The sequence below is a fragment of the Corvus moneduloides genome, chromosome 2 (genome assembly GCF_009650955.1).
Source record: "Corvus moneduloides isolate bCorMon1 chromosome 2, bCorMon1.pri, whole genome shotgun sequence".
NCBI classification, from domain to species: domain Eukaryota; kingdom Metazoa; phylum Chordata; class Aves; order Passeriformes; family Corvidae; genus Corvus; species Corvus moneduloides.
Window position 1 is genome coordinate 106,275,462 of NC_045477.1, and position 60,948 is coordinate 106,336,409.

A 60,948-nucleotide genomic window follows, 5' to 3' on the forward strand; every position below is an offset into this window, starting at 1 on the left:
GCAGTCAGTGTGTGAAGGCATTCATTTCTACGACATGGAGCTGAATTAGATCATCATATGCAATGCATACATCTCCTGGGCTGTAGACTGTGGGAAGCAGAATAAACAAAATATTTTAGAGAGGACATGGAAATAAGGCACTTCCCTGAAATCAGAGTCACTGCACAGCATGGGGCACAGACGTGACAAGCCCTGGCTGTGACACCAAATGGCTTTGTATAGTTCTGTGCTACATGATTTTTAGGAGAAGACTCCAAGGATCACTCTCACCCAAAATAAATTATGGGAAGGACTCTTGCTTAGAACTGCTGTCTAGAAAGTTATAACAGCCAGCCTGTGAAATTAGGAAGCCAGCAACAGTAATTATTTTCCTAGAAGAGAGAAGGGGTTTTGAAAGGCATTATATGCCAGTAAGCACTCCTTCTGAAAACCGAGACAGGTTTCTGTGTCTAATTGGTTAATTATATGTAATTTCAGTAGGTACAGATGTTCCATTTTCTGGAACTGATCTTTTTTCTGTGGAGTGCTAATGGAGGTTAGAAGAAAAATATATTAAGCAAGCTGCTGTGTAAAAACCTAAGCAGACCCTTCAAAGACCGGGAGCGCTGCAGGATACCTCTAATTACAGATCACTGACAACCAGGGACTGAGAGCGCTTATGTTCATTCTTTTCAGACTTCTCCAGTGGTTTATTCACAGTATGTATGAATGCTAAAAACTTTAGATTTCACAAAAAAAGAGGAAGACAAGCATTAAGTACAGTTAATCTATCAGTTAAGACAAACCCTGAGCATTGTATGCATCCTGCCACTTTCAGACAACCGATGTAGAAAGGTTGGGCAGTAAGTAGGACAGCAAAAAAGAAAAGTTTCCATCACTCTCAGATGGAAATGGCGATGATGGGAGATTCCCTGGTCCTTGTGAGCATGAGGCTGCATTCACTCCCAGCATCATGTCTTTTCTAGCTCGAGGTTTCCACCGATTATTCCTCTCGCACAACTTTCCTGCAGAGCCGTGTGCCAGCGATGCCATCTGCTGGCTAAACCTGCACTGTCCGCAGGAGTGAGCAGAGGCGGCGGGGCCGGCAGTCCCCATGGCAGACCCTTTTCTGCCCCTTGCCTTCTCCCCCGGGAGGGCTCCTGTGCCTGGGGCAGCAGCAGCCGGCGCTGGGGAGGGAGCTGCTGTGGCAGGGGTGAGGCAGCAGATCCCGATCTCAGTCTTCGAGCCAGAAATGTGTCCAGTTACTCCTGTCCCACGTCTCTCAATGTTCTGTCCTTCAGTCCTGGTTCATAGGGTTTGGGGGCTTTTTCGTTGTCATGCTTAACGGGAAAGAAATGCCATGCCTGTCCACTGCTCTGCTCAGCTGTCCAGGCACACGGAATAACAGACAAAAAGTCCAGACTGTGCACAGGGATCAGGCACAACCCCCTTTTCGTATCTCAGGAAAAGAGGAGCTCTCTGTGCTGTGTCCTTTGTTGGAGCTTTGCACGTAGCAGTCCCCCTTTTATCCAGGATAAGCATTCAAAACAACTACAGTAATTGTTATGGAATGAGGTAACTGAAAGTGGAGAGCATATGCAAAACCCCTCCAGGAACTGAGCTGAGGGTGTTTGCATCAGGTATTTCTTTTGGACTCAGATGTCTGTCTGTATACATGAGCCAAGAACAGACAAGTATCTCAAAAACGGTGAAGGGCATTCAGGGAAAGAAGCCAGGAAACATTAGGTAGCTCTGGGGTCTGGATTTTTTTTTTTTTTTTTTTTTTTTTTTTTTTTTTTTTTTTTTTTGATGGGGGATGCATGTTTTACAGACAGACAGAATCACAGTATTTTGGTCACCCACATCTCTGTCCATGGAGTTGCTAAAGAGGCTGGGAGCCTGGTCTGGGAGAAAGAGAGGCTCAGAGGCAGAGGTGAGAGGACTATCTAGAGAGTAATGTGGAGAGATTAAGAAACAGTTATTTGTTTTCTTAGGTAAAATTGGAAACTCTTGTAGGACAAAGAGGGAGGGGATCAGGCATACAAAAAATTATGTGGTGGATTAAAATGGATTAATGGATTTCTTGCCATGCTCATGGATGGCATGGATGCTGAGAATTTGCTTGGCACCACCAGCACTTACTGCCCCAAGGCAGCCCCCTGGGGCTCCCCCTGCCCCTGTCCCATGACCCCATTTCAGTCACCAATGGCTCCAGTCCCTGCCCCAGAGATGCCCTAATCCAAACATCTGGTCTTATGTCCTTAGGTACTGAGGCACAATCAGTGAGAAAATATTAGTGAACTGAAGTCATACAGTCTTGCTAGATAAATTGGGTGAGAGGAAGGCTTAGATTCACCAAAAACAAGAAGGATCTATCCCAAAGCACCAGGGATAGCAAAGGTAGAGAATGAATTTATTTCATTCTAGGAGGAAATCTGTACTTGCTTCCATCACCTCTAACAAATATATCCCAGTAGCCCAACTGGTAGACAATATTTTTCATGTGTTTCCTTCTGTTCCTGCACGAAAAATAAGCAATTTCCTTGCCATGGATTGAACTGTTTGGGGTTGTGTTTGTTTGTTTTCTAGTCTGAGAAATAATAAAAGCAATTATAGCTTGAAAGAGAGAAAAAGCTACTTCTCAACTTTTGCTCTATGAGGGAAAGGTTTTGTTTACAGTTGTTTCGCTGACTGAAAAAATGACTGGGAGCTGCAGACAAAATTGCCCCCTTCTAGTGGTCAGCAAACAAAGGGACTGAGCTGGTACTTTCAGAACCTGAGCAGTGCTCCATCTTTTCTATGAGACAAGTGAATAGAAATAATCCCAGGGAAGTCAGGAAATGCTCGCACCTTGTGCTCACCACTTTGATTATCTGAGGAGCAGAAATACACTGGTCAACTATTCTGAACCGATGGGTGTGGACGGAGTTATTTCAGAAAGGGATGTCCATAGTCCTCATTGAAGAGCCTTGGAAAAGCAGAGGTTCGGCCTACCAACTTGTAGGAAAAATAATGTATATACAGTTGTAAGGGACAGAGAGTCTGTCAGTCTCAGTCACTATGCTTGGCTGGAGGGTGAAAAAGCTGAATCAAGCACAGGGGTGATGCTCCTTCAAGAGAGGCCTGGGGAGAGCAAAGCAGCTGCTGGGAGCTTTGCCCCATGCAGAAATTTCCAAAACCAACTGTTCCTGTTTTGGCACAATTATATAATCAGAGAAAAATCCTGCAATTCCCTTTCCTCAAAATAAGGTAATAAAAATGCGGTCTCGATGACAAAGAGACAAGCCTATACTTGTCCTATTCATAACATCTTTCCAAGGTCTGTATGAACTTCTGTGATTCAGAGTCAGTGCTTTCATGAGACAAAGAGCTGCTTTAGCTGCTACTGGTGCATTTTTCAAACCACAGAAAGAAAAGCTCCAGGGATTTCAAAAGCTGTAGACTCGGCAGAGACTCCACTGTTTAATTTGTGAAGTGAGACAGCTGACAGATTACAAACTCAATTTTACTTCACAGTCACTAAAGCCATGAATCTAGTGCTGTGTCACTTGAATCAGTGATGATTAATGAGTTTCAAGACCTTTAAAAGTGCAAAGGGAAGTAGTTTAGAAAGTCAAGGCTTCACCTGGCATAGAAAAGAGACAAGACCTTGTTGCATGGTGACATGAGTCAGGTATTCTCCAGCACTGAGGTAGGCCTTGAGTAAGGGTTACTGTGTTGAATGAGGATATAAGAATTTGAAATATTTCTCTTCCCAGAAATAGTTCACTGCTGTCATTTTAAAGAGAAGTGGACTCCCCTAGGCATCCTAGAGAGCAGTTTTGCATCAAATGTTGCCTGGTGCATGAAAGTGAGTATCCCTTGGAGCAGTGAGCGGAGCAATGTGTCAAGGAATGACAAATAATTGCTCAATGTGCATAGAAATAACTCCTGGGAATTTTTATCCAAAGCCTGCAGGATTCAGGCTGGAACTGCTGAGCAAGGCAGTCTCCATTTTGGCAAATATAGTGCATGTGTTAAGCAAGAAGAAGTGGATTCAGGAGCATCAAGTCTCAGACCCATGATACTCAAGAACATGCGTCTGATGGGAATTGAGCATATCCCATATTAGGCATAGAAGTACTCTCTTTTTCACCACTAACCTGCTGTTTTGCAGCCAGTCTGTCCCATTTTGTTAAATTACTAAAGTAAAATTTATTTCCTTCTTAGTCATCTTGAAAAGAATTCATGTCAGCAGACAGGCAAGAGGACATTCTGTGCATACGCCCCTAAGCTGTACGTTACATTTACTAGATTTGCATGTCTGTGGTTTCCAGTTAAGAGAAAATATAAAACAACAAGAAAGGGACAGGACAGCTATGGACCTTTGCACACTACTGCAAAAAGAAGAACTGTGTCCTGGGATGTGGCTGATCCCACCTAGAAACTGCAAAGATTTATTGCATCAGACATATTCCAGTAACACTAAAGATCATTTTCTCCCTTAAATCCATTGTTTTGTTTTGTTGAGGTGTTGGCTTAGTTCCACAGTTTCCATAAGCAGTTCTGTATCCAGCAGAAACATCTTGTAAAGCAATTTGCTGGCACTGCCCTCGCCCTTTAAGCTGGTCTTTGTGGGCAGGGACTCCCAGAGCTGCATCCAATGGAGAGGGAATGGCTGTCCTTCCACACCTCCCCAGCCTGACAGCGTACCCAAGGGCACTGACAGACACCTGCTGGACTTCTGACCACACAGGGACCACCACTCTCTCACCTCCAGTAAAGGGTTCCTGCTGTGTAGGAACACACAATTGCACCAGAGCATTGCATGTGCCTTTTGCTGAGTTGGGAGGAGAAACAAACTTATGCAAATCAGTTTAAAAAAAATCAAAACCAAGCGGAAGACAGTGATCATCTTAATTTACATCTTTTCCTACTCTGTGGAATCCCGATCTCCTTTTCACTAACCCTCAAGTGAGGAAAGAAGGAATTTCAAGAGTCCAGCTCTACATTAAAACATCAACAAAAGGCAATATTTGCACAGCATTGGCATTTTAGTCTCATCTTTACTATAGTTATATTTGAAGAAACTATTTTGTTCACTGCCTGCCTGCAGGTGGGATTGCAAGCAACTAGAATTCAAAACTCCATAGTATCACTCAATCCACAAAATTAGGGCTATCATTTAAAAAAATAAATTAAAAACTAACAAGCAAAAGAGTATAAACTATTTATTTCTGAGAAAATATCCTACAAAACCATGGCTTAACTACCATTAAACTGTTAACATAAAAATAGGAAAGAATCTGATAAAATATATTCCTGACAATCATTTAAGTCCTGTATTACATTTTGAATGGTTTCAAATATAGAAAAAAATCCAAACCTCACCTATAATGAACTTATTCAGTTTGCACCTTGTACAACTTTTACAGTTTATAACTGAATAAGTGTTGATGCATAAAGCTGTAATTCACTAGTGTTGATCACAATTTTTATGAAAATAAATAAGTAAACACAGTGAGATGATACAAGCTGAGCTTACAGAATTCATCCTAATTACACTTGGGCAGAGGAATTCAAGTAAACAGAGTCATACCATGAAATTTTCATAAGAAAAGCAAGCTGGAAGCAACACCCTCACCTGGTTCTCAGAGCAACTTCCTCCTGGTTTTAGCATTACTCCTCTAAATCCATTGCCTGAAGTTACAAAATAAGATGCCTAAAGGCAAAAGTAAAATTAGTATGTACAAAAATGTTTCTTCATCATCTAGAATATAATAAGATGGATCTCCAGCTTTCCACTGTGTCACCAAAGCAGGGATTCTTCACACTTTAATCTCCAGAAGTTAACCACTAGGTTCATTGTCCATTACTTGCCTGTTCAGCGCAGATTCAGCTTAACCAAGACACTGATTTTAGAGGATATACCTTTCCCATCCCAGATACCTGCTTTTATTCAACCTCTGTGAAAACAGATGTCTACTTTTCTTCCTGGGCAGGAGGGAAACATTATAGAAGGCCACCTTAAACCAGCCAGTTAATTTTTACATGGCTCAAATATGTGTGGTGGATTGGGTCAGAAAAGTGACACATTCCCATGTGTCTCTATCACCAGAGGAGTTACAGACCTAACCACATTTGTCATTTTGTCCCATTAGGGTATAATTTAGTGTCCCACAACCCAAACAGAACTGTCCTGTATTTGGTCAGCACAAAGGAATCCAGCCACTACACTGGATACTTACAGGCAGCCATATATTGTGCAGACAAGGATTTTAATTGTGAATTACATCAAATAGCATACAGGTAGCATTTTATCTCTCCTCTTTAACTTCCCACATGCACAAGGAAGGCTGGCACTGCACACACTGGCACAGTGGTGAACACCAAAATAAGCTTTCATATATTCAAAGGCTGCCAGTCTCTCCACTTCTGAGATGAGGACTGGATCTCTCACTGCAGGTGTTAGTGATGACATCAGTATTTGCACCCCCAGCCCACTCTTACAGAGTCTCCACAGCAAAGTGGAAAAGGATCTTCAGAAGCACGGACATGCATGGCTGCCCCTTCAGCTCAGGGGTGACATGGCAGCCCCTCAGTGAGCTGGGCATGCTGCTGCTCCCAGGTGATGCAGATGCACTTTGGTTTAGAACTCAAGAAGAAACAGGGTGATGGGAAGAAGAGCTGGAGTCTCAGCACCCTTGCTCCTACACAGATCAAGCATCTGATGTTCCATGGAGAACACCCAAGTGGTCACAACTGCACTTTGGCTTGGGGCAGCAGGACCTGTTTCTGAAAGGGAAAGAAAAATGCCCAGTGTTAAAGTTTAGCTGGAGGAAATATTTGTTCTTATGAGCTCAGTGGAATAAGAACCACATACGTCATACACTAACTGCTCAGCAACGGAGCAGGGGGCAGAAATTGTCCACTAATTTTCAAATTTGGAATGGACTTTGATTTCATTGTTAGTTTCATGATCACACGTTAGAGGTGTTATTATTTCCACTTCCATGGAAAATGCTATGAATGAGGTAGCAACTCCCTAAGAAAAAAATATTATCTCACTCTTAATTTTTTCTTGGGTGGAGAAAGGGTGTAGAAACTTGTTTTTCTGATGCACATTGAAAAATGCTTAGGAAATATCACCTAATTTTAGTGCAGAAATGGGGAGCACTCAATGCCTGCTACTGATAGCCTGTTAGCCTGTGTCCTTGAAAAATAACATGCTACAAGGAGAAGATGTGTAGTTCTGAAGTGTAGCTCCTCTATGTCTCAAAGTATCAGGAGTAGTTGATTTTAATGGATGATTAAAAACTTTTGCCCCACTATTATTGCACTGTAGGGAGCTGACATCAGCAGTGACCTACTTGCTGTCATGGCAGAAACGCTTGTTTCAGATGCTGGCCTAAATGCAGATGATTGTTGGTTGGTGCTTATCTATCTGCAGTGTGATACCCTTAGAAAATAAATAACTTCTGCCTTACTTGCCGAGTGGGTTCAGTTGAGTTCCCTCCCCTGACCCGTGGTGGTGTGGGCACAGCCCTCACCCCTCACAGATGACAGGCGCGTGAGCACTGCTTACAGAGAAAGCTCTCTGTAGCTCACCCTGGTGTGCCTAATGTTTACATGAAATGCTGTTAGTGCTGGGCTGGGATATGTGTTTTCTTTGGAATGGGCTGTCAACCACAAGACCTCTGAAACTATGCCAGAGAATCAAGAGATCTATTTTAAAATGTTATGCTAATTTTCTGTGCTTTCAAGGGGGCTCTCACATCACATTTCCAAGCTTCACCATGCAACCATGCAGGATTGTTTCTTTCCAAATGGATTTGGTGGGGATGATGGCAGTGAGGACTGAGTAAATTGGTCATTTCTGTAATTCCTAGACCCAAACTTTACTAGAGAGCAAAAATCACCATAAATTATCATTGCAAACATTGGCAACACTAGTGATGAAAAAAGAGTCAACAAACCTTGCTGTTATTAAAGGCACCATTTTGAACATGAAAAGGATCAAATGTGGAGTAGGAAATGTTTCAGCTCGTCTGGGAGGAGAAGTCCAGTTATTTTTTGATGCTGCTTGTATCCAAAGCACCTCCTGATGCACAGGCGGCACAACTGCATCAAGGACAGTGGCCCTGGAGAAAGATCCAGGGAAGAGGTTACACACATGGCTTTATAATGCCAAAACTAGAAACCTGAAATAGCAGCTGTGCATCACTGCTCCCTCCACCTCCTGCAACCCACCTCTCACCAGCTTTTCACTCTCAGCAGTGAAAAGTCAAACCTGCATCCCCCAAAGGACACCTGCCCACCTGCAGTCCAGTCCATGCCTAGTCACTCTGTCATTACTCAGCTGGCATCAGCAGCAGCAGTCTTTCCTTTCTAAGCTGCACAAATGTTTGCACTGTCTGAGAAGAGATGATTGATGCTACTTTAAAAGCCCTTCCCTCCTCTCAGTCCCCTAGTGAGATCAAAATTTTCAGTTCATTGCTTCCTTGAGGCATGTTTCATAACAGTGATGAACACAAAGCAAAAGAAACACTATACAGTTCTTTATTTAAACCTTCCACGTTAACCAGTCCCATGTTGATAGATGGGAGCCCTGTTGAAGAATCTTTGTCACTTTATAAAAAATCTAAGTATAATAGCATTATACACTGGTTTGGGTCACTTATCCTTTTCAGGAAGAGGAAGATCCTATGTGAAGTTTTACCTGTGGCACCTGTCAGTGTTCAACCCTCCAGAGCATTGATTGCACAGAGGTGATGAGTGTGTAAGGTGGCTGGGGCTGTGGGAGGGCAGGTAAGAGGATGGGCACTGATGAGGTGTTTGGATGGAGGCAGTGGGGAGGACATAAGAAGAGACTCTGCAGAAAGAGACAGGGAGGTGAGTGAGATGGTAGGGAACAGTTTAAGTGCCCCCTCTCCTGCAGAGCAGAGGGAAGGAAGGGAGGCCACAACAAAAATGAGGTGAGGTGGCGGCTTTGATCAGCTTTTGAGACTTCCCTCAGGGGAAGGACACCACATCTCCAGCAGCTCTGCAAGGCTGAAAACTGCTCTGCTATCGCAAGAGCCGTGCAAAGGGCTGCACCCTTCTGCTAGGAGCCAGTTTATGAGTTGTTACTGTGTTCTTGGGTACAAAACAGGGCATATGGGGCTAGTTAAAGTATTGCAGTATCACACTGCGCTTGTGCTTGACTCTGATCCCACAGATAAATGCTCTGCCTGCAAATATCTCATTTAAAAAAAGCTTCCATTAAAAGAAAAAACAACCAAACCCAAAACATGAAGGCTTATCAAAACACAAGCAGTGACATTACACTGGAAAATATTTAGCAAATGCAAGAACGCTGTTCAAAAACACAGTACATTTTTGGAGCATTCACTAACTCTCCCACCCACATGTAGGACTGTCCCTGAGATGTAAGCGGGGTGTGGCGTGGTCCAGCAGCATGGTGAGCTGCTAGGAAGGGAACCACCACATGTACTACACCTGCTCTGCACTGGTCCTGGAAGGGCAACTGGGTCAGCACGCTCACCAGCTCTTCTCCAAACACACTTCCTGCAGCCTGCCTGGCCATGGGCTGCAGGGCTCCAGCAGCTGGGGTGTGGGGGGAGAGGAGCCTTGCATGGGAGCAGGGCGGCAGAGCAGCTCTTCCACCACTCTCCTGGACTGCAATTGTTCAGCCAGCCAAAGAAGCCAGCCATCAGCGTCCGCAGGCATGACCCCACTCAGAGAAGGGCGCATTGGAGAACATCAGAAAAACACTATTCCACAGGAAAATACCCTTCAGGCATTTATTGTTTCTGATTTTGATTGCTGAATTTCACTCAGAGGAGTTCCTCACTGCCCATGCTGTCAGCTCAGTCCTAGCAGTGTTTCTCAGGCCAGTTCCACAGGGTGTGTCTGAAATGTTTTTCTATCTCAAATAAACAGGACACATGCAGTGCCATGGGAGTCACAAATCGAATGCAGCAGGGGCTGGAACTCAAAAAGATCACTGCTCTGTGTGCCACAGATTAGGCTGGGAAACTAAATATATGTTGCTCATGCATAACATGCACAGCACAGTTGTTTCCACGCTACTTTCATGCTATTATTTCAAGCATGGCTTGATTCATCACTTTGTTATTCCAATTTTACCTTTCTATGACAACAATCTCATCAACATGTAACTGGCATGGACGACACCATCACCAATTTGTTTAAAACAATGAAAATCCAGATTATTTAGTAATGTGTATAGCTTGCTGACTGAATGAGAAAATCTAAAGAACATGATGAGTAGACACTAGAGATCTTATTCTAACTTCCCTCAATAATAGTAAGCAGCATTTCTCTCCATACTTCATTAAAGATTTCATAATCAATAAAATAAAATAAAATAAAATAAAATTACCTTGAACTATTTAATTTACAAGTACAAAATAGGCACTTCCTAGAGTTTAAGCTTATGGTTTGACACTGCTGTAATATTCAGCACGTAAGGTTGGTCTTTAAAGAAAGTCTAGTGCATAAATGAATATAAATATATAATTCCTTATATTATTCCAGCACAATTTTCCTTAATGTCAAAAAAAAAAAATCATTTAGTGTTTCATTTTAAAGATACTTTTGCATCTATGTAAAAGCTTGGCCCAAGAATAAGAGTAAAGGGCAAAGAATTAAAAAAACAAGTTCTTCAATATACTTTTTTTTAGTATTACATGCATTCAAATTTTTAGGGTTGCAAATCTGCATTTATGCATTTGTGCTGAGACAAACCTGGCCATTGGCATACTGTATAACCAGAGATCCCAAACCTCACCCTCACCACCTAGCCTCAATTCCCATCAGAGGTGATTTGCTGCCTGCATTTGTCAGCACATTCTGTAGAACCCTCCTGGGCCTACTGCTGTCTGACACAAGGGAACTGACAGATTCTCACTAAATTCAATGTTTTAGGTAATGAAAAAACCTACCATTAATTTCTAAGGAATCTTTCACTTGTTTATTCACCCTAAACTCTATTTTGCATCATATGGCAAGCTCCATACGATTGCTTCCTAATGCAGTAGATTCAAAATCTGGAGGTTCAAGGTGGGTTATTTTTATTACCATTAGAAAGTTAGTGCACCACTGTATTCTGGCACTTGAACAATGTCCCTATGTCAGCAAGTGGAGGCAAGCTGAGCTATTCCCAGTTTTCTAGTGCTAGCGACCTGAAATAGCATAGCCTTGTGCAACAGTCTGTGTGGGGTTTCCCTAACACAAGCTCTAAGGGGCACCTTCTCTCTGCAGGAACAGCTGGCCAGCTGGGCTGCCAGGTAGGACCAGCTCCACTGGCCTCTTGTTTTCAGCATTCTTCACCCAAATGTCCGCTCCAAAGTCAATCAGCAGCTTCACCAGCTCCACACTGCAATTCCTGGCAGCCATGTGCAGAGGGGAGTCCAGGCCCTTGCCGCTGTTCACATTTGCTCCTGAACAATAAGAGAAGACAAAGAATAATGACAAAGAACAATCACTATACAGTAGCTTATTTTCATTCACTGCACTTGCTGCTATTTCTCTGAATAACACACAAATGCTGTAGTCTGCACCCAGAGGTGGACTCCTTTATACGGGGGCTTGGTGCTACAATTTGCACAAGTACAGCTCTCACTGGTTGAGAAGCAGTGGGGTTGTGACTAAGAAAATGATCCCAGAGGAGCAGTGCATGAGGAAGTCCTTCACCCACAGCCCAGTCCATGGATATTTTGAAGCAGGACAAAGATATAGCTCCACCTATAGCCCACCTTTGCCTCCCATCCCATAAAATACATGCAGGATTTCAACATGCTCTGTACTGGAGGCTTAAGATGGTGGGATTTCCAAATGACAAAGTATCTGTTAGAGAAAAAATGCAAGGATGGAAAATGCTAGAGGCCCTTGGTAGAAGAGGGCATAAACACCCCTGATCAGAGTTCCCCCATTCATTACCCTGGAATAATGGCTCCTAAAGCACCCTAAGAAAGGTGAGCTTCAGAACTAATTCAAAACTATTTATAATGTTTTTATAGTACACATTCCCATATATAGGAGGCAGCAAAAAAATATTAGGAGAAAAAAGAAAATAGTTGCCAAACATTTAATGTTTAGATTAATTTGTATTTGACTTCTCAAAAAAGGTCATCGTACTAAACAGTGACCTACCTAAAAGGTGATATATATGGGTTTTGCTTGTTTTTTCTAAAGTAGCTTTGTTGATCCATCATTTTTGTACCAGTTATGTGGCTACTTTAGGCTACATGGCCCATTTGGCTAGAAGAACTGTACTGTTGTAGATAAGAAGAAACAGTTTTGTGTAATTATCCAAGTGTTTAGACTTACAGCTAGGTTTGTGTGATGCAAAGCATATAGTACTGAACCTTCTTCTGTGTTGGAAGTGTCTTGAACTTTTTATGAACTCATTAGAATGTAACACGTGTTTGCAGAAATACTATGTATAAGTGGCTGAGCCAATTGTTTTGGGTAAAGAGGGAGTAAAATAAAAAAATTCAATTTCTTCCTGTCCACTTCAAATAACTGCAGCATCATATGCATGTACACTGGAAAGAATAGTCTGTTCCAGGCACAATCAGCCATGTGAAATCCAGGATCACGCATCATTTTGTTGGGAGCTATAAAGCTGAATTCCTGGGTCAGGAAGACCATGATCACCCTGCTACCACATTTAACCCAGGGCTGCTATTATGAGTGAAACATCTCCAGGTCCCAAAGCAGGAGCTCCTCTAAATCTTTGATGCAAAGATAATCCAAAGATAGATGTTGCAGGAAATGAAAGTACCCCATTCTTTATTTTTGTTTTTACCTGACTCAAGCAGCTTCTTGGCACAGTTCAGTTGCTGGTTCTCACATGCTACATAAAGAGGAGTACCCAGGTGCTTGATGTTGTGATCTATATTTACCCCATGGGATGCGAGGAGTTCGACACATTGCACATGACCTTAAAAGGGATAAAGGAAGAGTCAACTCACAGAAATCAGGCTTTTTTTTCCAGCAAATTCTCTGTTGCAGCAGTGTAGTCTGGCAAAGATTCAATGTTTTGTCAAGAGATGGTAGTGTAATAACTTTCATCCACTCCAGTGGATCCAGCCAGCAAAAGAAGAGCTGCAAAGCCGCGTTCAGCAAAACAGGCTAAAGCCTCACGGGCTAAAGCCTTCACATTTTATCTGACTCATTTCAGATGTCTATTGAAGGTGAGATGAATCACTCAGTGTTTCTCTCCACTCCTTTTGAAGATCAGCCAGATTTCTCCCTCAAATGTCCACATTGTAGGCAGCTGACTTGGACAATGCTTCCCCTTCCAGGTGTCACCGTGTGAACTCAGAGGATCTGATAGCTGAGCTGACCTGCCCTTGATGAGCAATAGAGGTGGGAAGAACTGCGCCCCTCATGATGAGACCAATTAGCAAGGCATCTTACACTACCCAAGACAAGAAAATTAGCTTCTTTATCTCTCTCTTCCACTTCAACATGCTGCTAGCAACATGGAAAGGAGGAGGGCTGATGCCTGTGGGGTTACCTCTCTTAGCAGCTTCATGGATGGGGGATGCCAGGTCACAGGGTGGTTGTAGGCTGGCTCCATGCTCCAGCAGTAAATTCAAGCAAGCCACACTGCCACTGACACAAGTGTTGAACAATGGTGTGTGCCAGTCAACAGTCACTCCATTCACCTGGTGAAAAATAATCAGGCAATTGTTTTAGTCTTCTCATTATTTCAGAATTAATGACAATTAACCAGTTTCTCAGCAGAAAATAGGGTTCTCAATAATTTTTAATTTAATTCCATGCCTGAACTCCCCACTGCTTCTGAAGACTACAAATTTTCATTAAAATGATCATTAAAAAAGCATTTTTTGTAAATTGCCCGCAAGTCTCTCTTACTGAAAAAAAAAAATAAATAAAATTGATCAGTGCCACTCCAGGGTCTCTCAGGAGTTACCAAGCTAAATGTATGCCCATTTTTCAGTTATCTTAGCTGAAACACACCAGCCCCTAGCCCGCTCGTGAAACAGTCCATTTTTGGCTGAAAGTGTGCAGCCCCTCCTTATTTTAATTTTTTTTTTTTTTTAATTTTAAACTGAAAGGTAATGTATGGTAAGGTAACATATGTATGAATTAATTTTCTTATTTGTTATAATTTTGATGTTAGCTTGAAAAGCAGTGGCCATGAGATACCATTTCACCATCTTACTTGCAGCTTGTTTCCATTTTCTTCCCATTTTATTGTCAGTTGATCCTAACATTCCTATGCCTCTACTTAAGACTCTGCATATTAATACTGATAAGATTCATGCATGCATAAAATAAAACACACCCTTAACTGCTGCAGGATTATAAATCCTTTGCAAGATGAACTTCCCCATGTTCTTGTAAAACCTCATCCTCATCTAAAGAACAGTAATAACTGCTGCTCCTATCTGTGCTTTTTGCATTGCTTTATTAGGAAGTGCATTTCGTAAGTACCTTAAGCAGAGCTAAGTACAGAGTGTAAATCACAGAGACATTCTGCCATGACATCACTTAGCATTAAAGTGTGGTAATACACCATACTAACACTAGAGACAGTGGTCTGTCCATCACATACTCACCTGAGCACCATGTTTTAACAGGACACTGGCACAGGCAGCATGACCCCCTAGGCAGGCTTCATGGAGAGGAGACACCTGGTCTGCTGTAACAAGATTGACATCACTCCCCTGATAAGATAATGGAAAATATCATTACAACCAACTACTAAAACCACCATACAAAAACCAACAATAAAAAAAATCCCTTCTGTCTTTAAAGCTTTATGTAATCAGACCTTCCTCAACTGCCTAGAGCTATTCAGCTCAAAAAGTAAGCAGATGAAGGGGATGAAGGGGCTGTGATGTTTTGGCCAGAGTGGATACTGGCACAGCATACCCGAGGTCATGCCTTCTACACACTGATAACCAGCACAGAAAACTTAGTGGATTGTCCAGTGGGACAATACATCCTGTTAGGACCTCAGCATGATTTTACTACACGGTGGATAGCAAAGTCTGTAATAAAAGAAAATGATGAAAAGTTGCTACTGGAGTTCTTGTCAGGGTAGTGACTGCTGCCTTTTTCTATCACCACTCAAGTCTTCTGACTTCCCGCCCACTGAGTCTGTGGTTGTTTGACTGGGCTGAATCCTGAAATGCTCTTGAAGTGTTTTCTGCTCTTTGCCTCAAGGCACCCACTGATGGAAAGAAATGCATTGGAAACATTGGTTTGATTCTACAAGATCTTTTGTTTCTAGCAATCTTGGTGCTCCAGAAGACTAAGCTGGAAGAGTCTCCAATGCCCCTTCCCTTTCCACCAGCTTCACAACTAACCCAAAGATTTTGAAGAAACAGAGCAGTGAGGTTCAGAAATCACTTCTACCTATCCCTGACCTTCTGGAGTGGGACCACAGCCTTTGGATATGCTCAGGCACTTCAGAAACAAATGTCTGGGTGACTGAATTGAAGCCTCAGCCAGACCCATGCCTGGGTCCAGAGCTGGCCCTCAGCTTGGTCACCAAAAACTGCTCACAGGCACGTACAGGAGCTGCCGAGGAGCTGCCCACAGCCATGCAGAGATCCCAGTGATCAGGGTCCCATTGCCTGTACCAGAGTTGAAGTATCACCCAGGATAGTTCAGTACATCATCAAATTAGTGTACAAAGCTTGTGCTGGGCAAGGAACTGATTGTAGAAACAAAAAGCCTGTTGCATGCAGATTTCACTGTGGCCTGGTTAACATGATTTTGTCATCCTGGAAGTTTCACAGTAAAGCAAGGGCCACATTCATCCACTGAACAAACCCTGAAGAGACCACATGAACCCAGCGGAGAGGTACCTGTTCAATGAGTTTCTTCAGAGAAAGCAGACGCCCATGGATAGAGGCCTCATGTAAAGGAGACCAGTCTGAAACAAAGTCTGTATGAAAACAAAGACAGGAAAAAGGCTAAAAACTCTATTTCACTAGCATACTTTACTTCAACTGTGTGACCTCTCTTCTACTTTATTTGAGCTGCCAAGATTTCTTTGGAGCAGATGCTGTGAGGGAGACAGACAAGAAGATGGTTTCTCTGTGGGTGTGTTTTTAACTCATCCCATGTTTGCACTGTGCAGCTGCACTCCCCTTCAGAAGACAGGAAAGGGATTTGCAGAACATCACCTGGCTCTGGCTGAGCTTGTCCCTCTCCTTGAATTATTTCCAGTGCCTTTGTTTTCACAAAGCTTATTACATTTTAGCAATTATCTCAAAAGGAGTATGTTTTGAAGAGCGTTTGGCTAATCAGTCATTTACCCCTGCTCAGAGCTGGACTAGAGTCAACAACACTTGGCAAGAGAAGGGACCAAAGTACAAGGAGACAAATTGTGCTACCTGTTGATTTTGTCTTTCAGTTTTCAGTGTCTGGCATGAGTGGTGCGTTTTAAGTAATAGGTGTGTTCTCTGCATTGCTGAAACCACAAAGTGAGGTACAGCACATATATACCGTGCAATATTAATAGAGGGAGATCTCCAGTATTACAGATTTTATGGTTCAGAGCCAGCTGACAGCAATAATCCCTCTGGGAGATATTTACATCCCAGCATTCAAAACATAGTGTCTGCTCTATGTCAATGTCCCAGGTTCCCCCTGGGACGGAAGGGAAGCCTTTACAGGGGGCACTTCACACAGCTTCCTGTGGAAAGACATTTTGCTGCTCTCTGGAGATGTCCCACTCTCCTTCCACTAACTACTGAGAAAACTCCAGTGACCAAGTTGCTGGCTGAGTTGCTGACGTTCTCAGGGACTATAACAGAGCACGTGCCTGGAATGGAATCCTTAACAGCGAGAAGTCTGCCTTCAGCAAAAACCTTAATAAGCCACTATAATTCTTTAAAATAATGTTTACATATAAGCTGATGATCATAGAGGTTTTAAATATGAAGAATATGTATTTAAACTAGATATAAAAATGAGATGGTGAAATAATGGAACAGGTTGCCTAGAGAGGTGGTAGATGTCCCATTCCTGGAAAGATTCAAGGTCAAGTTGGATGGGGCTCTGAGCAAGCTAGTCTAGTGGAAGGTCTTCCTATTCATTGCAGGGGTGTTGGACTAGACAGCCTTTAGAGGTCCCTTCCAATCCAAACTAGGCTATGAGTCTATGAATTAGCTTTTAAAGAAATTTGTATTCTTTGTTATTAGCATTATTTGAGCTCTGCATGCCTCCTTCTATGTTCCATGGCTGCATCCCACAACAGTTACACAGTTAATCATTAAGTTCACAAACATCCTTTGGCTTTAGCAAATGGACAGCCAGTTCTGGAAGCTGTGATTCTGGTTCATAAGGACAGTCAAACTAGGGCTACAATTATTAAAGCACAGTACTATTAACTGATTAAAATAGCTTTGCTCTAAGTGATGTGTGTCAAATTGATGCTTTTCTGACTGTGCTGTTGTTCTTGCTGATCCTGCCTGTTACTGGTGGTTGTGTTTCCAGGGTATGTAAAAAGCTTTTCCTCATTTAGAAACTAATGCCACTGCCTAAATTGCATGAGTTATAAGGGAAATATATTTATAGAAATTCTAAAAATCTAGATTGAAGAACAAGTTTTTTGAGCTGTAACTTGAACTTTTTTTGTCTACACAAATATAGGCAGGCATTTGTGCAATCTACCAACTTGTGATATCATCATGTCAGAATTCTGGTTACTAAGAGGGACATATCCATGTGTGGATTTGATCCATTCAGTCCTTGCTTGAGAAAAGACAGGTTTCTACTGAAACTCTAAAAAGAGACAGACCAGCCCTCTGTGGACTGGCCATTAGCTTGCTATTTTTCAAGTCTTAACAATGAATTAAAAGATTGGCCATATAAGCATCAAAGATAAATGTCAGTGAAAAATAAAAGAGGTATGTGCTAACATGTAATCTAGCTGGGAGTTCTGTAACAGAGAGAAACTGAGTGTTTCATCCTAGGTGGAAGTGGAGTCCTGTGGAGTCCATCACACCAGTCCTGGATGACTTGGGAAGAGGGGTATTAAAAGCCTGACTGATGACTAACTGCAATGGCATAATTCCAGATCTGCTGCCATGAACTGCACAGCCCCAGGCTGATGTCTCTCCTGCCCTACCTCCATCTGCAGCAAACACCTCTACCCTGAAGCAATGCCAGGGAGGCAAGCCCCCTGCAAGGGAAGGCAGATTTCCCCAGTTTCTTGACCCAGGGCATCACCTCCTGGCAAATGACAATATTTCTATTTTCTGCCTGCTGCAGGCTGGAACTCATGTTTCTTGCCTGGAAGAAGAGGGAGGTGCAGTGGATTTCCATGTCTCACTGCCCTCTTTTACACTTCACAGGAGGCACACCGTCAGAATATAAAAGATCTGTATTTATATTTTATTAGGGCCTAAGCAAATGCCAGTTCCAGCTGACCATGGGCTTTCAAAATCCTGAACTAGTGACTTTCACGAACGTGCTCAAAATACTGCCCACCAGAGCTGCGTGTGAAGTAGCACGGCTGGTGTATGTGGGGGACACAGCTGTGTTCATTGTATGTACCACCGCTGCAACAAGGATTCCTGATTGTCAAAAATATCTACAACTGCTCTTTCACAGAGAAACAAGATCATTTGTCCAAATTTGAAATTTACCCACACCTTAGTCCACAAGGAGGCTGAGTCAGACCCCAGCTGTTCAGCATCTAGACATCCAAATCCCACCCAAATCCCCAAATGCTTTCAGTGGCATTGGGTCACCTAGCTCCCCTTCCACTGCAGAAAACTCCAGCCAGCCCAGGGGTTACATTAAACCTCTGGTTATACTTGACTGCTTTGCCATCACTTGGGCACATGACTGGCAGGGTGGTGTATGCAGAGGGAGCCTTATAGTAATAACCATGCACGCAAATTCTGGCTGCTCCCTGTGCACAACAGAGCTTTCACAGGACCTTTCTAGAGCACTGGTTTTTGTGGTGATGGCTGAAGCAACTTTTTCCAACCTCTGACCACGTGAGGGCATTGCACCCTCCATGCCTGTCCCTAGGCTGGTTTCCTTCCATGCCTCTCACACACAGTGCAGCTTGAAAGGGGCTCTGAAGTCCCTCCAGTGAAGGTATGCTCTTGCATTCATATTTGCAGACACAAATGCCTAAGGCTCTATACAGAACAGTATTATAAATGGTGTTTTTCATAGGCAAAGGCCTCCCTTAAAGTTTGTGATATACATAGCCTGAGCCAAATACATTCCTGCTGGAAATTACCAGCAGAGTTTATTGACTCCACTAAGGAACAGGCAGACACAAAAGGAATGGACTGAACTCTGATTTTAAAAGGACCAAATGATCTGTGTCCAGTAGTGTGCCATGTGGGATTCTCTCCTTCCACCCTCCATTTTGCTGGACCTCATCTCCAGTGTGCACTGTTTCTATTCCTACTGTTAGTAATATCTCTGTGCCTTCCCTCTCACCCCAGCCTCAGGCTGTACATATGTGACACACATGAGGACAGGCAGGCTACACTGCATATAGACTGATCAGCCTTGCATGGTGGTTTTGTGGTCTTAATTTTCTATTTGGTATTGATGGAAACATTCTGAACAGCCCAGAAAAGGAGTGAGGACAGCGTAAAGTCGCAATTTCTGAATTTACCTCGTTCCCTCTGCACTCACCATTAGATGAAGGAGTAACTTCATAGAAACAGAGCTACATGGAGCACATCCAGCTAAGGATGTGAAGTTAAATTACTTTTTTTTTTTTGCTATGTCATATTTTCAGTGGCTCTGGGCCAGACAGAGAGCAACGACCAGAGTGAGGCCATTTGTCTGAGTAGCTTTTCACTGTTATGTGCCCACAACAGCATTGGTCACAACAATGCCATTGCAGAAGAATCCAGTAGGGTTGGTGGCTCAGCCCAAACAACACTACTTAGGTCTGCTCATCCTCAAGACAAGGGGAAATGATAAAAGATAAAGGAAAAAAGGAAAAAAGAAAAAGAAGAAGAAAGAGAAGACAAAAAATAAAAGCAACAATTAAAATAATCAACAGAAAGGAGAAAAAGCAGAAGGAAAATAAGGAGGAAGGGAATGAAAAGAAAGCAAAAGCAAAAGAGAAAAAGAAAAAAGAGAAAAAGAAAAAAGAGAAAAAGAAAAAAGAGAAAAAGAGAAAAAGAGAAAAGAGAAAAAGAAAAAAGAGAAAAAGAAAAAAGAGAAAAAGAAAAAAGAGAAAAAGAAAAAGAGAAAAAGAAAAAAGAGAAAAAGAAAAAAGAGAAAAAGAAAAAAGAGAAAAAGAAAAAAGAGAAAAAGAAAAAGAAAAAAAGAAAAAAGAAAAAAAAAAAAGAGGAGGTAAGCCAGTGCTGAGATTCCTGCTGGCACTAATTTAAGTCAAACATGCCACATTGCAACTGATTTTGCAGTGTGCTGCAGTCCAAGTGCTGCATTTGTTTCTGCTTGCACATACTGCAGTACAAAATCAAACAATCTTCTATGATACACAAGAAAAACAACCAAAATTTCAGTATCAAACAGAAATAGGTTTTTAAAATCCCCTCAGAAGTACAAAGGCATGGGGGTATTTTGTGGGACTGACTGTGGACCTGTCCTGGAAGCAGGACACAGGGAGCAGCAGCCACCGAGCCTGCCCTTAGCCTTCGGTGCCTCCGGCAGAGCTGAGCCTTGCGGCGGGGCAGGAGTGTCACTTACCCCTCATCAGCGGGCTCGATGGAGACGCTGCAGATGCCTGGCCTCCAGCTCCTTGCGATTTGCTGGCATTTTGATTTGTTCTCTCATCATCCATCTCAGCCCTGGCTGCCCAACTGCTGTTTTTTCACTTTGTGGTTGGTTTCCAGAGTTCAAATTCCATCGTCCCCGGTGAGCCCCCAGCGGCCGGACTGATCTCTGGAGCAGACTCTGCACGCATGAGTCGAGCAGCCCTTGCAGCAGCCCGGGACGTGGTGCCGGCGGCTCTCTGAGCAGAAACTCGAGTACCTGGGTTGGGATTTAACAAAACAGCTCCCGGGCTGCCCTGGTCGGCAGCCAGCGATCCAGCGAAGCGAGAGATGTGCCTGATGTCACATCCTCTCCATCACGACGCCCAATCGGGGCGCCCGCCGTTCGTTTTTATCAGGAAGGAAATTCTTCGTTTGCCAAAAAAAACAAGACAGAAAGAGCCAGTTCAACTAGTTGAGCAAACTCTGCCTGCAGGGGATGCTCAGAGAGAACCCGCAGAGCCGCTAGCACAGCCCTGCTCCGCTCCCCAGCCAGGGCTTTGCAGGCAGCTTGGCTGCGCCCCGTGCGAAGGCACCGCGCTGATGTGCCGAGCCCGGCGGGGACAGAACGGCAGAGCTGATGCGCTGCTGCTCGGCTCTGAGCGCTGCCTGTCCCGCACACGCTGCCCCGCATCCCTGCGGAGCTGCGCTTCCCTCCGGGGCCCGTGCTCTCTGCCTGGAGTGGAAATTGCAGCCCGCGCGGACTCGTGTCCCTTTACCCTGTTCAGCTGATTTCACTGAGTCACAATCACACCAGAAGTTTTGTACCAGAACAGTGTTCTTTTATTTTTGAACAATTTCTCCAGTAAAAAGGGAACATGTTTTAACATTGACCTGGATCTCGAGTTAAACAACACAGAACTTCAAATACAGATTAGAAACTTACACAGCTTACACTACAGAGACACACCAGAGCTTTTAAGCAATACAGTACTATTTTCCATTTAAGTAGCAAATACATCTCTAACTTCTACCTGAGAAGGCCTAGCTACAGAAATTACTTTACCATTATCCAAGTGCAGCCATCCTTGGTGGACAAAAGTGCACAGTAAAGTGGAATCTACAACACTTAATATTACTTTTTTTCTGTTGACAGCATATTTTATGGAAGAAATCATTTTTTTTTCATCCTTCAAAAATGTAATTTTTTTGTAAGTAATTCAATGGAATTTTCTACTATCTTGGTTCTTTTTTTCCTTCCACTCGATAATCAGATTTTTAAATTGTTCAGATAAATTTTATAACAATTTTATTAGTAGTAGTAGTAGAAATATTGCTACAAAAGTGAAAATGCTCTGCTGATAAATCTGTCTTGGCATGAAATTTAAACATTGATTTCTGAGGATGCAAACCACAGAATTACAGAAAATGTTTGGAAAATTGGACACAAAATACAGGATTTGTTCAATTTACCTTCAGAATCAGGGACAGAAATTCTAGATTTTCTTTAGTGCTAATGAAGAAATATAGGCATTTTCAAACCATGATTTGTCTCAGCTATTTTAGATGTCTGCTCTGGGGGAACACATATTGGAACTAGAGTCAGTCTTCTCTGACTGTAAAAGGGATCCCTAAATCATGAGCACAGAATTAGGTGTGTACATGCAAACAGCTGAAACCTACTTTAAAATAGGGCTGAATTCACAGCCAAGTGTCCCAGCTCTGCCACTCCTGAGCTCTGTCATGTGCCTTGTCCTGCACAGCCTCTGGGTGCTGCAGCTCAGGGTGAAACATCTTCAGTCCAGACAAAGGCCAGCATTGCCCAATGCCTGAACCACAGAACCTCAACTCTGGAGTACCTATACCTCAGAGGGCAGGGTTTTGACAGACAGTTCAGACAGATTTATCTGCATTGATCCAAGCTGTTTCTCCCTGCCTGGCTGCCGACTCTAAGCAGAGGTTACCAATACAAGGGATGGCAGCACTGGCCACAAACTGGTGCCACAGCTGTCTCAGCACATGGTCCATTGTGTCAGCTCAAAAACCTGTAAAAGCAGTTTTCTTCTCCAGCCTGTAAACTTGAGGCTTGAGACACTAGAACACGCCACATCCTCATCTAAGAGGATAATTTCCAGCCAGTGAGCAAAGCAAACATCTGGGGCAGCCACGTTTTAAATCACAGCAGTTAAATCTATCAGAGCTTGCCCACAGGAGTTCTAAACCACTGGCATTGTTTCCAGAGGTACCTGGGTTCTTTGGAAAGCTGCTGTGAAATCCTTGAGCTGAGACGAAGTGGAGAAGTTCTCCCTTGGAGAAATTAATAATACTGTCCAGTTCTTGCTTCTCTATTTTCCTTTCCTCAAATCAAGTCTCTCCTCCGGTGACTTTCCTTCTTTTATAGCTTTTCTGACATGAAATGTTTTCTTTTTCCTTCCTCTCATCCTCACAGAAACTTGCCTTTGCAAACATCCCGTCAGCCTGGCTGGGGACCAGACAGACCTCTGCAAGGAACTGCTCCCTTCTGCAGGATGGCAAATTTACTTAGCAAAAGGGACTCTAAATCAAAACAAACAAGCCAGACCTGAAGAAAGCATCAAACACATCTTGGTTGCATCTTGGTTACATCAGTAGCACCTGGATCTGTGCTTTAATTCATTGCAGATGTGCAGAAGCACTAAGATTTCCAAGGAGCAGGAAAGACTTTGCATGAGAGCTTGCAAACAAGGTTATTGTATTTTCATTGTGGCAAAGAGGGGGTTAGGGGCATTCTCCCCACAGAGAGAAAAGCAACAACAATCCATTTTTCACCTCTGGTGCCAGTTGTCTCTCAGTGAACATCTGTGTAATCATATTCATATGTTACAAAATATATCTTGACATTGCTTTCTGAACTGGATTTAGAACATATACACTCCCGCTCAGGCAAAAATAATCCAAACCCTGGAAGATGGTGGGTTTAATTTTGGTTTGGATTTTGGGGTTTTTTCCAAATAATTGTGATTTCTATCATTCTTGGGATGTTTTTTGTCCTGTCTCGTGGGCTGCAATCATGGTTTGCCCACACTGCCAGGTGAATAGTGTAGTGAAACATCTCATGTGACAAGTGCTCACCAGCAAGCAGACAGTAGGTGCAACAACAGCAAAAGTGTCAACTCAGTATTTGAGAGCTGTGGTGGTTTTTCAGCACAGTGTGCCAGTATCTGGCAAACTGTAAGGTAGTCTTGTCCAAGTGAAAACCAAATCTAGGCTGTACCAGTTTGAAAACAAACCAGTGGGAGGCACCAAGTCAGAATAACAATTTAATGGGGAAGTTAAAGAAAAGGAAAGAAAAAAAACTAAAAGAAAACACTGTTTCAAACTGACAGAGTCAAGATACCACCTGAGTCCCTGTTAGGCAGGGTGGTGGTAGCAGTCTGGTAGAATGGTGGCTGCAGTCCTCTGAAGTGGTGCTCCTGTAGAAAAAAGGGTCTGCTCTTCCTCAGAAAGTCCAATGGTGGCTGTGCAGCTCCTGTCCTCTGGAAATCCAGTGGGAAGGGGGGTCTCTGGTGGTCAGAGTCCCAGATTATATCCACGATGGGATGCTTGGTTCCTCCCTCTGGGTGGAGCATCTCACAATGGGGTAATGAGTCATGAGGCCAAGTGTTGATGAGGCTCATTAACAGAAGATAGTCCGGAGGGAGTTATCTCTGAGTCAGGCGGCAGGACAATGATGGGCCATTAACAGAAAGATACTCTGGGGGGAGGAGGCAAGGAAACACTGCCCCACCTGATTTCAACGGCTGATGGGGATGGTAATAGAATACACTGCAACCCAGGACATAGGCATAGAGCAGATTTCAATTTGTCTTTCTTCCTCTTCTGTAACTTTTCATTATTAATTCTGAAAAACAGTGTGAATTCTTTGGTTTGCTTGGAAATCTTTTTGGTTCCCAAGTTTTCCAGCGTAAAATAGCCATTTCTGATGAAAGCAAAATGACTCACTCAAAGACATTAATTCTGTCAGAAACTTCGCATTAAAAAAAAAAAAAAGAATTTTCCACTAATCCCACTGGTTAGACCAATGTGGAGAAAACCCAAATGTAGCACAAGCAAGCTCAGAGCCACAGAGGTCAGCTGTGTTGGCCCTGCTAAGCAGCACCTATGTGGCAGGTCACTGTGTGGTGGGTCTTCCCAAAAAAGCAACTTTCCATGCCTTCCCCTAGTTTCTGTCTCTTCCCACTGCTTATCAGTACCAGAAGGCAACAGCACTAACAGCTAAGGAGTATTGGAAAGATGGATGGAATGGTGAAAAAGGCTTATGGGATTGAGGTATCTAATTAGGTGTTTCCTCTGCCCTGGTGCCTCTCTTCCCCAGTTTCACTGGGGTTAGATGTTCACTGCTTATCAAGCACATTACATTTCAATAAGCTCTTCCACCCACACTCATAGTCTGCTTTCCAGACCTTGGAACTCACATCTAGAAATGTCCCTCATGTGGCACATCTTTTCACACTTCTGGGTATGATGGGAACAGCCAGCACATTCCAGCTGTTCTCACAACCATCACCTCCCAGGAACTCCCCACAGGGAAAGCTGCCAACACCTTATCACTTCTACAAAATGTAATTTGTGGACTTACACTAAAGTTAGCCCATGGTCTCCTAAACCCTTGTCCAGAACTGGAACTTCTGTTGGCTTCCAAAAAGGGGCTTCAGAAAGCAACACTGACAGCTCAACTGCTTGAGCAATAATGGCAGCCAAAGAAAATATCCCAAGACCCTGCATCTGTGTCCGTTCCATCCAGCATCCCAGGCATAGCAGGTGCTCCCATTTTCTTTAGGTAAAGATTGTTAGCATATTACTAAGGTGTGTGAACTTACTCAAGTCCCCTGAACAACATACTTATCTCCCTGTCCTGCTTCTGGAAGATGGCATTCGGTGCAGTGGAGAAGAGGGTGTGTAGAATAGTCAAGCCCATAGGATCTGAACTGTTCCCAACATTATCTTCAGTTCTAAGAAATCCACTCACCTGTTGTTGGACAGATAAGCTGCTTGGATCAGAAGCTATCCATATTTTTTGTGTTGAAAATGCAATGTTGGGACTGCAGTAAGCAGCCATCTGCAGCACTAGTGTGCCTTGGTAGAAGTTTCCTTTGCTGTCCCTGAGCACAGCTCGGCTTTTGTTTTGCATGAGGCTGGAAATCCTCTGAAACAGCCAACGGATGCTGATGCACTATGCTAATATTGTAAAAATAAGAGTTCCCCTTCCTAAAGGATTATGAGCTGAGCACAGTGACAAGTATACATGTTTTTTCTCAGTACAATATCCAGCTTGGCCACTCATCTGGATATCTGATGGTGCTGCAGAAGGGAAGCCACCTCTGGGGACTGATGTACAGAGTGCAGGGCTTACCTGAGGCATAAAGATGGAAATGTGTGGCAGGGCTGCCTGACCCTCCAGCTGTGGGACATCCGTGGTGCACAGCAGACTCCAAACGACCTTTCCCAAGGCTGCACCTAACCTGGTGTGGGCCACTCCACATCACATCCCAGGATCATCTCCATGTCCCAAGAACCTCCCTAGGACCCCAACAGCCCTTCAGTGGGTGGTAGGCAGGGAAAGGTCTGCAGCCAGCTCTTGCCCTGGCAGGGCTGCAGGGAGGCAGTGAGGGCCAGACACGTATGCTCCTGCACCCTCAGAGCCCACACACCCCTCACACCCCTCATACCTCTCAGACTGCTTAGAGGGGCCAGTTCTCCACACACCTGCCCTCTTCAGAGCAGATCTGGGAGCTGTCTGCACATGCAGACCACAAAAAAAGAGTTTTCTAACTCATCTCCAGCTTGAAAAGGTGGTTATTATTTTCTCATCACCTCTTCTTGTGACAGCATTGGGGCAGGCAGCTGAAGATCTGAAACATGCCCCTCACTCAAATTACCATTTCTTCTGATGACAAAGTTTGCTAGATATTTGTACCAGCAAAGAGAATTATCTGTTAAAGTGTACCAAGGATGAATCTTTTTGGTCACATGCTTGAGACATATCCAAAAAAATAAAAGAAAAAAGAAAGAAAAAAAAAGGAAAGAAAGAAAAAAACATCCCTAATGAGTAATTTAATGGTCAATGGCAAAACCATATATTTTCCCAAGCTGCTGCAAGCATGAAAAACCCAGGTATTTCTCAGCCCCTTACAATGGATGAATAGCGGACGGGGACATTTTCTGCACAGTAAATAATTTCAGCTCAAAGGCTTTCATAAATATCAAATGAGGTGCCATCCTGCCAGACACCCAGCAGAGTAGCTGTGGTGTCCTGCAACAATGGCTGTCCACAGTGAGTGGGAGGGGAGCATTTTGGGGGTAAAGCTGGAAAGCACTTTGAGAAAAAGAGCTGTGTCAGCTCAGGGGGAAATGTCTTGCCTTCTCTACACCAACAGCCTGTGGAAACCTGCCTGTGGAAACAAGCTGGCATTATTTTTACTTGTTGGCATTGTTTTAGAGGAAAGTTCTCATTGAAGTCTTGGAAATTCCCAACCCAAAAAATGTGTTCCTCGGTCAGTGTAGTTATTCAGGATACCGTGTTTCATATCTATGCCTCACTGTAAATCTGTCGTGACCCTGAAAGCACAAGTAGCAAAGAAAAATTATGACATTCATTAATTAGGAGCTGCTCTGGGATGTTTGGGGATAAGTGGTCTTCAACAGGTACTCAGTAATGAAAGGCACAAAGCTGCTGGGACAAAAAGTATTTTTATACACATCAGGCTCCAGGCAGCAGGTACTCACGCTCTGAAGCAGTTAAGAGCAAACATCTCCCTGTAGGATAATGAAATACTAATAATATGCAAAGGATGAACCTCTGGGTCAATGTCCTTAAAAGTATTTCAGCTTACTTACATTGTGATGGAGATAGAATGAAAAGGGAGCACTAGTTTTTACATAGTTTGAGGAGTATATATTTTTTGGTTTTAATGCATAAAACATGAAAAAAATATGCCTTGTTTCCACTGTTAGTAAACCCTATCACCCTCATGGGGATTGGTAAAGCAGGCTTCAAAGAAATTCAGGGTCACTGTCACTGCCTATAACAATTTGTTCATTGTGACCAGAGTAAAATAGGTATTAAGTCAGCATCTAGTGCAAGAAAAGTGCAGAGAACAATACCCCCTCCTCCCACCAAAAAAAAGATAATTTGGAATCATGTTTGTGAAGCTGCTGGGGAATTATATGGGCAACAAAAAGTGAGTAAGTCATAAAGCCTGTGGAGTCTTTAATTGTTCTCTTCCTAAAACAAAAACTCCCACATTTCCCTCACATTCCTAGGACAAAAAATAAAAGTTGGAACAAGTTTTTTCTGGAAATCTCTACATCTCCCTCCCTTCCCATGCTGTCTAATTTCTATACCGTTAGGGCATGCTAACCTCTATAGCCAGCAGGTAGACCTGGCAAAAAATGAACCATTCACCACAAAAGTATACTGCTAGCAAGTAACAAACAGCTAAAAAAATGGCAGGATGCTGCAAAATTCACAGAATCACAGAATGGTTTGGGTTGCAAGACACCTTAAAAATCATCTAGGTCCAAATTCCCTGCCATAGGCAGGGGCATCTTCCACCAGACCAGGTTGCTCAGAGCTCCATCTAGCCTGGCCTTGAACATTTCCAGGTGCCCTAAGGAACTCTACCATTCCATGGTCACTGCAGCCAAGGCTTCACTTTGAGTTTCACATTCCCCACCAGCATCTCCTTGCTGGTGAGAACAAAGTACAGCACAGCACCTCTCCTCATTGGCACCTTTATCACCTGGAGAAGGAAGTTCTTATCAATGCATTCCAGGAACTGCCTGGTTTGCCTATGCCCTACTGTCATGTCCATCCAACAGATACCGGCTTAGTAGAAATTCCCCACGAGGACCAGAGCTTGTGAATGTGAGGCTCCCCCTGTTTGTCTGTAGGGGCCTCACCCATTCAGTCTTCCTAGTCAAGTGGCCTGTAACAGACCCCCACTCTAATGTCCCTACCCTACCTTTAATCCTGACCCCAAAGATCTCAGTCAGCTCCTCATCCATACCCAGGCAGAGATCCATGCACTCCGGCTGGTCATTGGCAGAGAGGGAGACACCTCCTCCACATCTCCTCTGCCTGCCATTTCTAAAGAGCCTGTATCCTTCCATTCCAACATTGCAGCCACAGGAGCCATTCCACCACATCTCCATGATGCCAGTGAGATCAGAGCCCTGCAGGTCTGCACACATCTGTAACTCACCTTGTTTATTCCCAATGATGTGTGTGTTTGCACAGAGGCATTTAAGTGTGTTAAATCCCACCCCCAGCACTGGGTGCTGGATAAAGCTGACTTACTGGCTGGAGAGGGGGGAATTCCTTTGTGCTGCACTTCATGCTCTCTGCTGACCTGTCATCCCTCTCCAGGCTCTGTGCATCTCTTATTGGCCCTGACATCAAACTGCCAGGAGTGGGATGGATTGAGATTCCTCTCCTCCTGCAGCTGTAGTTTAAAGACTGTTCCATAGCTTGGCAACCTTGTGACTGAAGATGTTCCTCCCCTTTCCCTGAGAGAATCCCTTCCAATAGATCAGGTTTCTTAAAGCAAATTCCACATCCTAACCAGCCAAACCCCTGGCTGTGGCACCAGCCCTGTAACCATGTGTCGTTTCACTATATTCATCTGGCCCTTTCAAACCCTGCCACTCCCAGGGCTCTATTTATCCTTCTTGATACTCCTCAGGCTGCTCCTGGCTCTGTAACCAGTGCCTAGCAATTCACCTGCCAAATGCCAGAAAACCCAGCACATAGTCAATATATCAATTTTAGTCCTTAATTACTTTAATTTTCATCTTATTTTCTACAAGTTTGGGATACCAGAATTCCAGGCACTAATCCAGCAGGCTTTGCCCAGGCAGCACCACTGGCACAGTGAACCATCTCGCTGGCAGTGGCAGTGGCTCCTGGCTCTGGGCAAGAGCAGGAGTACATAAAGAAGAAAACAAACCCTCATCCTATCACTGCTCAAGGGCTGGGGTGAAAACACCTGCAGAGCAGCTCCCATGTAGGCTGTCTGGGCAGGGCAGCCTGCATGACTTCCATGTTTTTTAAAAGATGCTGTAGTCCAGTGCCTGATCCTGGTTAGTGCTGATACTGGTTGAGGTCCTGTGGCTTGTGCTGTGTAGGAAATCAGACAAAAAAAGCCATAGCCTTGAGGCCTGAAAGGCTGCTAAGGGAAAGGTATTTCTTCTGATCCTCTTCAGATCTTTTCCACTGAATCTTTACATCTGGAAGAAAGGCCAAAACTAGAAAGCCCATGGGTTTCAACACAAATCCTCCCTTCCCTGCCAAGAGTGGTTTGGGAGTCTCATCTTCTCCCCTGTTCCTAGCCAACACAGAGTTTGTGCCATCTTGTAGTTCAAAACATTAAATATGTCATTATAGTAATTACCAAAGTCATTATTTTTACACATAGCTGGAACATAATAATATTTTTCAGACCTCAGTTTTGCACTTGAATGAAAGCAAGCCAAGTTAGCAGTCATGATTCTGGTAACTCAAACGTGTAAAAGATAATAGCACAGAGTAAGTACAACAAAAATCAGTATATTGACTATGTCCTGGCTTTTGGCATTTACAGCTATTTTGTACTATTTACTCTATTCTGTGATTGCTGTGAATGAAAGTTCTGAATATGTAACTTTAATTCACTGAAAAATAACTTCAAAATCTTTCATGTGAGAAACTTTGCCCATTGCTAGAAAGTATATATATATTAGTTGCAATGCAGGCTTGCTGACTGTTGCTTTGACTGGCTTGTTGAACAAAATGCTTGAATAATATGTTCTGCTGATTCATCTTCCTCCCCCCTTCCAGATGCTGCTCTCAACTGAATATGTAGATTAGGCTTTATTCTGCAACTCCTGATACCCTTTATTGAAGATTTTTCAATTCTAAACCTGACATAGTTTTCCATTTCCTTGCAACATGCATCGTGAGTTTCTACAAATAGTGTGAAATTTAAGAATAAAGGAATTTTCAAGAAATAAAAATCAAATTAGGTAGAAGGTCTATGTGGAATAATCTATATTTGACAATAATATACATCTTATGCAGAACTTTAAAAAAATTACAGTGAGGAGCAATTGGCATGTGGGAAATGCTAATTTCTGAAATAAAAAATTACACAAAGGCATCAGGAACAATCACCCCAGGATACAGGTCAGACAGATTTTTCAACTAAGAGCCAGTGAATGTATTTAATTTTCATTCTTATCTGACTTGCCCTAATGCCCTGCTGGGACACAGCACCAGTATTTTCAATGCAGTAGAGACTGGGGGGGGTTAAATGCCAACACTAGAGTTGTGCTGCAGGAGAAGGTCAGGTTTGGGACAGAAGGGTGCTGGGCAGCCCCTGTGCCTCCTGTCCCGCAGAGCAGGCAGCAAGTGGAGGGCAGAGAGCAGCACTGAGGGGACACTGACCCCGTTTGCAGGGGTTTTCACAGGGGCAGCACATTTAACTCTAGAGTGTGCAGAGAGAAGAAATCTAAATGCCTTGAGGAGGATGTTGGCCAGGCTCAAGTTGCCTGGGGGAAGACAGAGTCAGGAGGAGATGATCCTCCTGTCCCACTATCCAAAGCAGCACAGGTGAGGCCCATCATGAGAGGAAAGAGCACACAGGTGGATGGACAGACAGCCTCCCTCACAGCCTGCATCTGCCTGGGAAGGTGGGATGTTGGCACCTCAAGGCAGATGAGGGGAATTTCAGGTCCTACAGTATAACAAGAAGTTTCACCAGTCTAGCATAGACAGAAATTCAGAGACTGGCAGATCTGCTGTGAAAAGTTGAGTTCTAGAGAGGATGGAGGATTGTTAAATGTCAACAGCAGAGTTGCACTGTAGGAGACAGAGGTCACCTTGAACCCAAGAGGCTGGTCAGGAGAGCAAAACAGAGATCTTTCTGGGGCCAAATCAGAATGAAACTTCTCTTCCTAGCTACCTTAAGAAATTTTGTTTATTAAATCCTCCCAAAGTATGTTGGCCTATTTATATTCACTGTTGTATGTCCCCGAGGATGTGGCTCATTGGCCAGAATGCTTGCAGAGAAAACTCTGGGGAAAATTAATCTCAAGCTACAGGGAAATCTGTGGAGCCAGGTTTTGGGCAAGAGACTGAGAAAGCACTGTATAGCAGTGGAGATTGCAGCACATAAAAATGTCTGCGTCCCCAGGAAAACCATACCTTACCCAAATAACTGGTTTTAGTCAATGATCATAGAATGACAGAGAAGACACCACTTGTTTTAAAGAAAAGAGACCTTGTGAGATTAGCTTCCCTTCTCCTACTTGCAGATAAGCAACTGACAGATGTTTTCCAAACTCATTCTGAAAAATCACCAAGACTCAATAGTCTCATAGAAAATTGTCCCAGTCTTTCCCTATCCTCATATGAGATGGCATGTTTGCAAAAATAGTTAAATACCTCCGCCAGCTGTTTCCTCAGTATTTCCATGCATTGTCATAACACAAAGTACAGTCAATGAGAATTAAATGGGTAACTTAATATTTTGAGATAAGAGCAAGAAAGTCTAGGTAAAGTTTCTAATGAAATTTCTTAATCTCAGGACTTCCGAGCTTCTCTTCTGATTTATTAAGGCTATGTTCCTGTCAGACTCTCTGATATACAGAATTTCAGGGAGAAGGATGTCTCCAGGAAGAATGAAAGGTAAGGTGATTTTTTGATGGGAAGCTAATATTGGGGATAAATATTGGGCACCTTCTCCTGCTTCTTGAGATAAACCTTTCTGAGAGGCTGAATAGACTTCGCATTTTCTTGATGGAGATACATTTTTTCAATTTAAAATCCTGTGAGAGTGAAATACTGCTTTCATTGATGATCGCAGCAGGAAATCAATTCAGCATCACACATTCTGAAATAGATCCCATAAATTGCCTTAGTCCCTTGATTGCAGTGCAAGTCTGACAACTCACACAACTGAGACTCTGTCTAGAGAGCAGATGGTATTCTCATTGCCACCTTATAAGCAGAGCAGGTGAGTTTGCAGTAAAGATAGAATTCAGAGAGATCTGCTGACATCAGATTAATATAGACACTTCTTTCTTGATAATATTTGATTTTCAAAGGCACTTGAGAATTTAGTGTTCAAATCTCTGCGATTCATGATGTATTATACCATACAAGGTCATTGATGTCACTGACAACTTTATGGGCAATAGCTCTTGCCATCAGATAATATTCAGTATGTGCAAACACAGGCTGAAAACTGCATCCATTTTTGACTGTAATGTCAAAGGTCCAGTCTCATGAGCTGCTGACAGCTCAATTTATCTTACTTGTGCTGAATTAATCATAAAGAAGTATGGGCAACATTAGACCTTTGTCTCAGAGAAACTGTCACAGTGACATTAAGGGACTAGCATTGAACCAGAGACTGCTGCTGCTGGAGCAGGGACAGGAGCTTAAATGCTGCTGGAAGCCAGTCCCATATCCAGGCTCCAGCAGGCCAATTCCCTCTGACTTACGATGTATGGGCAGTGAAAATTGGTACCAGTATGCCAAACTCATAAAGAAACCACTACATTTCACAGCCTGAAAATGTGTCAGCAACCTCTTGGACCTGAGAAGTTAAGCAAAATGGAGACAGGCTCCTTTTAATTCTGCTTCCAATTTTACTACAGCTAGTGAAACACCATTGCCTGTCTCATGTCAGAAGTTTACCAAAATTTGGCTCTGAAGAAACGTTGCATCCCCTGGAATAACGTCCCCAGGAAAAATAAACAAACCTTTACGAAGTCAAACAGGCACTGCAACTGTCACTGGATCCCACATTTCTCAACTCAAAAGAGGTGCATGCTTTCAGCCCTGCTGTTTCCAAGCTACTAATCCTTGCATTATTTAAAATAATGCCACAATGGACAAGGTTATAACACTCTAAAAATCCTTTCTCCTAGGAGGGTAATTAAAGCCTCTAGAATAAGGGGTGAGGGAGCAGACAAGCCTGCAAACCTCTCCTGGTGAGGAAAATCCAGAGAGGAGAACATTTAGGTGATGCACAATCATCTTTAGTGGCCCTGCTTCTCTCCAGCTCCACAGTCCAAGGACTTACCTTGAGAAATGTCAAAGCATGCAAAGCCAAAAAAAAGCAGCACTCTTCCCTTTGCTTTTCTTTAAACCTTGCAAAGGATGGATATCAAAATATCACCTACTGTGCCTCCTATGAAAAAATTTGCAGTTCTGTCCTGGAACTAAGCTAAAAAAAAAATTCTTCATGTAATAAACACAGCCAGTTCTCAGGTGATACTGCTTTGGAGGGATTTTGTTTTAGAAGAGATGAAAGGGTTTTTTAAGATGTTCATACATTTTTGTGGGTTTACTCCAAACCCCTGCACTTGCTTTCACAATGTCACTTGTACTTCCAAGGACAAGATGTGTCAGCATTAGGGATAGCTGTGCTCAGGGCTCAGGGATGTACAGTGGCTGGACAGCCAGAGCCTGCAGGAAATTGATAGGACTCCAGTAGACAATAGGAAGGAGTTGAAAGGATGCAAAATCAAAGCTGACAAAAGATGTGCAGTATATTGTATACATCTGATGTTCATCACTGAAAGCTTTCATTTTCACGTACTAATGGAAGAATAACATCCACTACCTGGATTTTGACATTGAGATTGGATAGACAAAGGGAAGAAGCTGCACAGATACTGCACAAATAAATACAGTCCTAAATGCAGGGGAAATCTCTGTGTGTATGTGGCTGGGTGGACGTGTGCGTATGCATCTACAAATGTGTCAAGTGAGCTGTTTATGTACTAGAACTTCTCAGGCTGGTGTGAGTCGATGTGGCAATAGATTGTGAGGGAACTGTATCTGTAACACTGATGCTATGATGATTTTTTGCCTTTTCTTTTATACCCCTATTATACCTTTTTACAACTTCTGTATTCCTAGTGCTTTTTGCCTACATTCTTGGACTTGTTTGTAAAGCTAAGAGACTAAACATTTTAGAAGCTTCGTAGGTAGAGGATAGTGTGCCCCAGACACCAAGGTCCTCTCCAGAACACATTCTGTAAACTAAGATAGAACCATCCAGGGGAAGGTTCCCTGGGGAGGGGGGCTAATTCGAGCCTCTCATTGGGGAATTTTTGATAGATATGCTAATTAGTAAGACCTATAATGTTGTACCAGATCTTTTGGGGGTGTGCATTGCAGTGTGCATTGAGGTGCATTCGACCTGGACATAGTGCACCTAAGCATCCTTAAAATAAATACCAAGGTAAAATCCCTTTTTCCCTTCTAACCGTGTTTGACTCTTGATTTTAAGACCAGGAAAAGGCATCAATACCATTCACTGCCCCTGAAAAGGTGTTTTCAATTTTCACTGTCACATGGCAGCTTATGTTTGGTAATCACAGAAGACAGTAAATGATGCCTTTGATTTTTTTTCTTTGAGATAATAATCTTGGAGCAAACAGCATTTGTTCCTCTTTCTTTTCCAGTCTAAGGACAGTCACAGACTTATCGATAAAGGAGGAAGTTCTCAAGTGGCTCAGGCAGGTGCAGCTTGTGGACGGTGTATAGGCAGGACCGGCCCAGACGCTTTCTGATACACAACCGGCACAGCTGGGCAAGGCTGGCAGGACCTGGGGGGGAAGGATAAAAGGCAAGAATAAGCACCCTCAGCCCCACCACTGGTATGAGTCAAAGCAACAAACACCAGCAGGATTTGCAAGTCAGATCAAGCACTACATAATGACTTGCTGAAGTCAGGGAGAGTTAGATGCATTATTGTTCATATTTAATTTGTGTTGTCAAAGTTGCTTCAGCAATTTGAAAACTGTGAGTACTAAACCCCTTTTTGTGTATGCACAGCTAGGCTGTTTGGCATCTTTTCTTGAGCAAATACTTAAAATACCATAAATTGTCTGCACTGGAGAGAGAGCTCCAGGATGCATAGCCCTTGCTCAGGATATAAGACAACCCCCAGCAGTTCTGTGAGGATAAAGGATAAGTACAGTTAATTCTTCATATATATAGAATGTGCTTTTTCCAACCACTGGTGTCTCAGCAGGTATCTGCACAAGTAGTATCTTAGCCTTTTTACATGACCAGTCTCAGAATATTTGTGTTTGTCAGGCAGTCCATCAGTGCTCCTGAAAACATTTTCTTACTGTGTCATCTAATTTTAACTAAGTCTGACTGAAGGGAAAACTTTTGAAGAAAGGTCTCAAAGATAGAAAGTCTTCAAAAGTTTTGTTCAAAAAGACATTGAGGGTAAAAAAAAAAAAAAAAGGAAGACACAAGGACAAAATTCCAAGTCTTTTTGCTCTTCCCTTGCTGCATGTGAAAACTCTTGTTAAACATCAGGGAGTCAAGTGGTAGAAAAGGTGTCAGAGGACTCATCCTGGGCCGTGGCTGGCACAGTACTGCCCACAGTGGTGCTGCCCCAGTGTTTTCCCCGGAGCTGTCCCCACCACACCACGGGTTAGGTGAGGAGCATGCCAGGCACAAACCCACTGGATATGAGGCTCCATTGGTTCTGCAACTGCACGTGCAAATGCACCTTGCTAGGGAATGTGTCCCTGCCTCCCCTTTGCTTTCCTCTTGCCAGAGCTGCTCCAGGTGGAACCTTTACACCTGCCCAGAGCTGCTCAGGTTTTTAACCCTCTCTTGCCCTTCCACTCCAGTTTCTGTCCAAACAGTAGCAATCATGGCAGAGTTTGACAAGTAATGGGCAGAGATGTGGGCCTAAAGGCCTGTCCTTAGATCTTTTGGGTAAGCTTCATAACCTGTGCTTTTATTACAGGAAAATTTAGGAGCTTAAACAGGCTGATACTATCCCATCTGAGAAGAAATTAATGGAAAAATATGGGATATATAAAAAAGAGCATTTGTACAACTGTCACTGGAAGTGAAGACAGAAACCAGCATCTCCTAAAGCACTTAGTAAAACAGACAAATTGTATATTTCACACCATTTAATAGCTAGTGAGAGGAGCAATTAAAGGGACCCACCTAAGTTACCACAGTGGAGAAGTTGGGGGCAGAAAAACTCTTTAGCCTGGGGTACTTATTTCAAACAGAAGGACCTCAGAAAACACAGAAGTAGGGGAAAAGGGTAGCTAAGCACAGCAAAATATCTAAAAGTGGAACTGAAGGTGAGGAAACTGAGGAAACTTCATGCCTGAAAAACAGAGAGTCAGCAGGAATTGAAATGCCTCTAGAGCCTCTCTGACTGCAAGGGAGAAGAGAGTGACAAGATGAGAGTGGAAATCAAAAGAAAAGTTCAGGAAGAGAAAATTATTAATACTAGTATATTTCTTTATCTACACAAACTCTGATTTACACAGGGCTACGGTAGCTGGACACTTGGCAGCCCTGCCTTTGCTCACACAGTCTGCCACTGAGCCCTGAGCAACTTAGGTATGGGGACAGCAGTCACACAAGGTGAGAAGCATTCAAACAAAGTCCTCCCAGAAGGTTTTAGACATGACAAATTAGAGCTCTGCATGAAAAGTCATGGAGAAAGGGAACAGGACAGAAGGATATTAAGCCAATGTTTCATTTTCTCCATAAAGCACACCTGTGTTCAGAGGGTCGGCACAAAGCCTATGTGCAACACGGATGTTTATTAATTTGCCATGCCAGAGCTATTTGGTAGTGGGCTCCTGCTGCACATTTGGTCCTTGGTGGGTTGTGAGCAGGCTCAGGAAGGTGGGAAGCTGTATTGCAAGGGTGGAGCAACATTCATCCTCCACCTTCTCAAAGCCTCAGGGAGGCACAGAGTGGCTAACAGGGTACCAGTGAGTGAGCTGGGAAGCACGGAGAGTAGAGGAGGGGAGAACTAATTCAGCAAGCCCAGAGCACGGGGATATTGCTATTGGATGCATCAAGTTCTGGCCAAATGTTGTGCAGGTGAAAATGGCACAAGAGGATCCTGATTCATTTCTGCTCAGAGGTTTCTTCCAGTAAACAGGAAAGATAATTAATTGCAGGAAGCCTGGAGGTAAACAGCAAAGTGCTGGTCTGTGCTCGGATTGCAGCCCCATAAACCACATGGAAGAGCTGTGAAGCTGAAGAGTCACCTGGCAAAGAGCTCTGCTTTCTCCTGGCAACCAAGGACACGCTGACTTGTTGAGCCATGGTGCAAGGCTGAACACTGGATGGTGGTATTAAAATATTATCTATTAAGAATCTTTCCTGGCAGTTTTTAACCCTAGGAGTCCCACCAGGTAAATATGTATGATTTTCCTTCAGTAGACAGGAAAAGATAGCACAGAATAACTGACTGATTTACCACTATAACGGTAGCACCAGGTGGCAAATCTAGCAACAAAACAGATTTCTGTGTCGTGTTGCAGGTTTGAAGGCAGCAGAGAAGGTAAGAGAACTTATATAGAGCATTACTTGTAAAAGCATTTAAGAAAATCTACTTAGGTAAAGGATATAAATACAGCTTTACTTTAAAAATGAGAAGAAAAAAGGAAACCATTACCTTCCCGAAGCAGAAGTGCCTGCTCCACTTTACTGTTGGGCGTGGCAAGATCCAGGGCACATTTGAGGTCAGCATTTCTGCATTTTGGGTTAGCACCATAGTCTGTCAGCAAGACAACTATCTCCACACTGGATTTCCTCACTGCCACGTGCAAGGGGGTGTCTAATCGCTTCCCCATGTTCACATTGGCTCCTTGGGTGAACAAGAGCACATGGTTAGATCTGAAAGGCAGCTGGGACTGTCCAAACCTGCATCACACAGGCTTCCACCATAGCCACAATAAATGAAGGGGATGGATGGCACACAGGACTCCCCCCATATCTCAGTAGAAGCTGTGCAAAGCTCATCAGGTCAAATACCTGCTCTGTAAGAGTCCTCTGGGCCACCAAACCCTGTCTGCAATGCTCAGAACTAAGCAGCTCAACCTTCAGCCCCAATACATGTTCAAAGCCTACCTACCATATGCTCTTTAAAATTGTTAATAGCATAAAATCTAACATGGATTATGTTAATTTAATTGCCAGGGGAAAAAAAACCCAAACCTTTAGATATCTCATCATAATAACTCTGGAAGCACAGCAAGCAAAATGCTTGCCCCAGGCTGGCTGGGCACAGCAGGGCCACACTTTGAGCAGGTGTAAGTCAGCTAATGCACACTGACAGCAAAAATTTTTGCTAGTTCATAACCTGTGCCTGGACCTGCAGTGATTATTTTTCCAAGCAGTTTTACTGCTGCCCTCATCATCCACTGAGGAGTAGGTGGCGTTAATGGTTCGTATAAACTGCTATGTTAAGCAAGAGTTGATTTTGATCAGTAATATTAGCCAGCATTTTCTGTGCTTCCTGTTACTATGCTAGAAAACAAAAATAATTCTGTTTTCACATTCAGATAGCCTCAGGGAGCTGTCTGTAATAGAGGGCTTTTTACTTAGGAAATCATAATGTCTTCATCAACACAGGGGAAATTTTTAATGGCTTCAAATGAGTCTCACAGACTCACTGCCCAAACGACTCTTATGGAAATAACCCACAGTGTTTTAAGTGGAGAGGCAGCTCAGAGAGAGCAGTGGCATTGACTCACACCACCATAGCTCTCCCCTGGCCCCTCTTCCAGGTGTACCTAGCTCCAAAAGCTTCTTGACGCAGTCTGTACTCTGGTACGTGCAGGCCACGTAGAGAGGGGTCCCATGCTGCTGGTCTTCTTGGTCAATGTCCACCTCGTGGGCCAGAAGGGTTTCCATGCACTCCCTGTGACCTGTGGAGGCAGAGCTGTCACTGAATTGCTGCAGAGCAGAACACACCCAGATACACCTGTGAGGGCACAAGAGCTGTGAGAAAGCCAAGCCCATTTATCTGTACTGATACGGATTTTTTTGTTAATGCTTTGTCAACAACAAAAGGCACATTTGTCACGTAGCTATTCTGGCTCCGCTCACACCCTGAACGTTACCTCTCTTGATCGCTTCGTGGATGGGCGAAGGCAGGTGGTTCCCCAGCTGCGCCTTGGCTCCGAATTCCAGCAGCATGTTGACACAGGCTGCACTGCCACTGCAGCAGGCATTGAACAGAGGAGTGATCCCATCAATAGTGACTGCATTGACCTGCAACAGCAAGACACACTCAGGATAACCCGATATAAGAGGAACGCCCCTGCAACATGCCTCCACCAGAAGCGCACCAGAGCAAGACTCCTGTCTTGTGTAATCTCAGGAATTATTTTATTCACAACTTTCTGAGTTATATGTTGTGACATAACATATATAACATTCTCCTCTGATGTCTGCCCTCTTTCCCAGATAGTTAGTGCCATAAGGCAGAGACACCGCCTGCTATGAATGCTCCTCCTGGAGCTGCTGAAAAATGCAATATTTTATTCTTTCTTTTTTTTAATGTGAAGAAGTTGAGTATCTTCAAGATTGTTTAGTTTGCATAAGCCTCAAGGTGGAACACCCTCAAATGAAAATGGCTTTGCTTTTTAAATGGAAACATTTACTTTATGTTTAATACTTTCACCTGAAAACGCATTTCCAGCAAAAGAAATTTTCATAGAATTATAATCCCAAACAGAAAAGGAGCTTGAAGAAGTTGATATGCAGGCGTGTCTGTGCAAGACAGAAAATTTTCTTCCCTAACTTCTGATGTAAAGATCTGGCAAGAACCACTATTGCCATTCTCCATTGGGACAGCAGAGCTGTAGATCACAGAACTACAGAATCAGAAATATCCTGAGTTGGAAGGGACCCATCGAGATCATGGAGTCCAGCTCCTGGCCCTGAGCAGGACACCCTGAGAATCACACCATATCCCTGTTTATGCTATGTTTAACTACATAGCAAGCCCTCAGGGGCACTTTATGAAGCAAATCTGCATGCCTCTAACTCTATGGTACACTGGAGAAGAGCAATGGATTATGCAAGCAAGTGCCAATTTGTACAATTTCCACTGCCCTCACCTCCTCCCAGTCTCATCAGGCAGGTGTGGCTGGAGCTGCTGGAGGCACTGGAGGTCTGTTGACTGTTTTGGTGCAGCTTGGTTTCTTGCCACATAAATTTTACTTGAAAACCCAGCTGACATAAAAATATTCTTATATATTTCATCCATTCCTTAATCTCCACTGTGAACAGGTATTCTGCCTTAGGTTCAGCTGTGGGAATTGTTATTTTATTAGCAGATAAAATGATTCATTGCTTCAAGCACATCCATTTTTACTTACATGAGACTCCCAAACCATCCCATAGAAAACCAGATGTAATTCCAGTGATCATTGCTGAGGGGGTAGGGGGAGGGTAAAGGCGTAAGCTACTTTCTTCAAGGTTATTTCACTTAGCATCTTTCATTCTTTTTCTGTCAACTGTGACTATGTTTCACATACAAAGGGAAAACAGAAGAGAATAATGGGATGATACAAGGGGGAGACAAATCTATCACCCAGGGAAACAGCACACTTACATTTTTCCACATTTCTGTCAGAGATGTCCACCTGCATCTTGGCCCTGCCACGCGGACAGCCTGTCCAACATCCCCATTGATGCAGGGAGCATCCATTCTCCAGGTGCCCATGTCCCCACTGGCATCCCCAGGACTTACCTGGGCACCATTTTCCAGCAGCACCTTGGCGCAGGCGACGTGGCCACCCAGGCAGGCCTCGTGGAGAGCTGACACACGGTCTGTTGTCACCAGGTTCACGCTGAAACCCTACAACGTGGGACCAGGGGTGTGAGGGGAGAGCTGCCCAAACCACAGCTCTGCCAGGCTGGTGCAGGTGCCCATGCAGTGGGTGCATGTCTAGGGAAAGTACTCAGGTTGGATTGGTGCTGTCAGTGATTCAGTTCTTGCCCCCACAAACCATAACTGGTGATGGGGTTAAAGAGGGAGCAGCTACAAACTATGCCTTCCGTTTCTAGTTCTTTAGTCAATTGCAGGAAAGACATCACATTTCTTTAACTTATAAGGGTGGCATGCCCTTCCCTACTAAGTCCTGCACCAGGAGCTACAGCTGGAGGTATTAACCTTCCTGGATGAGGATGCTTCTGGCACAGGTATCTGCAGCTCGGCTGGAGCTGGCCACTCCTTCAGTGGGGAGAAACAGGCTTCCCTAGAATATGATTCATCCTGTGCTAAAGCAGCTGTTTCTAGTAGGGCAGATGAATTGTGTCCTAAAAGTCCTTTCATTGACTATGTGGGGTACCCAAGTGTGTTTCACTCAGAGGTAGTAAGTACCTGGTAAACCTGTAAGAGAGATGAGTCAAATCCCACCCACAAATCAGTTCCTCTTATCTGACCATCCAGGAAATGTTTTACACTGGAAAAAACCCCAGTGATTTATAAATGCCTTATTACAGGTATTTTCCTAATTGACAGTTGCCATATCTATTCCTGCACAAAGACAAACCAGACATATTCACAAAGGAGAAAGCAGTTGTCATATGCGTTTTCCTCTGAATGAAACGAAATCTCCTGGTAATTAAGCTTTTACAACCACGTGTGAGAACAGGCCTGGAAGCAGCTCCATTTTCCACTTGATGTCATATTGTGAAGCTCAGTTGGTGTCTCCCTGACGTGCTATAGACAGGGCAGCTCACGAGATGGCAGCAATGCACTTTTTGGTACACAATACCCAGTGCAATGGGCAGAAAGGAGCACCTGGGAGCAACCTCACACGGCAAAAAAGCAGTCCTGATGCTGTATTAAAAGCAACCACTGTAATCACTTCAGGCTAAGCATTATATGATAGAAAAACAATCTTTTTCAGTCATGTGAAAATATTATTAATGTAAAAATTGTTGTTAAAATTTCTCATGCGTTACAATGGTGCTAGGGGAATAGATAAAACCTTGAAAAAATAGATTATTCCATTTTCTAATTGTATGGTTGTTTCATACTTAGTGATCAGCATATTCATTCAAGATTAATGTCTTCTAGAGACTCCTAATAAGGAGACCTATTCTCAATAATTACTCATATATACATGTATATATATATTTAACAAATAAAACTCAGTCATTCCAAGTGAAAGAATAAGCATTGGTATCTTGGGAAAAAGAACAATTCCTTTCATTACAAAATGGAGAATAAGTTGTAGATCTTACAATGGCTGTTTGCCAAACATCACTCATGTTAAACCTTGTTTTTGATGTACATGAAAAAGTAAACTCTTTTTTCAGGCATTGAAACAGGCATTGGTGAGTTCTTGAGCTGTTTTAAACCTCAGCACTACATCGCCTCCCTATGTCCAGGCATTCCCTGTGGAGCCAGAGCCTCACTGGCTTTCTGGAAAGCTATGGTGCTGCAGTAGAGACTTCTGAGCATCCCACAGATACTCAAGTACAGTCCTATACCTAATTTCAGGCTAGTAGTGTAACTACATTGCAGTCAATGAGCAACGATTATGCTGCTCCTTGAATAGCTGCATCCCTACATTTATCAATCTGTGGTGACTCAGCTCCAATTCAGGCTCTACAGACATTGCTGCCTTGATCTCTTTTCATCAGCAAGGACCTTCATCCTTTACTCCCAAAATTAAATGTCTTCAGGATAAGGAGAAAAGATGAATTAACTAAATGATATAACCACACCACCGGGTGCTTCTTTGGTGTACAACCATGAACAGCGTATAACCAGGGCATCTGGTGAATAACCACAACACCGGGTGCTCCACGAAGCAGGTGGTGTAAGGCCAGAATAAATGAAGACTAGAGGAGTCAGAAAACCATCAAATCCCTGAATAAATAAAGCCTCTTTCTTTTTATCTCTGACCTCCATCACTTCCTTTTCCATAAAAATCATTTTATGTCAGCAGGTGAAGAAAAGAGGGATCAGAAAATGGGAGGGCGAATACTGTCTGTAAACAGCATCTTTTTTTAGCTGCAACTGTGCCTCAAGAGATGTCTGGAGTGGAGACTTTCACACTAGCAGCTCCACTCCTTGAGGATGTTGTCCATTTGAGCTGTGGCCTCTAGTAAAAATTATTTACCTTGACTCTAAAAAGTCTGATAGCCAAGTCAAAAAGCTTTACACTCAGGGAATTAATTTCCCTGCAGTTGCCATGGGGACAAGAGGGAGAGTGGGACAGTTGCCTATTCATGCCACATGAGGACACTGAGTTTAAGCAAAGGTGGTGAGGAAGATGGTTGGCAGAGCACAAGGAACCATAACATAAACCTTTTCATAAGCAGTTTCTTGTCCTTTCTCATGTATTCTCTCCTCTCTTTTTTTGCCTCAACTCTCAGTTCCTTTTGGAGCAGAGGGTTTCAGGCTGACTTTCTAAAAAGCAAGATGCACTTTTACAGCTTTTTACTGTTTGTTTTCTTTTTCAATAGCCTACATATACGTATTTATTGTCCCTATTCTCAAGCCTAGTTGCATGATTCATCATTGAGAAAGAGCACAAGGATCACTGTCTATCATATAGCAAGCTACAAGCTGTGATAGTCTTTGTCCCAGGCTTGAACCCCGCTTCTTCACTAAGCAAACTAATACATGCCCAGAGGTGTTTGTGCTGATATATTATTCATACAGCAATATTTCTTATGCCCTCTTGCACTCTATTACCAGCTCACCAGCCCATAAATGCAATTCATGTGAAACCACCCCTCTTCCCAACCTTTTCTTTACTTGTGGGCTTTTACCTGTGCAATCAAGGTTTTCAGAGAGAGAAGGCGTCCCTGGAAGGCAGCATCGTGAAGAGGGGATCGGTCTGCCCAGCTGCCTGAAACAGCAAATGCATGGAAGCTAATTCAGGTATGCAGCAAAAGCAGAGCCTGGGAGGACAGGGGAAGCACAGCCACGTATAAATGCAGATCGGGGCTGAAATCAGTGTGGGCTCAGCAGTGAAACTGTATGATGAATTGATTTCAGCAGAGCAGCTGAGGAGTCAGCAATCCTGAGAAAGCTGGCTGCTCGCTAAGGGACCTAAGCAAAAGCTTCTCAGCAGAACTTTTAAAAGAACAGCTAAAAAAATGTTTCATCAAAGATCATGAGTTTAGTGCTGATGGGTCTCATACAGAGACTTCAGAACCCTGAAATTCCCCTACTCAAAACCATATCAGCCTCCACCTTTCCTAGGGAGCTCTTGTCACAAATTGCATCCCAGCTTCTCTGACACTTTGTTAAGAGCCTCATAGCAGAGATGACTTGTCCATCAAATGAATTCTGGCATGTCCTTGGCAGTTTTATTTCCTGAACTGACAATTTCATAAATAACATCCTCCCTCTCAGACTACCATGTAACAGGTTTAATCATCCTCTTCTCCGAAAGATTTTAGAAAATACATGGAAAAACAAATCCTGCCTGAAGGTTTTACTTTTCTTCTTTAATAATTTTGAGATGTTGAACTCTTCAGACTCCTTCACGTAGGCTTGATTTCCCTTTTTCTTACCTTAATCTATTTATGTGCCAAGAAAAATAATTCTTTAGCCTAGCTACTACTTACAAGCATAGACATTCAGCTCAGGTTAAATCCCTGCCACTCAAGTAGAGAGCAAATTTACTTGTCCTATATTAAAATTTATACCCATACTGTGACACAATGTGTATAGTAAGTATTTCTCCAAAGGCCAGCTGCATTTCCAGTGCCACAGGACAGAAGCAATACCAGTGTTTGCATTCACGCTCTGTTGTACAGCAACCCCATGGGCACTGTGTTTGAAACCCTTGTCCTGTTTAATTTTTTCAGCTATGCCACACACCAGAGGGAATGGAAAGGGTGCTTTATCTCCATTTCAAATGTTACCCAAGGCAGGGAGAAATCAATGGGAAGCACAGACACATCCATGGGGACTTGAGGCCAAGGACACAGCAGAAGTTTCACCCGTGGCCAAAGGAGTCTCCTTTTGTTACCCAAGGACCAGGATGCACTTCAGCTATTGGATTTACAGTTCTAACCATAGTTATTACTTTTGTTTCCATTTCTTTAAGGAGCACTTCCTTGGCTCCTAAGGCAGGTACCTGGCATGGAAAGGCCAGCTGGCACAATATATGGCAAGGCTCTGAATGACACATCAGTCAAAATGATGGAAACAGGAACCAAGAAACATCTTCCTAAAAACATCCAAAATACCCCACACCTCTCATCATGCTGGTGACTGAAATAGGCAAGCTCAGTTCAGAAAGTCAGAACACATTGCAAGTGACAAAGTCCAGAGCCCTTATACAGCAGGAAGATTCAGGAGTTACTCAGACAACAGAGCTACAGGGCCTTATTTAACCTTTTAAGCAGAGTGTCACACGTGCAGTGCGTGTTCTCACATGCATTTCCAGGGCATTTCCAATGCATGTGCATGCAACCACAACCTCAGGATAACACACACCTCTGCACACTTCCACACCAGCCACACAACCTACCTCCCTGAAACGTGTGGCAAATATAGTTCCCATATGGGGCACATCTCCCTGTCTCAGCTGGGAGTGACATGACTGAAGGTGCTCTTTTTAAATGCCTACCGATAAATGAAGCAGCCTTGCTGCTGCTGTGCTGCTTCACTGCAAAGAGAAAAGGCTGTGGAACTCTGACTGTAATATGATATAGTGCCCCAGCAACAATATCACATGATCTTACATTTTGTAAGATTATCCTTAATGGCTTTCTGCAAATGGCAACTTGCAGATAAAAATATGTTATGGCCTGCTGAATTTCAAGGTACCTCAATAGGAACCTAAATGAAGGAAAAGCTGCTCTTCACCACATGTCACACTATGATTGCATAAAGGTGCTTGGAAAAAAATGACAGTAATAAATGATTGGAATTATACTCTTGGGAATAAAAAATAAATTAATAACAAAGACATGTCTTTAGATATACAGGCTTCATAAAAGCTTTGTCAAAAATGCTTGGCTGCGGTATTTCTCTTGGCCAGATCTTAATCTCCCTGCTTTGGGTGGCCATCTCACACCATCTGTGTTCTGCTGCTGTTCATGTGCCTGTTCATGATGGCACAATCCATAATGAAGCAGTGCCCAACAAATGAGTCACATAAAAATGTGTGATGTCACAATGCTGATAAGAATCTTCAGCTAGGAAAATAACCCCTTGTTAGCAGTAAATTTAAAACACTGTGTCATTTTAATTAGTGGAATTAACAGGCATGCAAACACATGCCTATTCATTATTATGGCAGTGATGTGAAGGACTAAAATCACTTGAAAAAAAACCAAAACCATGACCCACGAAGCAACCTATGAAATACAATATATTCTTGTGCTGTGTATTTTTCAGAAAAATTTTAGCTGCATTCATTTTTATCATCTGATTTAACAAAACAAGGATTCTTGGCTTGGATTCATAAAGTCATTAGTTATATCCTCCTAGCATCTCCTTTCAGAAAATCAATGTGCTAAAACTTTTCCCTAAATATTCTCTGGCAGTAAAACTGGGTGTTTAATAAAACCATCTGTAACCACTGATAAAGAATACCTTGCATCTGAGAACAACGTTTTTGTTTACCATAGTGCCTTGAGCAAATGTTGTCCTCATTCTAGCTGGGTAACTGTTGGAGTCTCATATTTTGCACACCTAAATCATGCCAACACACACTGACACTGCAAAGACCCCAGAAATGGGAGGCTGTTTTCAGGTAAATGTTTTCAGGTTAAAACATTTACCCATGCATTTAGCAAAAAATCCCTTATTTCATGGCAACTCACTGATTTAAATCCTCAAGTTACAAAAATGTGGCAAATAAACATTTAAATGTCAGAGAGTCCATATTTTTACTTTACCTGGGACTATTCCATAGATCTCTTCTGCTATCCTGGCAGCTTCTTTTCTGTTGCCTTTAACAATATAGAAATGGGTCAGCAAAGCCAAGGAAATCTTAATTAAAAGCTTGAAGCAAAACAAAGCAAAAATGGCAAAATAAATGTTAGTGAAAGAATGGAGTATAGAACTGCCCTCCATTTTGGTGTGCTCTTTGAATACTTTCTCAGGTTGGCTAAGTTGCACTGGGCTATTCTTGGTATCATATGTCATCTATTTTAAACCCTTCAGAACCTGCTGTTCCTCAGTTACCAAAAATACATCCTGGTTTTATTTGGCATGAGGTATTTGATACTACATAACAGTATCAAGGATAAGGTATTTTGAACATCTCTGCAAACAGGAAACAAATCAGAAAATCCTTTCCAAACCTACATAAATGAGAACAAATTTTCAGACAGATGCTCTCCACACCACCTGAAAGCCTATACATCCACATTAGATTTTTTCTTCAAGGCAGCACAAAGACCGCATAGACAAAGTTGCAGACATTGTTCAGAAGTGCTGCAACAAGAACTCTTTTCTGTCTTTTCCATCTTGATAACAGGCCTTTCTGGTACTCAGATACAGAACAAAGGCAAACATGTCAAAGAAAAGCATTATCATGAAAGAATTTGAAATAAACCCACATGTCCAAAGCCAGGGCTAAGAAGTTAACGTTATTCTAGGAGGAGAAAAATACACTGAAATTTCACAATAAGAAACACAAGATAACATACCTTTTTTTCCATTACTCAGAGATAAAGAATGGTGTCCATTGATATCTCTTGCAAACAGCATTCTCTCTTTTGAAAAAATAGAAATATTTTTACATTATCCTCCACTGATTCAAAGGTGTAATATTTGAAATTGAACAAGATGCACCCTTTCTTTAACTGCCCTTTTTACTTTCTGAAGGCACATGGCTTCCATAGAGGACAAAGGCTTTTTCTGCATGTATTTAATTGAATCTATGTAGAACACCCCCTCTCTTTGTATCTTAAACTTTTATTTATGCCTATTTTCCTATATGCACCACAGAAGGAGGATTTATTTCTTACTTAATTCCCCTCTTTGCCCAGCTTCTCTTAGCCTTCAATTCATACATCTTCTCAAGGAAAAGAGCAGGATAACTCCTCTCTTAGAGATTCCAAAGAGATGGTGGGTATGCACAAGGAAATTACACGGCAAATTATTTCTCTGGGCATTTTAGATGTAATTTCTTTTGGTTTATAGAAACACAGCTGGCTTAGTACCTTGCTGTCTTCAGTGCTCATCCCTCCCAGGAGCACTAAAATGCTACATAAAATATGTGCAGAGGCTGAGATAAAACACCCCAAGCAATTTTCTCAAGTGAACCAATTTTTCTAAAATCCTGAATTAAACCAAGTTATTACGTTCTTACCAATAACTTAACTCCTTACAAAAGTCTTACATCTACCTTTCCTTACACAGTGATATTATACCTGTAGAAACTATAGTACTCATGAATCCAAAAGAGGAAAATTTCCCCTTTTTAGTCACTTTAATACAGGACAAGGCAGCTGAAGATACGGATTGCGTTACAAGTGAAGTTCCGTTAAGGAATCACAGAAAAACATTTAATTCTACTCAGCTGGGAAACAAAGAGGAGAAATTAGCAAGCAAAGGTGGACCAAAAAAAGGGATGATCAGTCAGCCCAGAAAAATCTGAGATAATGAAAACATTTCCCCCAAAGCCAGAGGAATAGTAAAAGCTGTAAAGAATAAAATGTAGGACGCAGAGAAAAAGAACACATAAAAAATTATTAAGACCATTACAAAGTAAAATCAGACTAAATGATGGAAAAATCTTTCTCATGTAGGGTTTACAAAACTGGCTCTCAACAGGACATAAGCAAGAAGGGAGAGCACCTTTTAAGAGAAAAAACCAGAAAACTGGCTTTTAGTTGCAAAGGAGATTCACTGATTTCTTTCATAATCAACCTGCTAGATGGTATGTAGAATTGTACATGTCCACAAAACTCAGTACAATACAAGAGACTGGAGATCAGGTTTCCACTGAAATTGTCTTATCCCTAATGGAATAATACCAAAGAGCTCTCCAAGTGCTCTAAAAAACCATGAGAAAGTTTGACTGCTTGGAAGCAGTCACAGGAACGTGACTCTTCCAGAAGGACAAACTCTATTTGTGTAGCAGCAAAATCACCCTCCTGGCTTCAGAACAGAACAAATAAAGATTTTCAGTTAAATTATGGAGTGAGTCATTTGAGAAAAACTTGATTAATCTTTTAATCTGCTCTTAGTGTACAAGAGCACTAGGAAAATTACTGCACTGGATGTAAAAGAAAATCATCAGTCGGAAAACAGCTGAACAGCATGGTGGAAAGTATGAACGCTGGTGAAGGTGATAGTCGGGTAAACCACAGCAAGATTGGGTGTGATCACTTGGAAATCTCCGGTATTTTTGAAAGTGGAGAGATGAGCAACATAGTGTAGGCGTGAGAACAGACAGAACACAACAGAAGAGCAATGACAGAGCAGAAACAGGATTCTCATTGTTCTTCCCTCTCTCTTCTGAGCACCATTGCTGTGAGCTGAATGAGGTGGATTATGCAACTCCATTGATAGACTTGAGCGAACAAGTCAACCCCCCGCAGAAAAAAAAACATCTCATAGAGAACTTCTGCAAGGTGCCCAAACTACTCTATGAACCACTCTTCCTTACCTCTAGGATAGTTACTAAATTGTTAAATCAAAACATCCAAAAAATATATTAATCCGTCAAAAAAATTGTCATGAGATGGTGAATTAATAGAAGTAGTTCAGCTGGATCCTCCAAAGAACTGGAAAGGTAATGTTTATATATGCTTAGTTTACAAACATGCAAGGAATAAGCAGAAAAAAAAAGGCAACCCAGTTTAGAAAACAACTCATTTTCAATAAGGTTCACCTTAACTTTATCCAACTTTTAGGGAGAAATGCCAGATGTGACCTGAAGAATTTGGCAAGGAAATAAAAATTAGAGGGATTCTCATCTCAAAGAAATTCAGAGGTATTGGTCTACTCTTACACTACACACACTCTGAATGATAGCAGTGTATTTCCAGTGCATATAGTTGGGAGTAGAATATCAAATGTATTCACTCAAAGAGTCAGAAACACTCAAACAGAAGAGGTAAGAACAAAGATGTCCATACAGAGCTCAGCTACTTCTTTTCTACAGTGTGATCTAATAAATGACACTACTTCCCATACAAGCCTTGTCTCATTTGCATCCTTAGGTCAGCACACTTACAACACTCCTGCTTTCAAAAAGCAATGTAGAGAGTGACTCACAGGTTGCTCTCAAGCCAATGTGGAATTCATCTCACCTATCTGCCACCCATCACACCGGGTAGGGTCTGGTTATCAGCACTCCTGCTACTGCCTGGGCAGGAAGACAGCAAATTGCAGCAAGCATTTTATTTTCCCCATCTGCAGCCAGTGTTCCCAGGGAATGCACCAGTCCCTCCTGCTAAAACAACCAGCTTGAAGAACCAGCATGGACAGTTGAAGTCTGATGAATCCTGCACAAGTAACATCTCCAGTTATGACAGTGTTGAAGCATGTCAGGATCTGGAAGCAACCTAATCTACCTTGTAAACCTCCTAGGTTTACAAGAAAAAGGTATAATTTTGGTAAAATAATGCACTCAGATGCATAACCACATCCTGCCCTTAGCTTTATTCCCTTAAAAAGTATCCACCTTTTATCTATGCCAGTGCTCAAGTCATTAGGGAAAACTGTGGAAGTCAACACACGACCGAGTATCATGATGCACAACATATACCATGAGAGTAGTTTAATGATAGCAATTAAACACTAAAAATATTGAAATATTTTTAATTAAAAACACCCAAAATATTAAACCGTTTTGAGATTGATTATTCTTTTATCTATTTATATAAAGTCTGTATTTTACTGATGCAGAAAGCACCAGAAAGACTTTTACAATTAATTTTTAAAAGCCTAAGCATAGATAAAAAAAAATGGACTAGTGAAGAGAAATAAATATCAAAAAGGGAAAAATATAAAGAGATGCAGAAAAACTTGACCACAAAAAAAGTAAATTACAGTGTATTTACCTTCTTACATATCCATCCCTACCCACTAAAACACAGTCTGAAAGACTAATCTTACATCCATACTTTAATTGATGCTTGGTGTAGTGTATGGTTTAACGTACAATTTTCAATTATCAACACCTTAATTCACAGTGTCTGCACATAATGCATTGGAAACAACATTTCTCCTTGTGCCTGGGGATGGAATTTCATTGCAGTTTTGTGGGGGACCTTCTATACGTGTCTTCCTCCTCCTCCTTCACACCAGAGGCTCTGCTCTGTGCAAGACAGTGCTTAATTAGCATCACTCTCTTTGCTAACATTTCCCTGCTATTTCACAATGATCAAATGTTACCTACAAGCACAACTGAAACATTTTTTTAACTAGTTATTTTTATTAACTTCTAACCACACTCATTATCTCAGCAATTTGTTTTTAGTATTCTGATCATTTTATTTAACCTTTTTCACGTTACCCACTGATGTTTTGTAAAACTGTAAATGTTTCTGTGACATCACCCTTTACTCCACTGCACAAGGCCAGTGAGGAAATCACTCCCACAGAGTTCTGCATAATACAAGTGGTGTTATTTGAGAAACCAGCTATGGGTTAAGTTTGCATGGCAGCTTGTACAGAATGTTTTTTAGTAATCACCTTTCTCACAAGAACTCCAATAAGCAGTGACGGAGAGCAGCACTATGCTGTGTATTTCTGTATTTTCTAATTGTATGTTCCCACATATTAATGAAATGTATCCATTCTTTGTGGAAAGGTAAATAAACCTCTATATAAACTTTACATTGATCTTGTAAACAAGACTATAACAAGGTTTTATTAAGTTATTCATAAGTACACAATGTCCCAAAAAAGAAAAAAGTATTTTGAATAGATAAACACAAATCCTTTTCATTTGTGTTTGCAGATGTTGCAGGAAACCTAACAGAAATAAAAGACAACAAACAACATACTATTAAAAATACACATATATATACATGTATATATATAACATTTCCCTGGAGTGTCAATCATTATTTTCAAAAAGTTGTTAGAAATTTGAATGATTGAATTAAAAAAAAATAATAACTTAGAAAAGTAAAGTATTAGCTTAATTCCACCCACTTATCCTTAACACTTGTGGCACTGTTTTAGATGACCTCCACTTTTAATGCAGAGTTTGAAAAACTCAAATTGTAATATTACATGCTCTATGTTACATATCAAAGGCTAAAAATTCTAGTAAAAGAAAATAGACTTTATATGTGGCAATTATTTACATTATCTTTCTGTCTTTCATGAAAATATGTTCAATGAAATTATAAAATGCTTGTGTAATTACATCTCTACCCAAACAAGGTGAATTTGGCAGAAGTAGTGTGTTAAATACTACCTTTCAAAGGTTTGGAAACCGTATTTTCATATTGCACAGTTTTAATACTAATACAGTGTCCGACAGCACACAATACTTCAGTCATAAAATAGTAAGCTTATCATCATTAGTGATGCTTGAAAAATTAACCCAGTGCATCAGACAAGGGGCAATATTAGAGGTGGTTGACACAAATGGAAGAAATGCCTCCTCTCACACAGACTGGCACAATGCTCTGCTGCCCCTTGCCCCATGTACACATCGCTCAGGACTCCTCACAGATGCCCCTTCTCTCTGTCTCTCCATGAAAAGCACAGCCATTGGTTATTTCCACTTAAGGGAAACCTTCCCAAGATCTCACTTGCAGAACCTGCCAGACAGTGTCTCTGATGTGGATGAGGTGAAATTGTTCACCCTGAACACTGTCCCTCCCAGAGATGGACTGAAATGCCACTTTGGTCATAAGTAAGGGGAAGGAGAAAGAGAAGCGGGGGGGAAAAAGGGATGGGTGGGTGGGAGGTGGGAGAGAGCAAGTAAGCACAAGTGTGCTTGTTAAGCCCTTCACAGATTTTGCTCTCTCACACACACGTGTTATTTCACACTTTGGCACAGTCTGCTGGAAGTTTTCAGGCCTGAGATGTTTCTGAAGGCTGTATTATCTCTAAATACTACTACTTCTTCACCTATGTAATGAAAAACAAAAACCACTACAAGCTTTACATCACTTTCACACACCTAAGTGAACAGGACAAATTTAGCACCTCTGAAAACATCAGAAAACTATTATGGAATTTTGATTTAGCAACAGGATGAGCCACTCTAACTAGGGAAGAACTTCAAAATAATAATGCTATGGAAGCAAAACACTGTTGCTGGGACACAATTGCTAGAACTAAGTCTCTGAAATTGACATGGTAATGGACTAAATGACTTATTTCAAGTGCCATTTTCATCTTAGGAGAAAAAAAGTATATTCTGTTGGGTTTTTAATTCTTTTGAAAGAAGTCTTAAAATAAAAATCACAGTAAATATCGGGGATTAGCAGGAACTACAGTAAGCTAATCATTTTTGTGTTTTGCTTTCCCAAACACCGTAAGTCCCTTTCTGCAATGTTCAAGTTTTCAAGAAAAATCTTGTATTCCTGTTTCCAAGGCTTCTGACACATACAAAAACCCATGTTCTCCTCCCAGATTTAAGTGCAAAAGAGATGCCTATAAATTTGCATGAATCCAAAACTGAACTTAAAACATCATCCTAAATTGAGGTAGCACATTGAACTAAGTTTCTTTCCAAGAACTTCAGAAAGAAATTAAGGAATTTTAAGAGTAATGTCTCTGTCAGCAAGCATTAAAACCTTTAGTGACTGATGCATTCTTCCCTCTCCACTTGAGTAATTTAGGAGTTTGGGAGTTCTTCTTTAACTCTTCTTTTTTTCCCAAAAAAATACTGTTTAGTCCATGCACCCTTAGGTCCTGTAGCATCTATTGCAACATCAATAATGGAATCTGGAGTCATCCACCTCAAAAATGCCAAGAGAATGAAGTTCAGAACAGCTAAAAAAGCAAAAATACACCCAGTCACTGGGCCACAGTGAGTCATCAGTCTGTCAAGTCGCTCATTCATTGGTAAAACCACTTCATCTGCAACTCTGTCATACACCTAAACAAAGAGAAGACAAAAAGTAAGATCATAAAAACACGTTGCTTCTACCTCAAAAATCAGGCAGTACTTTGCTGTCACTGCACAAAATAAATTAACTATTCTTAGCTACCAGATGGGACAAATATTACCCCCAAAAATCTTTGCAGATTATACGTGCTGATTTATGAGTCCTGTTCTAGATATTTCATTCATTTATTTAAGGAGAAATATGAAACATTCTCTTTTTTTACACACTTCAGAAGTATTTCATTAACTAGGAAGGCTGCATAATTTGTCTCTCATGTAATATTATATAGAAAGAGTTGGGGGTTTTAAGTAATTGAATGGGTTCTAATCTCATATTCACATCAGTCATAGGAAGAGCCTGAACATGCAATTACTAAATTTTCAACACAAAGCTGGATGAACTCATAGGTGAGTTTGGCAATACTGCAAATCTCTGTATTTGAACAGTGAAACAAATCATAACAGGCTCCTGATTTTTGTTTAAAGAAACACTAGCTCAACTACTGCACAAAGTAAATGCATGCTACTAGTGACTTATATATGTCAACCACAGCCAACTACAAACCCACTACAAACCACTCCAAAAAGGCTTGAAGGACACAGTTTTTTCTTAAGAATGTTACAAACTTCATCCTAAACGTAACTTAACAATATGCTAACAAACAACTGCCTTCTGTCCTACAATATAAGATGTATGCATACTTCTACCAATTCTATGAACATTTTCCTTCATGAAGTACTGCTGTTTTTTTTAAGAAAGGGCTATATAAAGCAAACTCAAATCTATGCTAACATCTGCAAAAACTTTGCAATTCAAATGTTGCTTGCAGTTACAAAATCATAAAATGAACGGTACTGATGGCACTTGAAAATAATAAAATAAACTGGTTGTACATGGCACCTCAAGGAGGCTTACAAGAGATGTATAGCTGAGTGCACTACAATCTAAGTAAGAGGCATGGGGTTCAGCTATTCTTTCCTTCCTAAAACCCCGGAGGTGAAGGCAGAAGTGACACATCTCTACAGGTGTTTGTAACATCACTGCAGCCAGCATTCTTCACTACAGGCAGTTTTTACACTGAAGTGCAGTTCTAATTCTGAAAAACTATTTAAAAACTATGAAAATTAATTTTCACTACAACCACAGCTTATGTAAACTCAGCTGTGCTCAGCCTTCCAGCATTAAACTACCTCTCACAATTTTAAACCACTTGTTAGCAGGTGGCGTAGCTTTGTCATGAACTGTCTTTACCTCTTCGTACACCTTATGCAGCACACTTCCCAGTTACACCAGAAAAGTTACTTTGTGTGAAGACTTGAATAAATACATGAGTAGAAATCTAATCAAACATCTAGGCTGTTCTAGACCATATTTACCTGCAGTCATGGCACACTGGAAAATAAAAATAGAAAAAATGCACGTATCTAGAGATTTATTTGGGGAAAACAAAAAGCATTTTCTGAACCTTTTAAAACCATGTATGCTTGACAGAAAACATGCTGAAAAATAACACTGGAATGTTACATAGTGAATGTGCATAGTAGTACTTCAAAGCAAGAATTGTCTCAGAAATGTACTTTCAGAGAATTTTAAAGAAGTGATTATACATACTTTCTCAGTTCTCTCTGCTACATTCCTCCATGTATAAAATGTCTTTACTTCATTATGAACAGTTTCTGGAGGTGGAAGAGTTCCTGATCTGAGCTGGGCAATAGCTTTTTCTAGTCCATCACACAAAGATTTCACAGAGGGCTCACACAAAATGATGAGATTTTCTGGAAGTACCTCCGGAATCCCACCTACTCTTGTACTCACCACCTTTGAAACAAACAAAAGAAACAGCACATATGCAACATAACAAATGAAATTGTGTGATGAGAATGCTATTACATTGTTTAGATTCAGTACTTTAAAAGAATAGGAAAACATCATGGTTTGGGAACTTGACCTGTATGTGGAACTAAAGATGTAAGCCCCAGAGAAGACAGAGCATAGCAGATTACCTTCAACACTGTCCAGAATGATTCTTTGGTCCCACGACAAAACAGAAGACTTGCTCTAATGATTGGTTATGAGACACCTTTCCTGAAGGTGTTTGCCACAGTAACTAAACCTGTGTAACCAGATTTTGGACTTTTCCTCCACAGTTATCATAAAAAAGCTGTTACCTCTATTTGGAGAGGATAATTTTACCACATACTTAAAATTTCAGTTTTCTAGGCTACTGAACACTGGCAAAAATGTATTTATCAGTTCAGTAATTTTAATCTGAACTATAATTTTTAAAGGGAAATCAGAAATTACTTAAGAGTCACATTGTGCAATCATCTCTAAACACTGGGGAATAAGAAACTGCAGAACTTCCTCACCTCTAGAGAAGAAAAGAGGTGATAAGGGAATAACTACAACTAGGTAGCAACTGCTGTCAAAGGGTACTGAAGTCACTCACATTTTCTATACTTACTGTATATGAGGTACTTATCAGTCTGTCTTTTTAATCAGTTTTCTTTATATTTGAATGTGAAACTCTTAAGTTCTTTATGGCTATTGATTCAACTTCTTTTTGAGCTGTCAGTCTGGGCTGTAAATTAGTCAGAAAGGGCTTTTACTGTTTTCTCTCTCTCCAACTCTTATCTTGAATCCCTACACAGTAAGACAATTTTTCTGCAGCTCCTTTCAAAGTACGGTCAAAGTAAACCTTCACGAACATCAACTACCCCAAAACTCTGTAAAGGAGTACATACAAAATAGTATTTCGGAGAGACAGTCTGGCTAGTTCAGAGAACTGAGAGCAGATCTACATGTTATTCCCAATTCTGCACAAAATTCTTCTTGGAGCTTAAGCAGTTTCAGCTAACCCTTCTGTCTCAGCTTTCAGGTGATCTGTAAATGGGGATAATATTTGCTGACCTCTGTAAAGACAGAGCCTCAGAGGAAATCAAATGTTACAAGCACATATAATTTCTTTGTGAAATTTGCTTAAAATGGATACATGCTCTCTAGATACTGAGATTTTTTTTTCACCTGTAAACCACAGCTTGCTGCTTCCACAATAGCCATACAAAAGGCCTCAGTGAGGGAAGTGTTGAGAAAAATGTGCCCCTGGACCAGGACATTTCTAACATCCTGGTGCTCCAAGCCTCCAAGAAGACGCACCCTGCATACAAGAGGAAAAAAAAACAGAGATAAACACTGTATTTGGACCATAATAATGCTGTATAGTGTTACAAACATTCTGAAAAAGGTACCAATGGTTCACACTTATATAGTGAGAGAAAAAACACAGGCCCCTTGGTTTAGTTTTCTCTGAATTTTTCTAACAATGGAGAAATAGAAGATTCTGCTTTTTTATTGTCACACTGAAAGAAACTTCTGAAAATAAAGTTGGTGGGAGAAGTTGCTGTTTTAATGACAATTGTCTCCAGAACATTGCTACTGAGCCTTCTAGTTCTGCAAGAAAAAATGGCTTCATTCAGTTAATAATTAAGATTTATCAAATGCATTAGCTGAATTTTCAATGTGAGGTCTGATCAATCTGAGTCTGACAAGAGAAAAAGATTTTAAGATACAGTGATCAGGACCTATCCTTTTGAAGAGATACTGAAAAACAATAAAGGGTAAAATGAGAATGATACTTAAATGATAAAATTGGGGCAATCACTGACTAAAGTACAAAACAGGCAACAAAAAACCTAGAAAAGAAAACGAAAAATTAAGAACATGAAACTGTTCTTGATCAAGAAAACCCCAGAGAAATATATAAATGCATATGTATGATGGCAACATCCTGATAACATGGTAGCACCAGGAACATGTTTGTAGTGTGGACACATATGAGATAAGCACTACTCTCAAGAGTTTCATGATGAAATAATAAATTACTAGCAGTCATCGTCACATGCAATGGCACCAACAAGCTGCTAACACCTGATGCTATACGTGACCCAAGCATCAAGGTTGCACAGAGGAGTATGATTTATATCTAAGTCAGATTTTCTCTGATTTGAGTGAAGGCTCATTCAGGGCCTATTCATAGAAGTATGAATTAACTTGCAGGATCACAGACCAACTCTCAAAGTCTTCAGTGTCCAGTTTATCTGCTTTGCCTTTAGGCCTCCAGCCTCAGGTTTTGGGGTTTATGGAGGAGGGAGGCAGAGAGTTTTCCACCCCTGAAGTACCTTGAAGGGTCATAGCCATCCACAGAACAAACCTGTCATGTAGCTGGTATCTTTCCCGGACTTCTTCCAGTATGATTCGTTTTGGTCCTTCTCCTCCAACTAAGAAATGTAACTCTGGGTATTTCTGACAGAGCTCAGGAATTATACCACTAAGCAAATCAATACCTAAGAGTAGAAAATTTAGGGTAAGGCATTATTGTATTTCATTTCAGAACTTATGATCTAGCCCACTGCTACAACTCTATATAAGAGCTGAAGAAATGAAAAAAAGTCTCCTGAAGACAGTTAAACTCCTGTACACAATATTATGAAAAAAGACAACTTGTGACCTCTCAGGAGACAAATATGTAAAAAAAAAAAAAAAAAAAAAAAAAATCACTTAAGTTGCTATCACTTGATTAAATAAAAAACAATTAAAACATTTCTAACAGAATATATAGATTAGGCCCTAAATCTTATGTCCAACATAAGCCAAACCTTCCATGTTACAAACTGCAGTTTTCAGTATCTTCAGTATTACAAAGGAAACACACCTCTGAACCCAACATGTGTGAAAAGAAATGTACATTTCTTCTTCTTGAGCGCACATACACAACAGCTCAGAACGGCCACCTCACCACTCCTAGTGAAAATTCCATCCATACCACAGATACAGCCTAAGTGATACCTGACCAAGACCTTTCTAAAGAAACAAAACAACCAAAACAAGCTTACATTTGATCCCTCATTACCTTTTCTGTAAACAAGTCTGCTGACAACAACAATTGTTATTGTACTGTCATCCCTCCTCAACGGGTCTGGAGTGAAGTCGGTGGGATCGACAGCGTTGGGGATGACAGAGACTATCCGAGGGTCCAAGGCTGCTCGCAACACCGTGTTCTCCTTACTCGTGTAGGAGACGCAGATGATGTGGTTGGTGTCGCACAGGGACACGGTCAGCAGCTTGTTGGTCAGCACCGAGCTGACATCCGCGAACCCAAAGAGGGAGTGGTCAGTGAACACCGTCCGCAGCCCCATGGTCTTGGCGTGGAACAGGGCGTCGTGGGCCATGGCGGAGAAGGAGCTATGGGCGTGCACGATGGTCACCCGCTCCCGCACGAAGATGTACCTGAGCAAAGGCAGGCTGTGGAAGAGCGTCGTGGCCGTGGACTGGTTGTACATCACCTTCAGGGGCAGGTAGTAGACTTTCAGCCCGCTGGTGAGGTAGCGGACGCCCTTGCGGTGACCGTAGGCGTGGGTGACCACCAGGACCTTGTGGCCGCGCTCGATGAGGCACTGGGACAGCTGGTACACGTGGCTCTCCACGCCCCCCATGTTGGGGTAGAAGAAGTCCGACACCATGCATACGCTGTGCGCCGCCGGGCCTCCGCCCGCCATCCCGGGCCCGCTCCTGCCGGGGGAAGGAACCACAAGGCGCCATCACTCGCCGGCGGCCGCCCACGACGACCCCCGGCCCCCTCAGTGTCGGCGGCGCCGCAGGGCCCGGCCAGGCATCCCGCGCAGGCCGCACGCAGGGAGGGGCGGCGCCGCGGCCCCTTGAAGAGTCCGGTCACCGCGGCGGCGGCCCCGGGAGGCCGGGGGTGGCGGTGAGGGCGGGGGGACCGTGCACGTACCTGCCGGCGGCCGGCGCTCCCTGCGCGCTGCCCGGCGCCATGTCCCCATTTCCCGGTCACCGCCGCGGCCACGCCCGCCCGGGGCGGCAACGCAGCCAATCACCGCCCGGCGCTGCGTCACGCGGGAAAAGGAGCGCCAATCGCCGCGCGGGACGGGCGGCGCGAGAGAGCCCCGCCCCAGCCCCGCCCCGCTCCCGGCCCCGCCCCATCCCTCATCCCGGGAAAAGGAGCGCCAATCCCTCATCCCGGGATCCCTCCCCGCTCCCGGCCCCGCCCCATCCCTCATCCCGGGATCCCGCTCCGCCCCATCCCTCATCCCGGGATCCCTCCCCGCTCCCGGCCCCGCCCCATTCCTCATCCCGGGATCCCGCCCCGCCCCATCCCTCATCCCGGTATCCCGCTCCGCCCCATCCGTCATCCCGGGATCCCGGCCCCATCCCTCATCCCGGGATCCCGGCCCCGCCCCATCCCTCAGCCCGGGATCCCGCCCCACTCCCGGCCCCGCCCTATCCCTCATCCCGGGATCCCTCCTGCTCCCAGCCCCGCCCCATCCCTCATCCCGGGATCCCGCCCCGTTCCCGGCCCCGCCCCATCCCTCATCCCGGGATCCTGCTCCGTCCCATCCCTCATCCCGGGAT

At 42.6% G+C, this 60,948-nt stretch overlaps 3 protein-coding genes across 3 annotated transcripts; all 3 read right to left on the reverse strand.

Annotated features, from left to right (window-relative positions):
• Positions 1–5,172: 5,172 nt before the first annotated feature.
• On the reverse strand, positions 5,173–21,030 carry ASB9 (ankyrin repeat and SOCS box containing 9). Its single transcript, XM_032100698.1, has 8 exons — positions 20,668–21,030; positions 15,834–15,913; positions 14,577–14,684; positions 13,508–13,658; positions 12,794–12,928; positions 11,232–11,423; positions 7,935–8,099; positions 5,173–6,753 (listed from the first exon to the last, which is right to left on the reverse strand). The coding sequence occupies exons 1-7, from the start codon at positions 20,759–20,761 to the stop codon at positions 7,975–7,977; spliced, it is 885 nt and encodes a 294-aa protein (XP_031956589.1). The 5' UTR covers positions 20,762–21,030; the 3' UTR covers positions 5,173–6,753; positions 7,935–7,974.
• A 14,116-nt stretch (positions 21,031–35,146) lies between these two features.
• On the reverse strand, positions 35,147–47,566 carry ASB11 (ankyrin repeat and SOCS box containing 11). The gene is made up of 7 exons (XM_032100699.1): positions 47,383–47,566; positions 44,293–44,372; positions 41,252–41,359; positions 39,615–39,765; positions 39,285–39,419; positions 38,165–38,356; positions 35,147–35,312 (listed from the first exon to the last, which is right to left on the reverse strand). The coding sequence occupies exons 1-7, from the start codon at positions 47,558–47,560 to the stop codon at positions 35,188–35,190; spliced, it is 969 nt and encodes a 322-aa protein (XP_031956590.1). The 5' UTR covers positions 47,561–47,566; the 3' UTR covers positions 35,147–35,187.
• A 5,082-nt stretch (positions 47,567–52,648) lies between these two features.
• On the reverse strand, positions 52,649–60,458 carry PIGA (phosphatidylinositol glycan anchor biosynthesis class A). Its single transcript, XM_032100700.1, has 6 exons — positions 60,311–60,458; positions 59,429–60,087; positions 58,730–58,862; positions 57,544–57,676; positions 56,131–56,337; positions 52,649–54,509 (listed from the first exon to the last, which is right to left on the reverse strand). Exons 1-6 carry the CDS (start codon positions 60,349–60,351, stop codon positions 54,246–54,248), a joined length of 1,437 nt encoding a protein of 478 aa, XP_031956591.1. The 5' UTR covers positions 60,352–60,458; the 3' UTR covers positions 52,649–54,245.
• Between the last annotated feature and the right edge of the window lie 490 nt (positions 60,459–60,948).

What these genes read in the sequence shown, in the direction of transcription:
- ASB9 (XM_032100698.1), bottom strand. Translation starts at nt 20,761, where the DNA reads ATGGATGATGAGAGAACAAATCAAAATGCCAGCAAATCGCAAGGAGCT. An exon ending in CCATGAAGCTGCTAAGAGAG is followed by an intron (nt 12,929 to 13,507) that starts GTAACCCCACAG and finishes ATCCCTTTTAAG; the next exon opens with GTCATGTGCAATGTGTCGAA. An exon ending in CAAGAAGCTGCTTGAGTCAG is followed by an intron (nt 11,424 to 12,793) that starts GTAAAAACAAAA and finishes CTTATTGTTCAG; the next exon opens with GAGCAAATGTGAACAGCGGC.
- ASB11 (XM_032100699.1), bottom strand. Translation starts at nt 47,560, where the DNA reads ATGGAGGGCAGTTCTATACTCCATTCTTTCACTAACATTTATTTTGCC. An exon ending in TGAAAACCTTGATTGCACAG is followed by an intron (nt 41,360 to 44,292) that starts GTAAAAGCCCAC and finishes CCCACGTTGTAG; the next exon opens with GGTTTCAGCGTGAACCTGGT. An exon ending in GGCACTTCTGCTTCGGGAAG is followed by an intron (nt 35,313 to 38,164) that starts GTAATGGTTTCC and finishes CTTCCCCCCCAG; the next exon opens with GTCCTGCCAGCCTTGCCCAG.
- PIGA (XM_032100700.1), bottom strand. Translation starts at nt 60,351, where the DNA reads ATGGCGCCGGGCAGCGCGCAGGGAGCGCCGGCCGCCGGCAG. An exon ending in CAGACTTGTTTACAGAAAAG is followed by an intron (nt 58,863 to 59,428) that starts GTAATGAGGGAT and finishes TTCTACTCTTAG; the next exon opens with GTATTGATTTGCTTAGTGGT. An exon ending in AGATACCAGCTACATGACAG is followed by an intron (nt 57,677 to 58,729) that starts GTTTGTTCTGTG and finishes TCTTGTATGCAG; the next exon opens with GGTGCGTCTTCTTGGAGGCT.